Consider the following 72,089-nt stretch of genomic DNA (forward strand, 5'->3'; position numbering starts at 1 on the left):
GCTCTCTCAGACTGTTAAACCTCTTCCCACTTGTAAAGGCCCTATTACCATTTTTTTAAATTTGATTCTCCTTCTTAAATCCTTTTCCCCTTACTTCTCTCCTCTTTTCCCCTTATTCTCCCCCCTTCCATTTGAAATAGATCTCTCTATGTCTCATTATCTGTCCTTTATTTTGCTTTTTAGCTGTGTTTCGTTTTCCTCATGTAAGAGGATCTATGTGAAATTTAAACTTGTCTCTCTGATTGGAGTCTCTAACTAACAGAAGCTTCATCTTTATATCAGCTTTAGAATTTATAAATAAGACCTGGACATAGTAACTGAAGCCTCGAGTTGTCCCACATTATTATCCATGGGACCATGCACAGCTTTCTACTGGTGAATCCACAGCTATTATTTATAATATCATGACTCACTATGAAGTACAACTATCTTCAACTTATCTCAGAAGAAAAACATACTTCCCTCAAATATATTTGAATCTGAATCTTTTGTTGCACTTTTTCTTGGCTCAGAAGGAACTCTATTACCCTTTAACTCTATTACCCTTGAAGTAATGACTCCAACAATTTTCCCTCCTGCCATCTCATCTTTAGTAGTTAGCAAACTCAAGACATGCTCTAGATCCTATTTTGACTTGCTACATGTACTACTTTACAGAAGCACCTCTATAATTTTCACATTTTTCAGTAGCAAATAGGAAAGTTGTAAAAATATCATAAAAAGGCATGTACATTGTGTGTATGTGTTAAGTCTTGAGTCTCTAAAAATCAAAGATATGTATGTACTCCATGTGTACATATATATTTATGTTTACATGTATTAACATATAATAATAGGTCATCATTTGTGGGAAAATTTATATTTAACACTCTCTTCATGCCATTGAGGACACAAAAATTTTTAAGATAGACTGAACTTAAGGATATAACTACTTTATGTTCCAATAAGGATCTCAATAAATATTTTTCATATTTAGAGAATGCATTAGCTCTCCTTGTTAACTAGATAGCAGAATTACATTTGTAAAATGTTCATATAGATCAAATAAATATATTAATAAAATTGACATGTTCTCAAAAAGAGGTTGTCATGAAAGAGTTTAATAATTTATTAAGATACAAAAAACTACTAAATTCCAAATAAAGCAAAAGGAAATTAAGACCAACTTCCAAATCAAGAGTAAAATAATAATTTATATTAATATGATTAATTTTAATTAAAATATTACATTTTTAGTTATGCTTTCATTATGCTTTGTAAAGTTCCATTGCATACAAATCAATTATTTATTCATGTATATATGTTTTTCTTATTAGCCAGATGATTTGAATAATTAAAATGATTCATTCTTTTATGGTAATAATTGTAATTCACAAATCACAAGCTGTCTCGGGGATCCATATTATAGAAACTCATTTTAGTTGTTACTTGACAGATAAGGAATTCAAGGTTACCAGGTTAAACGAATTCTTCAAGGTTACAAGGTCACAAGTGTCAGTTAACACTTTACTGTGCAGTAAACTGCTTGCTCCTCTTGTTCTTACACAAAATTACCAGAGAGAAGACTTTTACACTCTCAAAATAAAGATAATTAATCTTACTCTTTATTTTCTTCTTAGCAATTTGTCTCAATTTACACAAACTTTCAGTTATTCTAAATCTTCTTTCAGGGTAATCTGTCCATTTACGCATAATAGTTCAAGTCAATATTAGTAATATTTCTCAGTAATTCTGCCTAACACTTAGCTTTTCATATAAAATGTTACGTTTATAAGTAACAGCTCTATTAGTGTCCAGAAACTCTGCAGCAATAGCATTTCTTCCTTACCAATGTGCTTTTTATCTATTTTTTCCTACTTGTAGGACCCAGAACTTTTTATATCACAATTTAAAACCAGTGCTAAATATGACAGGAATAGCTGGATAACTACAAATCAATCTAAAGTTAATTTGTAGAAACAAACAAACAAACAAACAAAACAAATAGAATTTTACATAAAATAATTTTTTATAAATATTTGCATTGGTTTGCTGTATAACCAGGGTGCACATTTCTAGAAAACATGTAATCATATCTCAATCAGATGAAAAATCAGTGTCATTAATTTAGAAGACTTTTCTAAACAATTAAAATGTAAATTTAGTTACTTAATGGTTCCAAAGATACATATCAAATATCCTTTGTATTTTATCATGTAAGTTTTCTTCCTGTTAAAATGGATTCTGCAGATAAGGGTTGTAGCAACTCAATTTGAAAAAGTACCTTTCTGAAAATGAATGCATTTTGGCACATACTATCAAAACCAAAAATAGCGCAACTAGCTGCCAAAATCATTCTGTGAATCCATCAGTAGGATACTCTGCAGCAGCATTAATCTCCCCTCAGGAGCAGAGCTAACATTTGTAGATGCCTAGACTAGGAGTTACACACATAAGGTTTCTCGTTGGCCTTGCCTGGGCAATCTCTAATGTTGAAATGCTAGAGGAGCTATTTTGGATTTCATAAAATTAAATAGTTCTATATACAAATGACAAAGTATTATTTATTCTTACATTTTTAAAAAGAGACACAATCTTTGAAATAAAAAAGTTCAATTTGCACTCTACATTCCCCAAATATGTCTCAAACATCATAACCAGTTGCATGTGACAGCAGTAACCCAATTCTTCTGTATCTCCCTGCAAAGTTGTATGCTTTTTCTTCAAAAGTTTAAATTGTCTTTTTCTTGAGTTTTCAGATATCAAATTCTTTTTTTCAGCTAAGTTATAAAATGATGTACAGTGGTAGCTTGGCTCATGGACTTAATTCTTTCCACAGTTCTAGGGAAGACAGCTGGGGTCCTGCCTGTCACCCTGTTCAGAGTTCAGTAAGGGAAGCAAACTTTTGCCTAACATTTTGCCAAATGCTTCTGTTGGTGAACTGAATTGTTCCCTAGCAGAACCATTCATGAACCAAGGTATTATTGTACGGTGAACATAATGAATGCTAAGCTATATGTGTGTGTATTGAAAGATGATACTTCTGAATGTGTGGATTAAGAAGCAATATACATGTTTCCTGCTGGTCATAATAATTAAGAAATATAAATGATAACAGCAGGAAATGCTAAAGCAAATCTCCCTAAATTTAGGATACACTGAAGATTCATGTCATAGGGAACACACATAACTCAAGCATAAATATTTGATGAATGAAGCATCGATTAGAAATAAATTAATTTCCAAGCACTACAGTGGAACATTTTTCAGTATAAAAATGTATATCTTTCTTTAATTAGTGAAATATTTTTTAATTAATTTTTCAATAAATTAGAAACTTTTTTCAAATTTAAAAAATTACCTAATTTTATTTATAACTAGATTCTGCATCCAGATATCTCAGTGTGTTAGGAATTAGTGAAAATTTAAAGTCAGAGTTAATATAAGTAAATGTTACAGTTGTAAGTTTTTATTTGTAATCATTTTTCAAGTCTCCCAGGAAGAGTGACTTTTTAGAAGGTTTGCATGTATGTTCACACCTGTTTATTAAATCTAACTATAGATGGCAAAGGAAAGGGGCTCTTTATTATGAGTGAATATTTTTCTTGATACTGTTCTTTCAACAATTCAGAAAGTTTGAGTACTCCGCAGATCAAACATCTCTAACTATGAAATAAGCACTTATTAAGTGCAAATACAGAGAGGGCTGGAACTGTACATTCTTAAGTTATCTCAGTACTTTTGTAGGACTGGAACTGTACATTCTTAAGTTATCTCAGTTCCTTGTAAATAAGTCTGTTTACTTTTACTTCAGAGATGACAAACTAGATCTTATGAAAGATAAGTAACCTACTCACGGTTACACAGCAAATCCAATTTGGAGCCAGAATTTGAATTCCAGTTCCCTGATTCTAAGCTTTGCACCCTAGGCTCTGATGCAGGCCTCAGTCTCCACTGGTCAGTGTCCAAGCAGCAGTCAAGTGCAATGGCTCAGTGTTTCTAACCATGGAGACTGTTGACTTGGGTTTTTGTTTTCTTCATCTGCTTTAGGTTTTAAAAGCAAAGTAGTAATTTTGATAATGAACACGAATAAGATGAAGAATAATCTTTTTCAATACCTTCTCTGGTTCTCTACTTAAAACGTATTAACAAAAAAATTATTTCTTCACTCAAATTCTCTTTAAGGGCAATTCTCAGGAAAGTAATATATAAATGTTCTATTAACCTATTTTTTTTATGAATCAAATTTCCATGACTTATGGAGCACTCTCCCAGATCTTTAACTCCTTTACTCTTTCATGGACTTGAAGTTGATGTGAGAGCAAGCGGTTGCTCCCAGCCTGAGGGCCTGGTGAGAAAAATCTTTTGTGCTTGATTTTTTTTTTCTGTTTCTCAGAAGTGCAGAGAGAAAGCTGTGATAGTAATTTCTATAATCTGAACATAAAGTTAAGCTATTTTATTTACTCAAGGTTCTGGAGCTGTATGACCCCATGTTTTAATTAATTTTATATAATAGCCAGCTCTATTTTACAGAGAGATGGTTTCTCAAATACTTCTAATGATAGGTTTAATATATATCATGAAAACAGGAAAAGAGGCTTAGGAAGCGATGGAGAAGAAGGGAGGCTTATTTGTTGGTCTGAAATGAAAGGAACACGTGAAAGAATCATACATAAAGCTATGCATTTTTGTTACCATGTCAGAGCTTTTATTCAGGTTCTTGGTGCATTGAATATTGCTTTGAGTAGGACTCACAGAAGGAGAAAAAGTTCATATGAAAGTGCAATAGTACTCCACAGCATGGGAGAAGGCCATGCAAAGAGCTCACAGCCTCAACGAGGCTTGTCCCTGAGGATGCTAAGTGTTTTAAAGGGTGACAGCACTTAGATTTTGTCTGACTTTGACCCTACATAGGATGGTAGAGTGCTCAGCCTTTTACCGTTGGCATTCCACCCACTATGAGGGAAGATCAAAATGCATAGTCAGTAACATAGTAGCTAAGACAGGAATTTGCCAAGTGTCTCTGAAAACCCCTGGTTGCACACCCAGATACATAATATGTAGAATCTGGGTATTCTTGTTACATATTCCATTTGTATTTAGAATTAGATATTTTTGTCCTAGGCTAATGTTTAACTTTGTAGGTGGAATTAGCCCAAAAAGTAAGTTCCAAGAAAGGCCCTCCCTTCTCTCTAGTTTGTTGCTTGTCTCAACTTTGCTTTGAAAGACATAGTCCCTACAAATTTTAGGTCTTATTTTCTTGAAATACATACTGTCTCTAAGTCAAGGAGAAACCACAACTGTGTTTGAAAAGGAAATGATGTTTCAGCAGTGAGTGTTTGGAGTAGTGCTTGAAACCAGTTAACCAGGAACTAAGATCAGAGACTTAGGGCGTGGTGATATTCACTAAAAGAAGCTGGACCTTTATCTCAGTTGGTTGGTGGAACAGTTGAAGTAGGAAATAGATATTGGATAGGTTTAAGAAATTTTGTGCCTGAGAAGAATGTTGACTATGGACTTGTGGTTTATGTCATAGGTAAAGTTACATTGAGCGATTCTTCCCAAAGACTGTTTTTAGGGTGGTCTAGGGCCTGGATAAAGATGCGAGCTCAAGTGACAAGGGACACATTTGAAGTCATTGAACCAGGAACATAGATGTCATGAGTATGTAGTTTTAATGTGTCTTATATAAGAAACTTGGAGAAAGATATAAATTCTGAGATGTGAGGTTTCCACTGGATAAGAGGATGTGAAGATTCCTTATGGAGAATCCAGTCAGAAGGGTCTGCAGGATGAACCTGGGTAGTCAAGCAGGAGAAAAGGTAGGTATAACTTGATGAGGAGATTGCTTATTGGACATTAAAAGACTGTGAGATCTTTCAAGTGAGCAGCAGAAGAAAAAGCTGAGAGTGATTGGAGTGCCATAGTAACCATAGGTATCATTGTAGAGCAAATCAAGTCAAGTAGCAGAGATTTTATAAGCCATGCTATGATTTTTAATGGAGCAAAGAAATAATGTGTAGCACCAGAGAGTGAGCCAGAGTAGAGCAGGAAATAGGTAGATGAGAATGGAGAGAAAAACCCTACACCTAAAATAAATATCCACTTATACTCTAATACTCATTGGTGATAGCTTGAGGAAACTTTTAGCTTCTGCCCAAGCAAAATTCAATCAGTCTCCCTGTAACAGTACATTCCACACAAAGCTTTTGAATTGGTCAAGATCTAAGTGAATAATAGTATAAACTATAATCAGTTAAAGCACTTTGAATTATGTCAAGATTTTTAAAAAAATTATGATTATACTACTTGATAGAAGACAATTTATCTGTGGTTGGATCTTTTTGTCTTCTGAAAAGGAGTTTGAGTCTTTGATGGATTCACAGAAATATTTGTTCTTTTTCACCACTTTCTCTGTTTTCTTTGTTTGTTTGTCATTTTGGCTGTCTCTGGTAGATATGACTTGATCCTAGAGAGAAGTTTATTCATCCATCCACACTTGCCAAATGTGGACAAGGTGGAATGACTAAAATAGCTGGTTTTCAATAGCCCCCTTTCTTGCAAATATTAACCACTTGGTCCCTGAGAAAGTTGTTAACTGGATTTCCAGGACCAGGAGCTTGTAGTGATTTATTGCCATAGTGTTGGATAGATTGCTGAACTCAGCCCAGCTAGCTAAGATACTGCAAAATTCCACTATCCCGAGAGTCAATCACTCAACTGCAAAGCACAAAAACCCTCCCATATAGCATTTCACAGGGACTCATATTTAGCCTAGTCTTCGGGGTGTGTTGAATTCTTATGAGGGATATGGGTGGTAACCAGAGCCAAGTCTCAGAAGTCTCTTGATGAAGTTTCATCAAAGTACATTTCAGAGTCTGGTTGGCCCTTATACCATCTCAGAAGATTGAGGTCTTCAGAAGACTGAGGTCTTCATACAAAGGGTAGACAGTATTATATGCTTAAGGCTTTGTTATTCCTTGAGTGATTTGAGTCTCAAATGAGGGACCATTTCTACCCTGAATGGATGGTGGTAGTCCAAACTGAGGAATGATTTCCTTGGCTACCTTGACTACCTCTGTAGTTTTTTTCTGAAGTGGTAGTGAAAGACTCAAACCAAACAATGAGTCAGTGGCAGTCAATACTTTTTTTAACTCCTCCTTTTATTGGGATGTGAGTAAACTGTAATTTCTTTTTCTCAGTGTGATATGTCCTTCTTTGTATGGGCTCTACCAAAAGAAGTGGCCTGCATTATTTTAGGTAAAGCTAGAGCAAGGTTGGGTCACTTGTTCAATGATCTCTGCTAGCCATGTTCCTGTGAAAATACAGGTGATCTTTCCTTTGTATCATCTTTCCTCACGAATGTAGCACTAGAAAGGTAAATTTCAAGCCTGTGTAAATATTTAGCTTCTTGTCTTTTCCAATTATCAATGGCTGAGTAAACGCAATGAGCTCTGCTTTTTAAGTGGAGGATTCACAAGGTAGAGGATTGGCCTCAGTGACCTGATGTAAACTAAAAATCATATGATCCACTCTTTTATATCCCTCTTGGGCAAAGCTGAAAAACATCAAGAAACCATTCCTCCTCAGCTCTTCTAGGGAAAGATCGCTGATATTCTGTCTATTTACATACATTTGAAATCACCTGTTCATAAGAGAGACTAATTTCTGACCCCACAGGCATCTGTCAGGCAGGATCCACCCAAGTGAATATCTGGGACCTCTAGGAGCCTGGTCTGGCACTTGATAACATATTTTCCTATGAACCACAAATAAAGTGTTTAATGTATGGCCTTCTTTGGATGGGGAGTTGGGTCTTCTAATTTATTGTTCCAAGGTCAGTTTGTAGCTCTTTTGTTACTGTAACTGTGATGGTTATTTCCTTCAGGGAGGATGATCATCCAACAAATACTTATTTTCTTGTAATAAATTCTACTGGGCAGTACTCATGTCTAAGGTTTTGGGTCAATACTCTAAGGGACACACCTTTACTCTCTGCTTTGAAGAAATAGAAATATGTTCTGATGTCTGGTGTTTCCCATGGAAGAGCTTGGGCATGTTTTATTTCCTGAAAAGTACTGTTGATCAATTCTGCCCATTTTAAGGCTTTAGAATAGAGTACTTGACAGTCCCATATAAAATTGCCATTATTGCAAAATTAGTTATCCAGGTTCAGCAGAATTAAGCCATTTTCAGGAAATAGTGAAGCTGTTATTTGGTGCCAATGGGGCTGAGATTACAGATAATCTGAGTCTGATCCCTTGATAGCTATTGTTCCCTGGGAATAAGAATGTATCCTAAATATTGAAATCTCTGTACATTTGAACTCTTTTGAGAATTTATATGTTGTTTTGGCTAGAAAATGTACAATATGGACAGAGTTATGGGTTGTGTTTAGATGTCTCCTCATGGAGTCATATGCTAGGCCTTTTTAGAGGTAGTTTAATGTACAGTGTGTGATTGATTCATGGTGCAATGTGTGGTGAAATGCATGGTGCAATGTGTGATTGACTCATGGTACCAAGTTTCGCTACAGAATATATTGTCATCTGCATACTGCTGAACAACCAACTGTGTAAGTTCCATGTTCCTAAAATTTTTCCTAGTGCCAAATCCAAAAGGCAAGGTTTATTGCTGAAGTGCTATGGGAGTTCTATACAAATACTGTTGTTTTTCTTCTGTAATTAGACTTTTATACCCAAAGATAAACAGGAATTGACAATATTGGAGCAAAGGAATAGAAAGTAAAATATCTTTGAGATCCAAGACTGAAAACCAATTTGTGTCTCATGAAATTTGGGAGAGGATTATATATGAATTTAAAACTGAACGGTGAGTAGAAAATATTATTTTATTAGTAAGGGAGAAGCTTTCTATCAAGCGATATTCTGAAAGTTTTATAACTCTCCTTTGGTAGGGTATTGTTTTCAATTTGGAAATTAGATGAGATCTTTCAGTTTCATAACCTCTTGTTTTGCTGATATTGATCTTCAAAAGAGTACCATTCTACCATGTACCAGGGTTTACTGCTGACCAATTAAAACAATGAGGTTTGATGCAGCTTTGAGAGTTAAAATTTACTTTGACCTTTGGTAGAATTGAAGAACAAACTCTAATTTTAATGCGAAAGATCTTGCTGATACAGAAGTAGGCAATAGGCAACAATTAAAAATTCATGGCTGAACAGTTGATCTTTGAAATCGACTGTCAGTATAAGAGTAAAGAAGCTCTAAGTAGGGCTTCCTTCCACCTTAATTATGCCTATAGATGTAGGAAAGAATTTACTGGAAAGGTGGGTTGAAAGATAGTAAGTTGCCCCTGTGCCAATTCAGAATAGAATTTGCTTACTCATGACATCCAGAATCACCTAGGGCTCCTTTGAAGAGTTGGAGTAATCTGTGAAAGGGATACTGCAGATGGTCCTGGATCTGTTCACCCCTCTTATTATAGAGGACAGTGAGGGCTTTGGCTGGCCTTACTCTTCTGTGGGAGTTAGGACATTCAGTTTCCAGTACCATGGATCATTCACCTCAGCTGCATGACCCACAGAATGTCCTCAGTGATGACATAGTACCATCATGCTCCCAGTGTCTAATTACCTGCATTTAAAACAAAATCTATTTCCTTAGTTGAACTTGGATTTTCCCGCAAAAGCAAGGATATGATTAAAGCACTGCCAATTACAGGGGTCATAATTTTGGCAAGCTTTTGTTTTAGTTTCTCCTTCAGTTCCCAATTGATGAACTAAGAAAAGACCATGTACAGCATTGGGGTCAAAAGGATCTGAAGCCGTATTTGCATGTTTTGTTATTTGCACTGGATATCTGGCCTGGGCTGGCTAATAAGATCCTGTCCATTCCTGCTTACCCCTCCTGAGAAGATGGATCTAATTTTATATATTTATAGAAAGCTTCCTCAAATTACACATAGAAGACAGGTGATTTTTTTCCTCCTTCCTCTAAGTAATCTCTCTTAACTTTTTATAGCTGATGAGTTTTCTAATTAACCTTTTTATTCCTAGGAAAAGAGCTGCCTCTATTTTGGTCCCGTGACAGGCAACATATCAGTGGTATTAACTCACTTTTTTTCTATGGATGGGATGGTACCATCTCTTGAATGATTTCCAAATTATCTGCAACAAATTAGCCATCACCCTATGGCCTAGCCTCTTTTAGTGATCTTTGTTTTCACCTAGTATATAAGTGGTTCACAACATTTTGTATATCTCAACAATAGAGATCAAAACCTAAGGAAAGAGTTTGACAGCTATCAGAAAAACTGTCCAAATATTTTTATTTTTTACATTTCTGAATGTCTATAATGAATAAGGGAATGTGGACATGGACTTTACCATATCCTCCTGCAACTCCTCTCAATGGCAGACTAGGTTATGAGCTAGAAGCAGAGGAAGCTCAAATTTATGTATGCCCTACTGGACTTACTATGATCTGGGGGCCTATAAAGGGAGGACTGAGGCATTTGTGTCTCTATAGGGAGTTCACTACTGATGGAATTTCTAAGTTACTTGGAAAGGGGGGGCTGGCATTTTGGTATGACTATTTTAAAGAAGAGGTTATATTCTCCTGGGTTGGCCTCTCTCGCTAAACAGCTTGAATTAGCCTGAGACACAAGGCGGCAGCCAGAAGAGTGGGTCACATATAATATCAAATCCTGACTCATGAGTCTTTTTAAAATCATTATCTCTTGGGCCTTTGCAAAGACACAGTTTTTGACAGAGAGACGTAAAAGCCACAACATAAGGGATTTAAGATAATTTTCTTTTGCAGAAAAGATCCAACTGGAAAGTACCCTTTCAATTTCTTATACCAGATAAACAATGTGATATTTAAACATGTATGTCTGATTTACTTTACTTAAGAGTGCAGTCTAAACATACATCCCGTCACCTAGAAATGTCTCAAGTGCATCTTTCTTTATGACCTTCACAGTATTTAAAAAAATCTACATCTTTATCCATCCATTGTTGGTGGGCATTTGGTCTATTTCTAGAATTTAGCTATTATAAACTCTATTACTAAAAACATGGGTATGCATATGCTGCTATGGTATAATGCTTTCAATTGAGGAAGATATCAATAAGGGGAATATCCAGTTCGAAAGAAATCTCTAGGCTTAGTGTTTTGAGAAATCTCAAGACTGATTTCCACAGTTGTTGCACCAGTCTACACTTTCACCAAGAGGGGTGAAATGTTCCTTTCTCTCTCATCACCATTTGTTATTGGTTGATTTTGTGATACTAGATTTTCTTTCTGGAATGAGATGGAATCTCAGCACTGTTTTAACTTTCATTTCTTGAATAACCAGCTATGTCAAACATTTTTTCACATATTTACTTGCCATTTCTTCTTCTTTATCTGAGAAGTGTATATTCATTTCAGTAGCCTATTTTTTGGGTTGGATTTTTAAATTTGGGTGGTTTGAGCTTTTTGAGTTCTTCATATAGTCTAGATATTAGTCATTTGTCGCAGATAAGATGGAAAGTATTTTTCCATTCTGTGGGTTATCTTTTCACTCTGTTGGTAGTTTCTTTTAATGTGCAAGTACTTCTTAATAAGATTAGATTCTAGTTGATGATTCTTCATCTTATTTTCTGTGTACTTGAGGAGACTGAAGCAGGATAATTAGAAATTTGATTCCAGCCTAGAAAATATAGTGTTAGGGAGACTCTGTTTCAAAATAAAACAAATAAATAAAGAACTGGTTGGGGATTTAGTTCATTGAAAAAGCCCTTTTTCTTTTTACTTATGAAAAAGAAAAAAAGAAAAAGAAAAATAGATTAAAAGAGAGGAAAACACAAAATTAAAAGAAAAACAAAAACTTGTCACTCAGAATGCCTCTTCAAAATGGCAAATAAAACAGTATTTTTATTAAATAATGATTGACTAAACTGTGTTGCTATTCACAGATATTCATAAAATAGTTGAAAAAATATATATATGCATATATCTATGGTTCTTCCCATTGTTCAAAGTAGCTCTGGAAGATTTTCAGGGACATAACATTCCCAGAGGTGTTAAAATAAAATTTTCCAGGAATCTTATTGCTGATGCTATTATATATATATATATATATATATATATATATATATATAAATGTTGCAGTGTGTCCTCTTTCACCATATTCATCCATCCTGAGCTGGCACTGGGCAACTTCAGCTTCTGCCCCATTCAGGACCCTGAGGCAGTCATTACATCAGAGCTAAAGACTGTCATGTAAGAGTACGTCAGAACTGCTTTGGAAAGCAGTTCTTTGGGTGAACTTATCAAGAACACACCTTGGTAGGTGTGTTCTGTGAGGAGCACTACTTTGTGGACAATTACTTTTATTGTAACAAATTCTTGAAATTTAAAGTTCATTATTTAGTATTTCAATATTTATATATTTCTCAAATAAACAACTAATCTTGTATTAACAGGAATTAATAGAATTATTTTTAACACATAATTCGTGTTTGATTCACTTGGTATTTGTGATGGTATATTCAAGTTGTGTTTATTCACATAGAATTAAACTTATTATTTGTTCATTGTGGAGGTAGTTTTAGTTCCTTGTTTATGGAGCTCCCAGAAGTTAAACTCTTGGTTTCCAGTGGTCACTGGAAGGTAAATTCGATTTCTCCTGAAAGGTATAGTTCAAGAAGATGGATGTTCAGTACTTCAAAAAGACATTCCTGGCTTATAGAGCTGAAAAGAGATTTATTTAGGTTTCAAAAAAGATTTACACTCACTTTCAATGAAGAAAACCCTTATCTTATTAATTTTCACCCAAATGATACAAGAAAAGGATAATTAGTCTTAATTTTCAAGGGGAGAAATAAGTTTTTTATTTTTTAATTTGCATTTGTTCTTACAAACTGAACTTTGGGGAAGACAGTAGGAAAATATGACACAGAAAAGGAGGACACCCTTGAATAGACAAGTGTGCTGAACTGTCGATGTCGCTCCTGGCCGGCAGGAAGGACACACGACAAAGTCTGGCAGTGGACAACCTTTTCTTTTATTTTCCTTCTCCGTACAGCCTGCCCTGGGATCGCTCCCAGCCGAAGCCTCCTTTGGTCCGCTCCCCGCAGCTCCTTCTGGGCTTCTACTTCCGGGCTTCTTCTTCCCCCCCAGGGGTGGCACCAGTATATATACGGATACAGTGTCCAATCATGTTAAAGTGAGCAAGGCAAGCTGATTGGCTAACATCATCAGTTGCCAGGCAGACTATATTGTTGAGCGGGTTGCTTACGCGGTAAGCAGGAAACTAACGTGCTCGATGGGAGGGGTAATCTACCTCAGGCTTTACTCTTTACTACAGGCCTCACGTCCGCCAAGTGAGGCGACCGGGCTCGGGGCTGCGGCTCCCAACATCTCCCCCTTTTTTTTTTTTTTTATAAATGTGCGCATCGTAGCCCTTCCTGGACTGGGTGCAGAGGCTTATGCCCTATGCGTAGGCCCACCGTAGGTCCTTGGCTTAGACCCTGGTCGGCCGTCCCATGGTCTGCCAAGGCCCTGAGGCCCTCGTCCTTTTTCTAGGGCCAGGCACAAACTGGACAGAACCTGGATGCACACAAGCTTGCACTCATTTCCTCTCCGTAAAGAAATCCCCTCGGAGAGAAATTTAGACCTGGGCAGCATCTAACAGTCCAGCGGCTTACATGCAGGATGGGGTAGGGCCTGGCTTAGGTTGAGTCATGCTGGGGAGGCATGCTCTTACCCGTCATTGACTCATCTACCCTGCTATATCATAATTTTTTAGAGGAGGAGTGTGGGAAGCTCACCGTCCCTAGACTCGGTCGTAGGCTAGGCGAGCGAGCCATGCATATGCCTGAGGATCTTCTTGTCCATTTTGGGCTACCGCTATTTTTATTCATCTTGTTGGTTGGTCTGTGATGGATCTCCGGTAGGGCAGGTCTGATCTTCAGTCGAGGGCTTTGTCGCCCGTGTCAGTCTCTCTGGTACCCACAGTGGTTCTCGTCCCGATTCCTGTGGGAAAACACAAACCGCGCCTCGGTTCCAGCTGACCACTGGATCCGGGCCCATCCATTGTCCTGTCAGGACATCTTTCCACTTCACCCACCCTTTATGGTTGGGGGAAGGGTTGCAGTGCTCTACGGCTGGGGAGCAATTATCATTATTTAAATTTAAAAAATTGTGTGTGAATAGTGCCATGGATAATCGTGCCTTTGGGGCCAGGCCTTGGCCTACTCCCCCTTTCTGTTTTTGTAAAATTTCTTTGAGGCTTCTATGAGCCCTCTCAATGATTCCTTGACCTTGGGGATTGTATGGGATACCATGTTTTAATTGAACCTCCATCATTTTGCAGAACTCATTGAAGGCTTTGCCTATATAGGCTGGTCCATTATCAGTTTTTAATATTTTTGGTTTGCCCCATGCGGCCCAAGCCGCCAGGCAATGATTGATCACATTAGACACTTTTTTATCTGTTTTTGTTGTTGTGAATATGACGTGAGAACAGGTGTCTGTGGAAACATGAACATATTTAAGAGTCCCAAACTCCTGTATATGTGTGATGTCCATCTGCCAAACATCACCAGGGATCAAACCTCGAGGGTTTACTCCCATCGGTATGGAAGGTTTGTATGTGGCACAGGAGTCACATAGTCGCACGATATCTCGTGCATCTGCTCTGGAAACATGGAAATGGTTTGCTAGTGTCCTGGCATTGACATGAAACTTATCATGGAAGGCACGGGCTCGCTCGATTGGTGTTAGTAAGGTAAAAATCCATAACGGGCGAGTGGCAGTATCAGCAGCCGCATTCCCCTGTGTCATGGGCCCTGGCAGGGATGTATGTGCTCTTATGTGGGTGGTGAAGACCTTATGGTGTCTGTTCTGAAGCAATGTCTGGATAGACAGGAACAGCCCAGCCACTGTGGAAGTGGATCTAATTAAACCGGCAGTCTCAAGCACTTGCATAGCATTGACCACATACCTAGAATCGGAGACAATATTAATGGCTTCTGAGAACCGTTCAAGAATCATTTTAACGATCTGCAGTTCCACCACCTGAGGCTGATCAGGTTCAAATTGTATGGTAACCGGGGGCTTGCCTAGGATCACATAGGCGCCTATCCCCGTCTTGGAGCCATCTGTGTATATTGTAGTTGCTGGGACTAATGGCTCAGAGGCAGTAACCTTTGGAAAAATTATAGGGTGCTGAGTGACAAATGACAAGATAGGGTCTTTAGGGTATTGATTGTTTATATCCCCATGGAAAACACATCTCAGAATGGCCCATGTATCTATGCAGGCAGCCAGGGTCTTGATCTGGCTGGCGGTATAGGGTACTCGGATGGCTTGTGGTCCTGAGCCAAAATGTTGGACAGCTCTATCATGCGCTTCAAGGGCCAATGAAGCGACTGCCTCCGGGTAATGCTCTATGACTTTTGCAGGTGAGACCTTAGGGTGTATCCACAGTAATGGTCCTTTCTGCCAAATCACCGCTGTGGGCTGTAGACTAGTCTGTAGCAAACAGACATCAAAGGGTCGCCCTGGTTCAATTCTGTGTAAGGTAGCCCCACCTAAGGCTTTTTCCACTCTCTGTAAGGCAGCTCTTGCCTCAGGAGTGAGCCTCCTGTGGGAGGCTATATCTGGGTCTCCCTTTAGAAGGTCGAACAGGGGTTTGAGATCTGAATTTGGTATATGTAAATATGGCCTAATCCAATTAATGTCTCCCAATAGCTTTTGCATGTCATTTAGGGTCCTAACGCCATCCATCCTAATGGTGACCTTCTGTGGAGAGACTAGCATAGGGGAGATTCTCGCGCCTAAGTAGGTCACCATTTCTCCTCCCTGAATCTTGTCGGGGGCAACATGCAGATTAGCTTGTCTCAGGGCCTCGACCAACTGGCCGAGCATATTATTTAGCATGTCTGGGTCCCTGCCGCTGAGCAAAAGGTCGTCCATGTAATGCACACATCTTATCTTGGGAAAGGATTTCCGTAGGGGGGCCAGTAGGGAATCAAGGTAAATCTGACACATAGTGGGACTGTTGGCCATACCTTGGGGCAGCGTTATCCACTCGTATCTGAGATCAGGGCTTTCTTGGTTAATGGTGGGTAAAGTAAAGGCGAACCTATGAGTGTCCTCTGGATGCAGGGGGATTGAGAAGAAACAGTCTCTAAGATCTATAACATAAACTGGCCAGGACTGAGGGATGGCTGAGAGAGCTGGCAGCCCCCTCTGGACCGCCCCCAGGGACTGCATCTGCGCGTTGACCGCCCTTAGATCATGGAGCAGCCTCCACTTGCCAGACTTTTTCTTAATTATAAAAATGGGGGTGTTCCATGGGGAGGTTGACGGCTTAATGTGTCCTAATCTAAGTTGTGTACTGACTATTTCTGACAAGGCTAATAGCTTCTCCTTAGGCAGGGGCCACTGAGGTACCCAAACCGGATCATTTGACCTCCAGGTGATTTTGATCGAAGTGGGTAGGAGAGCTTCTTCAGCGGCCCCTAAGAAAAACCCAGCCCTTGCCTACCTTTTTTGTTCTCTACTGGTATTGGGGATGTCCGACCCTGTAGGGCATTGCCCAAGCCTTTGCCGGGGGTATATCCCTGGTTCCTGAGTATATCCTTAGCCTGGGGGGAGCAGTTTGACGTAAGCGTGACATCCATCTGAGTGAGGATGTCCCTTCCCCATAGAGACACTGGCAACTGCAACACAAATGGTTGGAAATGGCCCTGATGACCCTCCTCATCGCACCAGAGCAGGGTTGAAGCACTAACCTGAGGAGCTGACACCATCCCCAGGCCCTGCAGCGTGTTATCTGCAGTGTTGGTGGGCCAGTTGGAGGGCCAATCCTTTCTAGAGATAATGGAACGGTCAGCTCCTGTGTCTAGGAGCCCTGTTATACTCTTGCCGTTGACCTTAAGTGAGAGCATGGGCCTTTTATCAAGTATTATATGGAGTCCCTTGAAGACTTCCCCTGAGGAACCGAAACCTTGACTTTCTCTAATTTTCTGCTTTGAGGGGAATCTCTTGTGGAGACTGGGGAGCAGCAAGAGCTGCGCTATCTTGTCTCCTTTATTGATTACCATAGTACCCACAAGAGATTGAACCATAATTTTAATGTGTCCTGTGTAGTCTGAGTCTATGACCCCTGGGACTACTATGAGACCCCGAAGGGCCGTGGAGGATCTCCCGATCACCAGACCCACGGAATTTTCGGGTAACAGTCCCTTAAAGGTGGTTTCAACCACTTGAACACCCATATCAGGCACTAATATAAGTCTGGAGGCGACACTGAGGTCCACACCTGCTGACCCAGGGGTGGCCCTTGTTGAAGGCTGCCATCCTGAGCTGTCCTGTCTCTGGGGCGGGGGCCCGCCTGTGAAGGGGGCCCCCTCTGGCTTTTTTTTGGCCCTCTAACATCTCGTCCACAAATACGGTTGCCCTGAGCATCAAAGACCGACCTACACTCCTCAGCTTTGTGTGATCCTTTCTTGCATCGCCCACAAACATATGGTTCTTCATTCCTAGGGCGAGGCCTAGCATCTGCATTGTTTGGGCAATGACGTTTAATGTGTCCTGGCTCCCCACAGGCAAAACACCCTTTAGCCTTACATTCCCCTTCTAACCCGCGAGGTCCCCTCTGCTGTACAGCCGCAGCCAGGAGAGCAGCCACTCCCGAGTTGGAGAGCGGCCCCCCTATCTCTCTGCATATCCTAATCCAGGCGTTGAGGTCCTTGTTCTTATGAGGAGCTATCGCTGCCTTGCACTCCTTTGTACATTGCTCAAAAATCAGCTGCCTTACCAGCGGTCGAGCCACTCCTGGATCAGAAAATATCTTATCGGCAGCATCTTGCATTCGGGCCACAAAGTCAACAAATGGCTCTGTGGTACCCTGAATTATTTTTGAAAGACACAAGGAGGCTGTTCCGGCACCACTTACCTGCTTCCAGGCGCGGAGCCCTATGGCGTTGATTTGTTCATAGACAGCGCCGGGGAACTGAGTCTGATCATCAGCGTGCCGACCTTCTCCCATAAGCATTTCCTTGTTCCACCCCCGGTTTCCCCGATTGGCGTTTCTCTCAGCCTGCTCTGCAGAGAACTCTGCGTACCAGGCTCGCCAATCCAGGTAACTACCCGAGGGCAGACACGCCTTTGCCAGCTGAATCCAGTCCGCGGGGGTGAGGGGCCCAGAAGACAGGTTCTCCAGCATGGCAATGGTGTAAGGCGCAGTCGGCCCAAAGGTTGTAACTGCATTTTTAAGTTCTCTAATCTGCTTTATCTCAAAAGGCTCCCATGCATTACGTCCCTGGCCCATAGCTACTTGTACAGGAAATATCCCGTAGGGGCCACTATCTATCCCAGGTGGTGGATGTACCTCATGAGACAAACGTCCCCCCTGCCAAAGCCGCCTGTAAAAATACCGACCCGCCGGCGGCGGAGCATAAGACGGCGGCCATGATTGGGCGGAAAATGGGGGCCCGTGCATCACTTCCTGTTCTGGCGAAGGGGAAGGGAGCTCCCGGGCGGCCGCCTCGTGGCGAGGGATCGCTTCCGGGAACAGCCCCCAAGGTGGGGCGGAAGGCTTCGCCTCCCTCTCGCGCCGGGGAGCGCTCAGGAGCTCTCTACTCCTCTGCAGACCAAGTTGAGCGGAGCGCAATTCACGGCGCAACGCTGGGAAAGAACCCTGCGACTCCTTATCGAGCGACTTAGGCTCCTGACAGCTGGTCTCTTTGGCCTCCTTGCCATTCAACTTTCCCTCGTCCTCGGAGTCAGACGACTCCGAGGCTAGAGCCCCGTCCTTCTCCTTAGCATCTTTGTTCCCCTTGACGGGCCCCTCTCGGGAGCTCCCCGACTGGGCCTGCTCAAATACCCTGCGTACTTTTGTAAGCTCTTGAGAGCTTTCTCCACAACCACCCTCGCTCTTAGTGTTGCTACCTAGCATGTTTCCCATCTTTTAATATGCTACTCACCGCGTGAGGCCCAAGGAATCCGCCACTTACGCGTGAGCCTGAGGGGAGTCTAAAAGCCCTGTAGGTGCGCGCCACCCAGAGCCCAGGCTTATCCCCAACTCACCTGTCTCGCAGCTCTGTACTGGAGCGTTGTCCGCTGTCACGTCTCGGGGGTGATCAGTCCCCGTGCGGGCCTCCAAATGTCGATGTCGCTCCTGGCCGGCAGGAAGGACACACGACAAAGTCTGGCAGTGGACAACCTTTTCTTTTATTTTCCTTCTCCGTACAGCCTGCCCTGGGATCGCTCCCAGCCGAAGCCTCCTTTGGTCCGCTCCCCGCAGCTCCTTCTGGGCTTCTACTTCCGGGCTTCTTCTTCCCCCCCAGGGGTGGCACCAGTATATATACGGATACAGTGTCCAATCATGTTAAAGTGAGCAAGGCAAGCTGATTGGCTAACATCATCAGTTGCCAGGCAGACTATATTGTTGAGCGGGTTGCTTACGCGGTAAGCAGGAAACTAACGTGCTTGATGGGAGGGGTAATCTACCTCAGGCTTTACTCTTTACTACAGGCCTCACGTCCGCCAAGTGAGGCGACCGGGCTCGGGGCTGCGGCTCCCAACACTGAACAGGTTTTCTTCTTAATATGGCAGGATGAATTGTTGAACAGAGGTTCAACAGTGTGCAGAAGGAAACATCTAGGGGCTGGGGATTTAGCTCAGCGGCATAAGGGCCTGCCTTGCAAGCAGGCGGTTGTGAGTTTCATCCCTGGTACCGATAAAAATGAAAAAGACAAAATAAATAAATAAATAAAATTTAAAAAATGAAGGAAACGTCTAAACAGTGTTGAAGAGTGTACAGAAGGAAGCATCTAAAATGGAGAATTTTAGAATCATTTATACATAAAAATGTGGACTAAATACATAAAGCCAAGTGTATAAATTCTGCAAGGGAAAACTCTTCATTATATTTTTCCCCCCAGGACTAACTTCATAAGTTTCATTTGCAGAATTCACTTTGAAACTGTAGTCCAACACAGTAATGCAGATAAGACATTCTGATGTTAAATTTTCCATTTTCAAAAATATGGCATTATTAGATGTTTATTTTGTATTTTTGCTTAAGTCTTTATCTTTTAATATTTATTTTTATGAATTTGAGATGCATTTTTGATTAAACTGCCTTCATGATCTAGTATAACAATCTTTTATTTGAAACTTATGAAAGGCAATTAAAATATAGCCAAAAGTTACATAATTGACATAAGAGAGAGAGTTGGGAAGAAGAAGAGAAAGAAGGAAGGAAGGAGGAAGTAAGAAAGAAAGGAAGGAAGGAAGGTAGGAAAAAGGAAGGAAAATAAGTATATAATAATAGGAAAAAAACCCTAAAGAAATGACATAAAGCCAGAATATTAAAAATGAGCAAACTATTCAGACCATGGCAATATACACCACTAGATAATGCATCTAGGGTACTTGAGTTTAATTGTGTGTGTGTGTGTGTGTGTGTGTGTGTGTGTGTGTGTGTGTAAACACTTGTTTCTTGAGCATTAGTGAGCCAGAAGTCAGTTCAAAGTCATGAGCCTCATATTTGTGGCAGATTTAAAATTCTCAATAAATTGATGATACAAAGGTCAGTGACCAGGTCACAAATAAAATTTGAATTTCAACTCACAAATTTTTTACTGTGAGTCCAGGAAGTCAAATCATACTTTCTGCGACAACCACCACCCAGAAGTCAGGAATTGGCCATTATCTGATAGCTTTTCTAATTATTGATTCAGTCCTTCTAATACAGGACCAACCAGAGAAAGGCAAACACATTCCTGAGACTAATCATATAGGAAGTTCCACATCTGTTTACCAAGATTCAGTTCCTGTGCCAACAAAATTCAGTTAAGGCATACCCAAAGCCATTCATTTTCTCACTGTAACACTTTCCCACTCTTTCACTTGTCTGAGTCTCTTCCAAGACCAAATTATGGTGATTGACTTCCTTGATAAGAAACAGTAGCCTTTCCATGTTGTCTTCTATGTGACCCTTGTTTGTGTCCACACACTAAAGGTCTTAGTAGAAGCAAATGTGAATTCACCCTAGGTGCATTGGAATTTTAAGCCATTTTAAGTGTGTAGGACTGCATAAAACAACTCACCAAGAAGATGAACCATTATTATTGTTTAGTGCCAGCAAGGAAACAGAATTTTCAAAATTCAGAAAAAAAAAACTATAAAAATATAGATAAAAGATTCTTTTAAAGAAATGTTCTTCAGTGATACTGTTTGATTGGACTATTTAATTGGACCATTTCTATATGTAAATTTTTTTTCAATGGAGAAAATTATGTTTTTGTTTTAATTTTCATTTATGAGCTCTTTTGACACATCTGTGATTTGTTCATTTACACTTAAAAGTATAAATTAGTCATTTTACATTTTTTAATCTTGGTTATTGTCTGAAAAGAATTATGTTCTGTACATGAGTGCAGAATTCTGTACAGAAATTCTGTACAGGGAGTGGGAATTCTGTACAGAATTGTGTGAAGCAAAGTGGGAGGAGCTTTTAATAGCTGGTGTGGTGGAATGATGACTGGTGGCCAACGTGTAATACCAACTAAAATGAATCAGACTGGCACTGAGTGAGGATGGGCCACCTAAGGATTATTGGCAAGATAAAAAGGAGACCTGGAAAGGAAGACACAATATTATTGTTTCTCTTGGTTGTTTTTGGTTCTCTTTGGTGTTGTTCTTTCTCCGGTTGCCATTGACTCTCATGGAGGATCTTGTAAAGCTTATTTCGTGACATGAACTTAGCAGTTCTCATTGTCACTGGGGCTTGGGACATTGTTGTCACTGAGGATTGCTGTGGTTCACTTTGGAGGAGATCTGGTCCTTGCTTTGAGAATCACTTCCTGGATAATGAGGGGAAGATAGTGTGTTGTTCAGTGTCCAGGAGAGACTCATGCTGGTTTACTGATATGAAATCAGCTATTCTCATTATTGGAGGAGGTTGCAACCTCATTGTTAATGACAATTGCTATGGTACTTTATGGGGGAGCCCTGGTTCTTATTTAGAGTGTCACTTCCTACTTCCAGTGTGGAAACCTCAACCTACTGGCACAGATCCTTCATCCTGTTGTCATAGAGTTTCTGGCTTTCAGTGTTGAATTTTAGGCCTTTCGAGCACAGATCCATGAAACAGACTTGCATGAAGTATTGTTGTGGACTGTAAGCCTCCAGCTGGACCCCTGCAGGCATTATCATGGGCTTTTGGTCTTCAGACAAGCTAATGCAAGATATTGTCATTTGATATGGTTATCAGCTGGAATTTTTGGGAATCTTTGATATGTGGACAGATTTCCTACACTTTTTGTTTTTAACTCTTTGAGTGACTATTATAAAGTAACGAAATGAATTTTATGCCCTATATTGTCTTGTTCTCCTTGGAAATCCCTGACTGTAACACATGGTTTCTCTGAATGTCATGAAATTCTCCAAATACCAGATTGGGTTTTCCCTTATACTTCAGTACAGAAATGAACCTTTTGCATTTTGTTGGTTTTCATCAGTAGGTGAGTGGGCTTTTTTTTTTTTTCAGCTTAAAGAAGTGATTTACCAAATTTTTGGAACAATAGTTTATAACTGTGGTCTGAGTGTATAGAGGAAGGATGGAAACATTGAAGTTGTGCTGCATGGGTTAGTAGTTTTCTGTTCTCTCATGTCAAGCCCTGTTGCTTACTTCCAAACAGTATAGGTATTACTAATCTAGGCACAGATACCAATCAATGTGTTTTCCATAAGGCACATTGCCCTATCACGTAGAAATGCATCGTGGTATTGGAATCTCAATTGTGGTGTTGTCTACAGTCTTCTTTCTACCTTCATCAAATTTGATTAATTTTTTAATAAGTTGTTGAGTAATGTCACTTTTTTCAATTGGTTAGTGATTTCTCTACATTACTAGAAATTTCTGTTTTACTTACAGATTTAATTCTTATGCTTAAATATGCGTTATCTTTATCATGAGTTAACCATCCTATGTAATACCTAACTTTAATGCAATGGGGGCGGGGAGAAGGACAAAGCCAGGAAGGGTGAGTTTTCTTGTTTCAGTTTTTGTTTTTTTGTTAACACATGTATGAGGTACACCACGTGTGCATTTTGTGTGGGGAGCTGATACACATATATAACATATTTTTTTTTTTACTTGCTTCTTCTTATCTCCCTCACCTCTTTGTCTCTTTCCCCTTTATCAAAGACTAGTTCCCTATTTCTATCCTTCTGTCTTGCTAAAGATCTATTTTACCCATGTTTTAGTTTGCTCTCCATTTTTTATTTCATTCGTCATATAATAGAAGCCAGGTGATATTTAAGCTTGTGTGTCTGCCTTATTTACCTAGCATTATAACCTCAAGATGTATGCAATTTCCTACAAATGACTCAACTTCATTTGCTGGATGACTGAATAGTTCTCTGTCGCCTATCAATAACACATACTCTTTATTCTTTTGTCTATTGATAGACGTTTAGGCTGCTTCCAATAGTTGGCTATTATGAATTATGCTGTTATAAACAGTTTCTCCAACAACTGTTATTATCTGATATTTTGATGATAATCTTTCTTTCTTGAGTAAGATGAAAGTTTGGCACGGCTACAATTTGCATTTCTAGGAAAGTCAGAGATTTTTTTTTTCATGTTTTATTGGCCATTTGTATTTCATCTAAGAAGTTTCTATTATTTCAATTGCCCATTTTTAATGGATTCTTTTATTTAGAAGGTATCTAATACTCCATGTTTTTAAATATATTCTATTAAAAAGGATGTTTTTCTGCATCTTTTTCTAATTTTCATGAGCAATTTTTATTTTAGAATGTGTCAAGCAAAATTTGCGCTAAAAAAATTAAAACAAGATTTACTTAGAGTTTTGCAATAAGTGAGAGAAGCAAGAAATGATTTTGAGCTCAACAGTGTTGAAAAAAATGTGGGAGAATTTTGAGAATAAGGTTAGATGAATATAGATCATTTGTTTTTGCTAACTGGATTTACTCAAAAGAAACATAACTATCCCTCTATCTCAGTGATAGAAGAGGTTGTAGTCAACTTGCATTAGGTAACTAGGAAAATTATGATCTTACCTTCCCAAGAAAATGAGGAAAATATGTGGAACATTATCCTTGATGTTCATGTTTCAAGCAGATGGCTTCCAGGTCCTGGATTAATAGAGGCCTGTGTTATAAAACTGACAGGAGACATTACAAAAACACATTTACACCTCAAAGGGGCAATGATAGAATTGATTTGTAAAGATTTGTAAAGTAAATGCTGTTACAAAAGGAATACAAGAATCAAGAGTTAGGAAAGAGCCTCTCTAAAATTTAGTGAAGCTCAGGGAAAGATTAAAGCGCTTTTGGTCAAATGCAATAGATTTCCAGATAGGTTTCATTAACTTCCCCTTCAGACTAGGTCAGTGTTTAGTGATTAAGAAAGCCATTAGGTAGAAAATGTTTAAAACTAAGACACCTTTCCTAAATCATTGAATTTGTGATACCCTAGACAGTCATTTCACTAATATATCTTAAGGCATAACGTTCACAAAACTAAAGAGTATGTCCTTTAAAATGTGACCAATCTTTTTTGGTTTCAATTGCTTCCATAGAAAACAAATGTCCTTGAAATAAACAAGACTACATAGAGAATTCTCTGGCTGCCCTGATTCATTGCTATAGTCAAAAGTTAGTAAATTATAATCAGATAGTTATTTAGTATTAATTAGAATCTCAAAGATTAAAAATTACTAAACACATAGACATTTGAGATACACCAACACTTTAAATTTCATATACTTAGCGGAATGACAATGTGTTACTTTGTGTAATATATATTTCATAAAATTAAATTAGCACAAGAGATTAATTTTTAGGAAACAAAATAGAATACATAATTGACAGAAGTATTTAAAGATTTTGATTGAGCCAGTCCCGGACGCTAATTGCACTTGCAGGTTGAATCCTAGGGCACAGAAGAATCTTGGAACATAGCTTCCAGGTGATAAGACCATGCGTCATGTCTGAAACTATCCTAAGATGCACATGAAGTACCTGTGAGCCTAAATGGGCCATGTGCAGTGATCTACAAGCAGGTAGCAGGGGTTGGAATCCCATCCTGGGCCACGATCCTGCCCTCAGGTTGAATTCTAGTGCACCAGGAAGCCTTGAAACTTCATTCCCATGCAGTAAGACTATGCCCTGCATCTGAAATCACCAGAGGACACAGAGGAGTCCCCTCAGGCCCAGCTGGCCCATGCCCAGTGAGCTCCAAGTGGCTAGAAGTTGCCAGCAGTGTGCCCCAGGAGCCAAAAGTGGGCCAGATGATTGCTAGTGCATGGGGAAAGCTTTGATTCATCGCTCAAAACCAGGACACATAGGAAAATGACAAAAGGAAAGAGCAAAATGTAATCTCAAACTTTCAGCCCAAACCAGACAAGCATAGGAGACATGGACACAGAAGAAAGTGTAAGCCATACACCTAAAATTCCTGAAATGGTATGAACTGAAGTGAAGAAACAATTCTGGGAAGCTATAAAAGAACTCAAATCTGCAATAGTCTCTCAGGTAAAAGAAGAAATGATAAATGTAATGAAAGAAATGCTAAACACATCTAAAGAAGATATAGTTGAAAAATAGAGGAGCAATTCAAATGATGGAAACTCTGAATGAAGAATATAAGAAACAAACAGAATGAATGAAGGATTCAAAACGATATACAGGGAATCAAAATTTCCACAGAAAATTGGAAAAACCATCTCGATGAAAGTGAAAATAGAATTTCATACCTCAAAGACATGATTGCAGCTAGTTAACAGGTAAGATTTTTACAAATAACAAGGGACAAGGAAATAACACACAACAGCAAGATGATGCAAAGAAAAAAAGCATATGATTGATAGCTATAAATGAAAAGGAAGGTAACAACACAAACGATATTGAGGCTGTTTACAAAAGTAATAGCTGAACATTTCCCGAACACGAGAATGGAAACTGACATAAAGATCAGTGAAGTAGAGAGAACACCAAATAATCATAACCAAAAAGAAAACTACACCCAGACATATAATAATCAACATCCCAGAAACCCAACATAAGAAAAGAATATTAAAAGCTGCTAGAAAGAAGAAACAGATCACCCATAAAGGAAAGCCTATCAAAATCACAGCAGACTTCTCAACACAAACAGTGAAGTCAAGGAGAGCATGAAGTACTTCAGGTCCCAAAGTAAAACAACTTCCAACCCAGACTGATGTACCCTGAAAAATTGTCCTTCAAAATAGATGGAGAAATAAGATATTTCCATGATAAAGAACAGCTAAAGAATTTCGTGACCACCAAACCAATGCTGCAAAAAATATTGAAAGATGTTCTAGACAAACATAGGGAAAAACCACTAAGCAAGGCAAACAATTAAACAGAGTAAAAAGATAAAGAATCAATAGCAGAAAATAACATGTCAAGAGCAAACCAATGTATATCAGTTATAACCATTAATGTAAATGGCCTCAGTTCAACAATTAAAATAAACAGACTGGCAGAATGGATCAAGAAACACAACCATACACTGTATACAGGAAACCCATCTAACACAAAAAGAAACTCATAGACTGAAAATCAAAGAATGGAAAATTATACCCTTCCCCCCAAAAGGCAGGGGTAGCAATTTTGCTTGCAGACAATATGAACTTCAAATCACAAATGATCCAGACAGTTAAAGAAGGCCATTACATACTAGTTAGAGGAACACTTCAAGAGGTAGAGATAACAGCCTTAAATATTTATGGACCAAATTTGGGAGCACCCAGCTAAACAAAACAAATATTAATATAAATGAAAAATCAAATAAGCAATAACACACTTATAACAGGAGATCTTAACACACCATTGACACCAAGGAATAGATCAACCAGACAGAAAATCAGCAAAGAAATAACAGAGCTGAGTCACACCTGTGAACAAATGGACTTGGTAAATATACAGAGTGTTCCATCCAAAAACATTAGAATGTACATTCTTCTCAGTAGCACATGGAACGTTTTCTAAAAATAGGCCATATGATAGACCACACAACACGCTTCAGTAAATGCTAAAGAATTTAAATTATCCCATGCTTATTATCAGATAATAGCACCATTAAACTAGAAATTAATGACAAAAGAAACTGCAAAAATTCCACAAACACATGGAAAGTGACTGATACAAATGGTCACAGAGCAAATTAAAGAAGAAGTCAAAACAATATTTGCAGGCAAACTAAAACATAAATGCATCTTACCAGAACCTGTGGGACACAATGAAAGCAGTCCTCAGAGGAAAACATTGCTATGAACTCCCACATCAGGAAAACAGAATGAACACAAATAAGCAACCTGATACTACACCTCAAACATCTAGAAAAAGAATATCAAGTCAAGTCCAAAGCCAAAATAAAGGAGGAAATTATAAATGGTAGAGCAGAAATCAATGCAATAAAGACTAAGAAAACAATACAAAGAATCAATGAATCAAAAAGTTGGTTTTTTTGAAAGAATAAATAAAATTGACAGGCCTATAGCCAACCTTATTAACAAAAGGAAAGAAAAATCTCAAATTCATGCAGTGAGGAATGAAAAGGGTGAAATCATTTCAGACCCTGTGGAAATACAGAAGATCATCAATACCCATTTTGAAAACCTCTACCGTCATAGGCTTGATAACACAGAAGCAATGGACAGATTCCTAGAAACATATGAATTACCAAACTTGGGTCAAGAAGATGTAAAACTGCTGAATAACCCAATTTCAATTAACAAAATTGAAAATGTATTAAATCCCTACCAACAAAGAAAAGCCCAGGTCCAGATGGATTCACTGTAGACTTGTACAAGAAACCCAAAGATGATTTAATGCCGACACTCCTAAAATTCCTCAATAAAACTGAAAGGGAAACCCTAACTCATTCCTGGAAGCAAACATTATTCTAGTACCAAAACCTGAAACTACAGTCCAATCTCCCTAGTGAGCATAGATGCAAAAATTCTCAATAAAATTTTGGAAAACAGAATGCAGCATATCATCAACAGATTATGAATCATGACCAAGTAGGATTCATCCCAGGAATGCAGGGATATTTCAGCATACACTGATCAATACATGTAATCCACCTATTAATAAAGCAAAAAATAAGAACCACATGTTCATCTCTATAAATGCACAAAAAGGTTTTGATAAGGTCCAACACTTATTCATGATAAAAACCTTACAGAAAATTGGAATAAATGGTCTTTACTTCAATATGATAAAAGCCGTCGATGACAAACCAACAGCCAACATTGTATTAAATGGCCAAAAACTGAAAGAATTTATCTGAAAATCAGGAAAAAGGCAAGGACTATCACTGCTACTATTAAATATAGTGCTATAAATATATAAATACTATATATATAAATATATATAAAATATATAAATGCTATATAAATACTAGACAGAAGAATTACACAAGAGAGAAATGAAAGGAGTATGGATAGGAAAAGAAGAAGTTAAATTATTATTTGCAGATGATAAGATAGTCTACCTAGAAGAGCCCCCAAACTCCATTGAAAGACTCCTAAGCATAATAAATAAATTCAGTAATGTAACTGGATACAAATTCAGCATTCAAAAAATCAAGAGCATTTCTATACACTAACAACAAAATCACTGAGAGAGAAATAAGAAAGCCACACCCTTTACAAGGGCATTCAAGAAAATGAAATACTTAAGACTTAATCTAACAAAAGAAGCAAATGATCTATTTGGGGAAAATTATTATACCCTGAAAAAGAAGTCAAAAAGGACCTCAGAAAATGGAAAGATATTACTTGTTCATTGATAGAAAGAATAAACATTATGAAAATGGCCATTCTCCAAAATTTGTTATATAGATTTAATGCAATATCAATCAAAAGGCCACTAGCATACCTCAAACAGATCTAGAGAAATGACTCCTAAAATTCATCTGGAACCAGAAGAGACATAGAATAGCAAAGGCAAGTCTAAGCAACAAAGTTAAGGCAGGAGTCATTGCAATCCATGATTTAAGTTATACTACAAAGCCACTGTGAAAAAAATAAGCATGGTACTGGAATAAAAATAGTTCTGAAGATCAATGGAATAGATTAGAATATACCACTACAACTACAAACACACTCAGCCACCTTATCTTTGAAAAAGGGGCCAAACACGTCCACTGGAAGAAAGAAAGTTTCTTCAACAAATGGTGCTAGAAAAACTGGCTCTCCATATGCTGAAAACTAAAAAGAGACCCATGCCTATCACCATGTACTAAAGTCTAAAAGGATCAAAGATCTCAATATTAAAACAGAAACACTAAATTTGTTGGAAGACAAAGTAGGTAGAAATCTTGAAGACATAGGTGTAGATAGAGAATTCATGAACAAGAATCAAACTGCATGCGAAATTCTTCACAAAATCAACAACTGGGATCTTGTCTTAATAAAGAGTTTTTTCATGTAGAAAGAAATCTCCTTCATAATGAAAAGAAAACCCTTTTTTCATGTAGAAAGAAATCTCCTTAGTGAAATCTCAAAGAAATCTCATCTTAGTGAACAGTCCTTCAGACAAAGAACTTCTGCCCAGAACGTATAAAGAATTAAAAATAATCTGATCCCCAAAATTCAAAGACTCAGTCCAAAAATGTGAAACTGACCTGAATATACAGTTCTCAGATGAAGAAATGCAAATAGCAAATAAATACCTGAAAAAAGATTTAGCATCATTGGTTATTAGGGAAAAGCAAATTAAAACATCACTAAGATTCCCTCTCACTCTAGGATAAAGAAAACTACCAACAACAAACGCTGGAGAGGCTCTGGTGAAAAAGGAACTCTTCTGCACTGTTAGTTGGGAGTGTAGACTGGTGCTACCATTGTGGAAGTCAGTGTGGAGATTACTCAAAATCTGGGATTGGACATCCCATTTGACCCAGCTATTCCACTTCTGGGCACATTCCCAGAAGAACTGAAAGCATCATACCACAGTGATATATGTGCACCTATGTTTATAGCAGCACAATTTGTAATCGTCAGATCTTGGAAGCAACCTGTGTCCATCAACTGAGGAATGGATAAAAAAGATGTAGTATTTTTATACAATTGAGTATTACTCAGCTATAAAGAATGATCACATTGAGATATTTATAAATAAATGGGCGCAGCTTGAGACCATACTCATAAGTAAAATAAATCAAACTCACATGTATAAATACCATATAGTCTCCCTGGTATAAAAAAAGGTAAAAGTACATAAGATACAAAAATCCAATAAATACAGTGAATGGATAAAAATCTGCTTAAAGGGGAAAGAATAATATCTCAGGAAAAATGAGGAAAAGGAAAGAGGAAGGGAAAAGAAAAAAAATATAAAATTATGTAAACACACAGTATAGCTAAGATGATGGTGCTACAAATTCTGTAAGCTCTTAAAACAAAAGAGTTAACATTCACAGGGTTGCAACAATTGTGCATATTATTGTATGGTTGTCTGAGGAACTCTTGAAGGTAATTATGTAAACTAACACCCTAGTTATGCTAGGGTGTTACCACCTTGTTTTGAAGGCTTATATTGTCTGTGTTCTGGGATCTTTGCTATTGTTTATATGTCTTCTTCATTTTGAGTTTTTCAAGAATTTGTTTTGCTTTTTCTTGTTTTGTTTTTTGTTTTTCCCTCTAGTACAGAAAGAGAAAGCATACTCATGCATGCATAGAACTTCTAAACAGTTTACGGGAATCAATTATATAATGTAGGATGAAATGAACATCTACTTTGAAGAAAAAGAGACACTAAGGTACCCAGTGCTGATTCTGTAGCATCATGATGTGCAATCCAGCAGTATTGTTATTCTTTGTTCAGAGTTTTGTTTTGTTTAATTTCAACATAAGTGAAGGTATAGACAAGCTATTTTGAAGAGAAAGAGAGACATCATGGCAGCCATTTTTTTTTTTTTTTTTTTTTTTTTTACTTCCCGAATGACTGGTCTTGAAGATTTAAAATGCTTTATCATCCTATTCTGATCAGTTTTATACTATTGACTTAAATAAATTCATTATGTGAAGATATGGACAACTATTTGGAAGAAAACAAGAGACAGTATGATAGTGAAAAATCTCTAGTTGTCTTGCTTTGAAATCTGTGTCCCTTCCATTTTTTTCTTATGATCTGTTTTGTTCTGTTTAATTTTACTCTCTTTAAAATAAAATTCAAAAAAGATTTTAGATAGAAATATCTTGGCTGCCTTTTTACTATGTTAATAAAATGATAATTATAATTAGAACTTGGGAAGTTTAGGTAGCTTCTAATTCAAGACAATTTTACCTAAGGCTGCTGTGAGTAAATAAAGCAATAACTCATATGCAATTGCGTGACATGTAGGGACTGACAAATGTCTACTCTTGAATGTGTTACTGACTTTAATTATTTTAAGTGGCAATTTTTGGTGAAGTTATATAACTTGTATGGGCATGCATATCAAAAAGTTCACACTATCATTAAGGAGAATGAGCTTTTTAAGACTGTCAGGGATTGATAGAAATGTCTAAGTAATAGAAGTTTGAAACAACCAATTTCATATCTCCAACATACTTACTTCCCTCACATAAACCCACTTTCAACTTGACAGAGATCTGACACTTCTGGAGAAAAAGATATTCTGTAGCATAACTCTATTAAACTGTGGCTTTAATATGGGGATGGAACCCAGGACTACTGAGTTAAGCCATTATACGTTTTATTTGCCTTTTCATTACCTTGAGGCAAGGTGTCAAATCCCAGGTGAGTCTAGAACTTGATAATTTTTCTGCATCAGCCTCCCAAATCCAAGGACTAACATATGCCATTGCTACCATCTACATTTTGTATAATATTTATTACTCATCTAGCCTTATAAGTGTATGTATATTATACCTGGTTAATATATGTCCTAAAATACATACACAAACATACATATGTAAATCTGTAATAAGAAAGTGAAAAGGTCAGTTTTTGTTTACAGTTAAAGTGCAACTGAATAGAAATTATATATTCTGTTAAAGTTTTACAGGGATGTAAGAATTGTGATTGTTAATACAAGACTCATAGTTGTTAATATAAAGAGAATACTCTAAGTGTGACATTGTTATTATAGATGAGTTTAGCAAACATAAACTCCTGAAAGTATGTTTATTAATATTCTCTCATAATTTTACAAATGTTGTCCTTATTAAACTTACGCAAACAAAGCTAGAGATTAAAATAAAAACTTATCACCTATTATCAGAATTGACTTCAGATTGTCTTGCTAGTAACATATAAGCTGATTTATGCATTATTAAAATGTAACATTCCAATAGAATCTAATCAAAATTACCTTGCTGGTGGACTATTCTGAAATTCATGTATGGTTATTGCATTTTCCTAATGTAATACTCCTAATACATTAAATTGAAAAATAGTTTGTCTATATGCACTAATTACCTGACTTTAAGAAGCATCTGTGAGGCAATTGTTTCTATAACTTCAAAGTAGGTATATATTTAGTGATGTCTATCACCAAATAAAATATTGCTGGAGGAACAAAGAAATTCTATTCAAGGTTCCATAAATAATTTTCTTTGAGTTTTAAGTCATCTAAAATGCAAATCTTGAATTATTTCTTATTTGATAGTCATTTAAATAAACAAGTAAATAGAAAAGAAGACATGGTTATGTTTGACACAGTAATGGCAACCACAAGATACTCCTGACCAATATCCAAACCTGTTATATCACAAGACAAAAGAATTTTTGCGGATGACCGTGAATCATCCAGATTGAAGCAAAATTATTTTGAATAATTTAACACATCTGCTTTCTGATAAGCATAAAAGAGAACCAAGAGAACAAAAGAATGTGAGGGAATGTTATTTACTGTGTCTGTGATAAATAGATATGAGGGAGGATTCTTTACTACCTCTGTGATAAAGGAGTCTACGTGCAAGAAAGCCTTGGAAAAATTGTGGTCTAATCAGTCTGTGAGCTAGGTGGAAAACTACCCACATCCACAAAAACTGAATTCTTAGCGTACAACTTAGTGATATTGGCAGTGTAGGCTTTTTCGTAATGACTTTAGAAATAACTACAACTTTGCTAACAACTTTATTTTAACCTGTTATATCATATATTAAATTTCTAATCTCCAGCAATGGAAGACAAGAAATATATGTTGTTTTAGACAATGGTAGACATCTATTACAATGGGTAAGTTTCACAAGGAAAAGGGGTCATAGCTTTTGTATGTACTTTCATTTATGCAATCAAAAAGTTTTACCAAAAATCATACAAAAGTCAAGTACTGTAATGTTGTATTGGAATCACACAAACTGAAAACATGTGAACTTCTGAAAGTTGCAGAATAAGCCAGGTCAGGCATTATATCATCAATTTAAAGTAATGGTATTTAACTCCAAAAGTTCTATTACAATTTACAAATGAATAATATAAATAAGGGATAGTCAAAGAAAGAAGTGGAACAAAACCTATACCAAAAAAGTGAGATAATAGGCGAATTTATCTGTAAGAATATTAACTTTACATACAACACTTGGGTGGATGAAAACATGTATTGATTTTGTTTCAGTGAAAAAATTTGTGACACAAACAATGCTCAATATGAATTGCAACTGTATTTGTAAACAGCATGAAATCTGTATTTCTTTATTTTAAATATTTTTCAAATGAATCCAGGTAGATCTTTGTGAATATATTCAAAGGACAAATTCCTCATGACTGACTTTTTCAGTTTATCCTGAAAAGTGTACTTTTGGATTGTTACTATCTTTGTATAATTAAAACCTCTCAGCAATAGCTGAAATAGTAAGTGTTAAAAGTTTACTCAAAGAATTGTTTCCTGTATCTTGATTTATAGCAATGGAGTAGGTTAAGTTCAATGAAGTTAATAGATATTTTCATGAGTAGGCATTTTACCACTAAGGATAACTTGTTTAGGAAACTATCAAAAGGCAAAACAAATGGTAACTATTCAAAAGTATAGTCTGAGTAGGTCCCATTTTCCTGGGGCAGAAAGTTGGGATCAACGTCTGTTCTGTAGTTGGGTTATTAAGAAATTAACAAGAGATTTATTACAGTCCAAAGCTTATCTCTTGTCTATTTGTGTAACCCAGGATCAGAAAGATGTGATTACCCTAGTCACAAGTGTAGTCATACATACTGGTGCATTGATTCTGGTCCACTGACTATGAATTCTTAAAACTCCCAACCCACTCATGGTGCATTCATGGTAAAACAGCCTAAGGCACAACTGTTTTTGAAATCATAGCTTTCCAAAAGAGAACTGCTAACATAACAAGTCTGATTATATCTCATTTCTGCCTTCCAAAGTTCAATTGAAAATGTTATTTTCAACTTTAAAACATCCAGAATACCATATCCGTACTAGAACGAAGTGTGAGTAGATCCCCACATGACATTGTCCAATACACCACCAAGATGTCTGAAAAAAACTAATGCTAACTCCTTTCAAAAAGAACACTTGTTGAAATATAGAACTTCAAAGATGTGATTCAAAATGTGATTCAAAGATGTTTAGTGTATGTACATCATTCAAACTGTAGAATTAATTATCTATTCTCCTTATCTCCTGCTACACTGAAATACTTTAATCTTCTCAAATCCTAGATTTTCCCTTGCTCCTTAGCTTGTATATTAAGTTCTTTAAACAAAATTATCATTCTTTCCTTACTTCCGCTGTCTAATCCTCTCCCTTTCTTTCTGGAAGTCTTATTTCTAAAATTATTTGCATTTTCTCCTTCCTATATGTTCTCAACGCTCTCAGTGTATGGCTCAATCATTAAATGAATTTATATTAAGCTGTTTTATATCCCTATATGTCCCAAGATTTTTAAGATCATCTTTTTCAATATTTAGTAAGCACAGTAGTACATAATAAATGCTATTTAAGTCATGTTCAAATGTTTCTGAGGCTACATGCTATCATTTAGATATATGTTATAATGATCAAACTTTAATTTCATTAAAAGAGCTGCACTTTTAATTATTTGACATACCAAATAAAAAAATTATCTTCAGCTTTAAATTTAAGGACCTCAACATACTTGGAATTGTGTAAATTCAGTTATCATTTTCTGAATGTAAGATATTTGCAAGACAAAAAATTATATTCTGAAGGCCTTAAAACAATTTCATCGAATCTTATACATTATATAATACATATTCTTACATAAAATTAATAACAAAAAAAGTGACAATCGCCCTTCACCTGAAAGACTATCTTTATCTCTACATGCTCACATGAACCAGTGATTTTGATGTAAAAATAACAGGCAGGAGAATTTTTAAGTGAGATTAGGTGACAAAATGTGGAGTTGAAAAATGTGTTTCATTATAATTAAAGGCACCTTATTTTCCTAGCTAGAAATTTTACCACAACTCTTAAGTCACTTTTGAGAAAGCAATGTCAAAATTCTTCCCACCTTTTGTAGGAAATCTGCAGTAATATCAAATTTTCTAGACATTGTTAATAAGTACAGAGTTTCTGAAAATGATCACATGGAGATAGTAGGTGTTATAAAATATTAATTATTAACTGTATTTAAAATTGTTTATCTTCCTTTTCTTTTTTCTTTTTTGGTACTAGGTCTCAAACTCGCAACCTTGCACTTTCCAGGCAGATGCGTATGCTGTTGAGCTAAATCTCAAGCCTATCTTTGTTTTCTTTTGGTTACTGTAAAAAATACTTGAAGAAGAAAATTTTGAAAAGTAGGTTATATGTAAGGAAAAAAAGAAATACAATTATGAAGTAATTATTGTGACTTTGTACTTTATAATCTCAAGAACAAGTGGTAAAAGAGGAATAAAGTATTCATTTTTGTGCTGTTAATTACTTACTAATTAACTTGTGAAAACAATTGTATAAGTACTGAAAGGGAAAAGCTGAGAGAGGATAGACCTTGGACTGAGGAAAAGGAAAAACAAAAGGAAAAAAATCGGAGAAAAGAAAAAGAGCATAAAGTACATACCTATTAAATTAGGGAAAATTAGGATAAAAATTATATATTAGTAATTTCATTCTAATTTTAGGAAATGCAAGAAAAACATCTTTATTTATTATTATTTCTAATTAAGGTAAACAACAGAGATAAATAAAATGCATTAACAGTGGTTTCATCTGCACATGAAGTTTATGTTTATGTCACGAATCTAAGAACTTGTTTACAGAATGGAATAGTTTTATTTTAGTTGGTATATCCTTATATTTTTCTTTATTTTTAGGAAGTGGTAATTTCACACTGACTGCTTCATCAAACCTAAGGCACTTCCACTGTAGTATTAAATTAATGGTTTACTTAAAATCTTAAACTTCAGAATATGAAGTTAGAAAGTAAATTAATACCAATTTACCTTTGTCTGGATTAGTGTCATACACTTAGCATTGGCTAAAAAGGTGAACAAGGCCATTATGTATACATTTGATACATAAAATTAGTTATTGCCCTTTTTGCATCTGCCAATGCAGATATCCAGGGCATTTAAATATAATACTCAAGGGGAAAAGATATATTCTCCAAGTCCCTTAAGGAATATGTAGTTTAGAAAAAGAATAATGTTGACAATTTACGCAGATCTGTAACAGGAAATTAATCTGCACCATGGAGCATGTAGCATCACTGATAAGGTGGAATGTGGTTTGATCAAAATGAATAATATCAGGTCTCCTTTAGCACCACTGTAAGGAAGTTCTTCCTTACAGCATAGCTTCCCACTTCCAGCAACCAGCAGAACTACACCAGCTCTGTCATAGGCACCATATCTTAAGAAGAAAGAGCAAACAGTTACAACTTTTGAGTAGGAAAAAATATAATAATAAGTTATGATTGTAATTAATGAGAGTAAGGAACAGATGAAAGTCTGATGTTTCCAAATTCATGTAAATACTATGAAGAACACATAGTACAAAGAACACTTTGACCTTTTCTTTATGGTTTTATTTGTGTAGTTACAAATATTACTGTTATAATAATATCACAGCTGATTTTATTTATTCATTAAAGAAACATGCTAGGTATGTGTAAAATATCCAGGGAAATGTAATGAAAAGAGAAACAAAGTGACCAGCATATTTAGGAAAATGAGAACCTAAAAAGTGAAATAAGTGAGATTATGACATTATGAGAACAGACATTAAACACACACCCACCTAAAGAAACACAAAGAAGTTTGCAAACTATATGCTATGAAGGAAAGTAAAGTGTAGTAATACAAGATAGTACCCTAAAATATGTTTAAAATCATAGCTTAAAAACAAAGGGAGGGGCTGGGGATTTAGCTCAGCGGCATAAGCGCCTGCCTTGCAAGCAGGCAGTCGTGAGTTTGGTACATGGAATAAAGTACAAGTAATGCTTCTAGGAATGAGGGATCAACAAATAATAATAAAATTACAAACCTAGAATAAAGACAATGCGCACGTCAACAGTGAAGTCAATGGTGATTTTGGTGAGATTGATTTAGTTAAATGCAGAATGAAAGATTTCCCATCCAGCGATTTTTCTTTTCTTAGTTCAATGTGACAAAGTCCTAAAAGGTGAGATGCCAGCATTCAGGTGCATTGACAGGTATGTGGAAAAAGAGGATACCATTCACTTTTTTTTCAAGAATGAGAAACTGAGCCCATTGCAGGAACTGAAAGATAAGCATACAGTGGGATAAGCTTGGCTTATGATAATGCACATTAATTAATTTTGAATGTGTAATTCATCTACATAATCAGAAACCCCAAAGAATCAATGGTATTTAATCCACTTAAGAGTTAAAATTCAGATAGGAAAATACTATGAAGAACAGTAAGTGAGGTAATGGTGTCTTGGTTACTTTTCTCTCATAGCTAAGAAAAAGTATCTGACACCCAAAATGAAGAACGGAAAGTTATATTTAGCTCCCTGTTCGTGGAGGTTTCTTTCAGTCCGTAATCAACTGGCTCCAAGGCAGGGTGGCATGGCACTAGGACAACACTTCAAGGCAGCAGCCAGAGCATAAGGGGTAAAAGCAAGCCTCTTTTCCTCCCTTATATTATACACAGGCCACCCTCACCCCCACCCCAGGGCCAAGGTAACACTCACAAAATCTCTGGGCCCTCCTCTTGCCAGGATGAGAATATTTACAAAGTAAGGATACTGGTTTCCTGCTGAGTTTCTTAATTAAACTCCTAAGCTTCTCAAGTTGACACAATCTATCAATCATAGCAAATGGATAAAGGAATTAAAAACACTTGAGGAAGGAAGAGTCATTTTATTGATTGACTGCAAACCCTAAAATTTCAAAAAAGAAAAGTAGAGAGAGGAGAGGGATAATGCATGATTGAAAGATTATAGATAAGTTGAAATAATGTGGCAGAAATGGTATGAAAAATGCATTATTTACACTTGATAAAGCAAACTAGAAGGAAACACTTCTTTCAAGATTGTGGTTTTGTACCTTGTTCTTTGAAATTGGGAAGATCTTTGATTATTCATGTTGTCCCAAGGGTAGTTAACAAAAGATAATGAGTTAAAAAATTTTTGGAAAAATTTTACAAGCAGCAAGGAAGTGAAGTAAGTTTCAATATCATCTTTACTAAAAATTATATGGATTTTGAGGATGCTCAGAATCATAACAGTAACTGTGATAAAGCAATATTACCAGTAAAAAAATGAATGAGAGATAACAAGAAATTGTTTTATAAAGAAAACAAAGAATGCAGGTTTTTATTAGTGAATTTTAAAAAAGCAGGAATATTTTTGTTTGGAAGATAGAATTTAGTCATCTGGAGATCATAATACAATGTAAATGACAACATGCTGTTTCCAATAGCACCGTGGTATATATGACAGAAAATAAAATAAGCAACCGCAGAATGAGAGTGCTACAAAGGAATATTCACGGCACAGTCAAGTTTCCTGAGGGCAAAGAAATAAAGCTACTGTGGTGAGAGGACTTTCAAAGTGTTAATAATTTTATCATGGGTTTGAATTTTCAGAAAACTGAATTGGAATTGTTGAGAATCTAGGCATTTGATATTGAATCAGACCAGAGGAGACAGAGAAAGTCTTGGAACTAAAAGTTCAGGTCATGAGTGGATTCTCAAGACATTCAGAAGACAGGAATATGTAGCTGCGTGGTGTTCATCTTTATCTATATTGAAGCCTGGTGGTCATCTTTACTTCCATGATTACTGCTGATTTATTAAGTGAAACAGGAACTTCCAAGACTTTTATACATCTGAAGTTTGCCCAGATACCAATTTTCTTTGGGAAATACAAAATTGTATCCTGAAAGAGGAACAGGTTTGGTCTTGCATCACATAGTCATTCTGTCTTGTGGTACTTCTGCACAACTTCTCTACAGAGAATTCATAACTCCTTTAGGACAGTAGTCAGACTTATTGATCTCTATATTTGCATTTATGTTGATTTTCTAGAAACACAGGAAATAATAGTTTTTGGTACTGAATTAGATAAAGGCAGAGAGTGGAGCACATTAGGTGAAGCATACCTCTTGGTGGGTCAAGAACATGTTGCCTTGTGTACTTTATACAATCCTGTGCCCTTTACTCTACAGCACGGTTCCCATGTTCTGCTTCCTGACTGCCAAGAACTAAGCAGGTTTGTTCTTCCATTCTTCACCATTCTTAGATCCAGATGAACATGGACTGACTCCTTAAAACTATAAGCCGAATCAAACCTATCCTTCTTTTGGGTATGGGTGTTGGGTATTCTGTCCTAGTAATGGGAAAACTGACCAATATATCCACTATTTCTAAAACTTTTCTATATTTAAAGAACAACTTCAACTAATGAGCAAAATATGATTTGTGAATGTATAAATGAACCAAAATTAAATTCGCTATTCTATTTGACAAGTATGTACCACAGTAATAAAGAGACTGTGATTTTTAAAGAAAGGTTGTTCTGTGCATAAGTAAGAGAGGATGTATTTCTACAAAGGTTTGTAACTCAGATTTGCCTATAGAATGTGTTCCATTCTCTGTGATTCAGACTTCATTGACATTTATCTTTATATATCTATTATAAATTTATATTTAGTTAAAATTTCATGTGTTTTCTCTGAGACACATTCTATTAAATAATTTAAATTTGGAACTATATAACCTACCATGTGAAAAATTTTGAAATAATACAAATCCTTATTTAATAATAAAATATTTTGTGGTTCTATTTATTTTTAATACATACATGCACACATTTACATAAACCCTACAGGATAGAATTGTCCTTGAATACTTTCCACTGACATTTGAGTTTAAGAATAAATAGTTTTTCAATAGACTTGATCTAAGATGTATGGAAATCAGATAACAATTTGAAGCTATGAATCCACTCAAAATTAATTTCCACTAAATGTCATATTGTAACTCTCTGATGTTTTGCTACAGAAAGTATTATATTGGTTCCCAGAAGGAAAATATCTTCATGAAAAGCCATATTTTGTAACTTAAGGGTAGTGTGTGCTGGCTTTAAACCTCAAAGATCTCCACACTGCTGCATATACTTCTTTGTAATTTAAATGCAACCAAGAGCAAATAAGAATAAAAAAGCAGGTTTTTGTGAAAAAATTATCTTATGTACTTTTGACGTGAAACCTATACATAAGTAATTGTGGCATTTTACCTGTGGTTGATAAAAATATTCTGGGGTTATAAACCTTCACATTTCTGTCAACAGATATATATATATATATATATATATATATATATATATATATATATGAAATATAGATACATATTTGTGTGTGTGTGTGTGTGTGTGTGTGTGTGTGTGTGTGTGTGTATTTACTAAGTTATTTCTGGCTGCTGGCATTGTGTCTTGTGTGTTTCATCTTATTCCATTTAAAAATGATTCCACAGTAAACTTATGGTATCTTGGAATTATAATTAGCACAGTATTAACAGAAAATGCACAGATCTTTCAAAGTAGGTGCATTGATTTTGTATATTTGAATCTGATTCAGAGCTTCGACCACTTCTTGAAATATAGACTTTGCAATAATTTATAGGCTGTCAATTTATAGGTTTTTTTGCATAGCCTTAAGAAATGCTGTTATTTCATAAATATGTCCTCTAAAATGCTGAGACAGAAAGTCTAGGTAAAGCACTCTTTTAAAGAATCTGGGAAATATATTAAACAATGCAGAAAATATGGTGAAAATATTTTGATTTATCATTTTAGTAAGACATTGGAAACATAAATATTAAGTAAAGTACAGTGTCGCACTGGGAATTTCAAGGTGTTAATCATTGAAAGTGGAACATAAAGACAATATATATATATAGATGATCACATTCTGTGCAGCCTCAGTGTAAAGAAAATGCAAAGATACATTGATATAACAGGCTTATATTCCAAGGAGCAAAACAGCAACTGAAAGGGACATCTCAGAAAACACATCAGTCACCTGGCATTTTCTCTCAAATTAGGCACAGGCTAATTTGAATGTTAATTAAATCAGGAAAAGGATAGTCACATGTTTGAAATGCCAATCTATGAATGTTAAGTTAAATTTTATACCTTAGCAAAGCAGATAACATATGACAGGGACTGAAGGAGAGCCTAATTGTGGAAACTGAAAGTATCCAGAAATAAAGTTTAAAAATTTTTCTAAGCTACTTGTTTTAAATTTTCACAGGTATTAGGACAATCTAGAAGACATATCACATATCTAACCCAAGAGTCTCCCAGTCATGTATAGGGACTGACATAAAGATTTATAGTGTCAACAAACTTCTAAATGATGCCAGTATTTCAATTTGAAAGACGTTGTTGTAAGGAATTCAATTAAAGCCCTCAAAAATGTAAGCGCATTAACTTTACAACACTTATGATGATAGCTAGATAAAACAGCAATAATGAAATAGATAATATATTATGACAAATATTAAGAAAAATATATATTGCGATATATATTAAGAAGCTTTTAAAAGTGAAAAATCTATTTTCTCTAAAACTGATAAGATCATACCCAAGAATAACTCTTCTCTGGGTTAATAGAAAGTGAACTGAATTACCCTACAAAATTGTAATACTTTAAATTTTCAGGTTAATTCTCATTCTTTCAGATAAATCATTCTCGGTTATTTAAATTTTGTCTCCCTTGACTTATCCTTTCTCAGTAATATCTCTGTTCAGAGAAAGTACAGATATAAATGATTTGTGAGGCCAAAGAAGTCTTCTCCTTCAGTGGATCTATATGGTACGCACAGTCACCCAGCTTTGTCTCCAACTTAAATGTTTGTTTGTTTGTTTGTTTTGTTTTTAATGACAGGTAATACACAACTTATCCTATCCCGGAACATACTGTTTTCATAGGCTTCTGAAGTCTGAATGAAATTATGCATATCAATTTCTTTTGATCACTGTCAATTTTTGCTGGTCTGTATGGCATCCTTTGGATGACTTGACTGATTGAGTCTTCTTATTGTTTTGAGACTTCTTTTGGCTTTTTCTATTTGTCTGTTTTGACCATGGATTTAGTTTACTCAACTCTTACACACTATCAATTTAGATATTTTCTATGTCACTCTCCAGGTCACATGGAAATTTCAAATTCCTTCCTAACAAAGAAAAAAACAGTAGCTTGAGCTAACTCTATGTAATAATCTACCACGGTTGTTCCCAGGTAGAAGCAGCCAAGAATAGAGATATTGGGGTCGGTATCCTAGAGACTGCTTCCCCACTATTCCTAATTTTTACTTTTCCTGACAAAAATTCTAATCCAAAATTGTAGCTCAAGGGATTGTTATTTCATATCCATTATGTTCTCCTTTCTTTTCCTAGAAAATTTCCATTATGATGTTTTGCAATGTTAAGACATTATATAGATGGTATCATGTCAAACACTCTCTTTTTAGGTATTACTGAATGATTCATGTCCTTTTTGAATGTCAAGAATTATAACTCTTTTTAAGAAAGCAAGAATAGTGTTTATCTCTTTCACATGCTTTCTCTTGTCACAGAGCAGGACTGCTTACACTGACTAGAAATAAATTATGTGCACATAGTTGAAAAACCTATAGACTCTTTGATATATTTAATCTATAATCTCATAATGGAAGCAAGTAATGCAGTAATAACTCAAAATTATGAATGCATCACTTCCGTTTGTCATAGCATTACATTACAAAATGTAAAACCTATAGTTAAAACTATTGAAAGTATGTTTTCTATACTTTTTATATCAAAGAGCAAAAAAGTACAAGTGAGGTATATTACAATATCTGACAAACCATTCTTTCTCTACTAGTAGTATTTACTTTGTTCCAGGGACTTTTCTTATAATGTAGTATAATATATCCTGCTTCTAGCAGAATCCAATGACTCTTAAACTGTGAATTTATGTTATATCTCATTTGTATGAAGATTTATGAGCATGCATGGCAGTAATCTCATATGTTAATGCAAAATTGTAAACATAAAAATTTTTGTGTTCTTTTCTTAAACAGGAATGCTAGATTAAATGTAGCTTCATTTTCTATGTTAATCCTTCCATAAAGTTATGGATTTTAAATTTCTTTTTCCTTAAATCTGTGATGGTTTATTAATTTTTCAGGCAATACAATGTAGCACAATTGTTTTTTTTTTCTTTTATTTCTAGTAATAGATTGCAAAACTCTTAGAAGATTTTTTTTTTCATGAGCCTTTTTAAGTGTTCTACCTAGATCCAGGCATACTAGAGAATGTCCAAACTCCCGAGACTACTAAACTGTGTGGAAGATCAGTATATCTACATTGAGAAGTCACTGGGAAGACAATTGCTGCTATCTGCCAGCAACAACATTGAGTGCAAATGACATCTTAATCATTCTAAGCCCAGAGTACACCATGCAAAGCAGTGAGCGGGAAGGTATATGACCAGTCTGAGTTGGTCCAGCCATCTACAGCCATCAGGAACCCTGGGGATGAGTTCTCTCACCTCATGGAACATAAATGTATCATTGCCTCTGTGCTCTATTCGTACTCTCAGTCATTCTGTGAGAGATTAAAACAAACTTCCTGGGACTTGTGTTCAAAAACTGTGCATTTGGGAGACGTTATTCTCTCCTGAACATTAAGATAAGCTTCTCCAGTTTCAGGAAAATTAGTCAATGACTGTTTATATGTTTTATAGACAGGAAAAAGATTCACTTTCAACATACCATGGATCTAATTGAGTAGTATCTAATACATATATTTTTGTGAGTAATGACAAGAGTCCTTTGTGAAAATCCCTATGACTGTTAAAATGTTCTTGTGTTTTAACTATTTTTTCACTCTACAAGAAAGCCAAGAATTACATAGACACTGGATAAAAAGAAAGTAGTCTCCCTTTTCCCTGAAAAAAAAATGACTCCTAATAAAAAATTCTAATAAACAGTATCAGTTCTCATAATATTTGTGTGCTTATTTGCACCCCATTTCAATACATATGAGATTTATTTTGTGATTAAAAACAGAAACTGTTCGAAGTGTGATTCAGTTGCTGTCACTGACTTTAAATTCCATCAATATTAGGTTCTATACCTGGTGTATATTCCATGGTAACAAATTGTGTTACTTATATTGGGATTGATACTTTTAGTATTTGTTAAGATGATATTTTGCCTCATTACACCTTTCTCATCATTTTCTTGATTATTTTACCATATTAATTTTTCCAGATAAATATTTCAGTTTAAATCAACCACCCACCGTCTGCTGCTGTTATTTTAATTGGATTTCAACTGAATTTATAGTTTAATTTAGGAGAATTTTATATCTTTACTATGAAAGATTTCTTATTTAGAAGTATATTTTGGTTTTTCATTTAATTTTTTATATCTCTCAGTAAATTGTTTTATTTGTTCTTTCTCTCTTTTTCTGTCTTGTTTTGTCCTTCAGTTCTACATGAATATTGGAAAAGGCAGGGGCAAACACAAATAGTTAATATACACTAGAAAGTTTTTATTTAATTCTTTGTTTACTACTATGAATACAAGTGTACTATATCATTTATTTAAAATATTTTTATAAAATAAATATTTTTATAAAATAATTGCTTTTTACATTGCTTAACAATAATATTTTATTTATTGTAAGAGTTTTTGGATAATTCCCATGTATTTTTCTGTCATGTGATCAAAAAAATCTTAAATTTCCTTTTTCTTGCCTATTTCATATAAATATTTTAGTCTATCCAACTTGGTTAACACTACTGAATTGGGTAAATAATATTGGCTACAATAGGCAGGACCACGATGTCTGGTTAATGATTTTAAAAGTAAAGCTTTCTGTGTTTTTCTTTAAGTATAACTATACGCATAGCAAACAACAGAATCTAGCGTTTTTCTGGGTGTGAGTGCTACGCACTCAATGAGTAGGTAGCATGGATATAATATAAGGGACAGAAAGAGGGCTGCTGTTGTCACTTGCTACTTCACTAATTTCACTAATTTGCTGTTTTGCTGCCTTAATTGAAATTAAAAAAAAAAAACAGTCAAATTAATGGACAAGCAGGTCATAATTTTTATGCATCTATACCCCCTAAACAACTTCTAAAATATGAATGTTGAAGTAACTGACATACCTTTTAATGTCATTAGACCAACTCTTTGGTTTTGTGTCTTTAGTCAAACTTTGTATCCTATAGCAAAATGTCTTTCATTTGTACATTCTCACATTTTAAGATGAAATTTAATTGATCAAAGAACATTAGTAATTTAATATGATTATGTTTGTTAATAGCCTATGAAATTTCTGTTGTTTGAAATTGTGATCCCTTGTGATGTTGCCCTAGCAAAGTTTTTCTTTAGGAAATTTTTACTTTATATATATATATATATATATATATATATATATATATATATTCCCATCGCTCACAGGGAAATTTTAAATATCCACTTGGTTATACTTTTTGCCCCCTCCCTCTTTTCCTTCAACCCTTCTTGATCTCTTCATTTATAAAAGCTTTGTTCCTGGGGCTGGGGATTTAGCTCAGCGGCATAGGCACCTGCTTTGCAAGCAGGCAGTCGTGAGTTCGATCCCTGGTACCAATAAAAAAAATGAAAAAGACCGAAAAAAAAAAAAAAAAGCTTTGTTCCTATTTTTTCCTGTTATTCCTTTTCTTTCCATTTCTCTTCATTCCTTGCTCTCACCTCCCTCCCATTTTCTTTTCCCATTTGAGTGCCTTTTTTCTATGTCACAATACCTTTTGTGTGTTTTAGTACTTATTTACATTTTTATATCACATCAGAAAAATTATGTGATATTTCAACATGTTTGTCTGATTTATTTCAACTAAAAGTATGGTCCTGAGGTCCATTCAGTTACTTAGAATTATCTCAGGTGTTTCTTTTTATTTCAAAATAATATTTTATTTCATTAAAAAAACCCCTATGTCTTCTTTATCTATTCATTTGGTCTATTTCCAAGGTTTAGCTGTTATAAACGGTGCTGCTATAAACATGGGTGTGCATATATTGCAGTGGTATAATGCTTTTAATTTTAGGGGAAATATAGCAAGGAAAGCAGTAGCTGGGTCCAATCAAGCCTCTACTTTTACATTTTTTTCAGAAATTTCCACACTGCTATCCACCGTGGTTGCACCAGTCTACACTCACACTAACAGGGAGGAAGAGTTCCTTTTCCCCATAACCACTCCAGTGTTTGTTGAAAACAGCCATTGTTTTTGGAGTGGGATGAAATCTCACGGTTGTTTTAACTTGTCTTGAATGACCAATGGACATTTTTCTTACATTTATTTTTCTTTTGTACTTCTTCATCGTCTAAGTATGTATTCATTCCAATGCCCAGTTTTGGATTGTGCCTTTAGATGTGAGGTGTCTGATATTTTGAGTTCTTTATATATTCTAGATATTAATCCTTTGGCTGAGGAACAGTGGCAACTTTTTTCCAATTCTATGGATTTTCTCTTCACTCTTGGTGGTGTCTTTTGCTGTGCAGAAGCTTTTTAATGAGATGAGGTACCAGATGTTGATTCTTTTAATATTTCCTGTTTGATTTAGATTTTGTTCACAAAATGTTTTTTTTATATCTGTATCTTCAAGAGTTCTAGCTATATTATCTTCCTTTATATTTAGTATTTCTGTTTTAATATTTACATATTTCATCCACTTTGATTTTAGTTTAGTGCATGCGGAGAGACATAGGTCTAGTTTTAGTCTTTGGCCTGTGTACAGCTATTTTTCCAGCACCACTTATTAAATGTGCTTTCCTTATCCCAGTAAATATGTTGACCACTTTGCCAAAGATAAGATAGCTGAGAGTGTTTGAAGTTGTTTCTGCCTCTTCTAATCTGTTTTGTTAATACTCAAGTATGTTTCTTTTAGCACATGCTGTTTTATCATGGTAACTTTGTAGTATAATTTCAAGTAAAGAACTGGGATGACCCCTGCTGTCTTTGTTGCCTAGAATTGTGTATGTTATTACAGGTTTCCTCTTATTCCAATAAATTTTAGCATTGATTTCTATAATTCCATGAGATATGCTAATATTATTTTGACTGTGATTGTGTGAAATTTATATTACAACTTTGGGAAAATGGCCATTTCATTGTTTTGGTTCTCTTAAGAAGAACAAGGGGCATTGTTCCATTTTCTGATGTCCTCCTCCATCTCCTTTTTTAGAGAAATATACTTTTCTGGGTAGAATTCTTTGACTTCTTTTGTTAGATTTATTTCTAAGTATTCATTTCTTCGAATGCTATAATGAGAGGTACTGTTTCCCTAATTTTTCTATCAATGAGGTTATCATTTGTGTACAGGAATGATACTAAATTTTGATTGTTGGCTATGCATACAGTTATGGTATGAATTTGGTTATTAAATCTACAAATCTTTTTGGGATTTTCTACCATGTCATCTTCAAATAATGATAATTTAAATTCTCCCTTTCCTGTCACTGTTCCTTTTATTTCTTTCTCTTCTCTAATTGCTGTGGCTGATTTTTCCAGAAATATATTCAAAAATTTAGTGGTTGTGGATATTCTTGTCTTGTTCCTGATTTTAGAGGGAAAGCATTTAGTTTTTGAGGGTTGTTGGGTTTTTTGTTTGTTTGTTTGTTTGTTTTGTCTTTTTCCTTTTTATCGGTACCAGGTATCGAACTCATGACTGCCTGCTTGTAAGGCAGGCGCTTATGCCACTGAGCTAAATCCCCAGCCCCACTTGTTGGCTTGTTTTAGATGGCTTTTCTCAGATTGAGTTAAAGATAATCCATTCCAGTTCAATGTAGGTTTTCTTTCATGAATGTGGGGTGAGCTATCCTTTTTAATCTACTGAAATAATAATGTGGTATTTGTATGACTCTGTTGATGTGGTGTATTACCTTTATGGTTTTCTGTATGTTTAATCATCCCTGCATCTCTGGATAAATTCTACTTGATCATGGTATGCAATCATCTTGACAATATGCTCTGTCTTAGTGAGTTTTATCCTTGCTGAAACAAAATACTCAAAACCCAAGGTTAATAGAGAAGTTTCAGTTCATAATAGGCTGGTGCTAAGGCAGGATGACATAGCAGAGGGGCAACTATTCATGGTAGAGGAAGATACCAAAGCAACAAGAGAGGAGGGGAGACTAAGCCTCTTTTTACCTTTACACTGTGTGCAGGTTACTGTTCTTGTGTGGTTGAAGCACTCATATACTTAATCCCATCGTTAGACTATAAACCAATCATGAATTGTAGATTTAGCTGCCTCCAATAAGCCTAAACCCATGACCACACGAGGCTTCAGGAGGACATCTAGACACAAAACCTGACATTCTAACCCTCAACCCGCTAATACTCATTTACATTACTTTACAGAAAAAGCATTTAATAAATCTGCAAGAGTCACAAAGTCCTAACAATTTCAGCATTGCTTAAAAGCCCAAGTCCCAAATCTGCTCTGAGATGTAAAGAAAACTCTTACATGTGAGCCCCTATGCAAATTAAATGAAAGTTAAACACTTCCAACATTCAATAGAACAAGATAAAAATTTCCATTTCAAATGTTACAAGCAGAGTGCTGCAAACTAATGGGAACAAAGCAATTGCTAATTACAGCAGGGCAAACATTAGCTCTTAGAGTTCTGAGTGCAATCTCACAGGCAATTTGTGGCCAGGTATGAACTCTAAAGCGCATAGGAGGGTTCTGTCTCTATGGTACTTCTGGTGGTTGTACCTTGTATGACTCTTCTCTTGGGCCTACTTGTTTTCTTCTTGGAATTTTCCTCAGACAATTTGCATTATGGTTTTTCCAAACTTATGGAATCTCCACTGCACTTCTGGGTTGGCACTCAAAACTTCGCATATTGCTCACCCTTGAGCACACTGTTTGGGCTCTCAGGTCTTCTGAGATCTGAGTTGAAGGCCTTCTGAACTCAAAATTCTTCCATTTGACATTCATCTAAAACCAGTGCCATGTAGATGATGCCAAGATCTGTTGCCAAGTGGAAAAGTAGTCAGATACTTGGCTGTAGAGTTGAGTACCTATATTGCTGCATACTGTGAATCTAATTCTGAGAAATACATTCTCTGTGCTACTGCCATTCTCAAGTGTGATGCTCTGTAACTTTCTTCTCAAAGCAAATTCTTTCTCTTTTGCAGTTTTGGGTCTGTAAAGGCTAGAGTCCTGTGCTTCTTGTGATATGTTCAGGTCATCTTTTTCTATTCTCTTGTTACTTCTAAACAATCAAAATCTCTTCAGCTCTGTCTTTACAGTCCACAACTTTATTGAAGCTTCATTTCTATTCAAACTCACAAAATTTTAGATCATCCTGCTTAGCTCTTTTCCCTTGATTCTCAACATAATTCTGGCTAAAAGGATATAACAGTTACCATGCCACCACCTCAACATTCCACTGCCTTGAAATTTCTTCTACCAGATTAATTATTCTGAAGCCCTTAATTTAATTCTCAGGTAAAGTCTCTGGATGAAATAAATGCAGACAAACTTTTTGCCAAGCTATAACACCTATTGTTTCGAGTCCAGCAGTAAATATAGTCCTCCTTGCCATCCGAATCTCTTGAGCCCAGTCTTTATCATCCTCCTGGTCCTCTGAGTTCCAACCCTAATCTCCAATGCAGAAGAGCTTAAGACATTTTAGCTCTACTTTGTTAGCTTGTATTTCTGAAACTTTAAAAATTCTTCCCACAATCCATTCAAAAAAGCTCTTACGCCACACAGTCATTTCTAGTCACAGTAATGACCTCATTTCTCTGTTACCAAATTCTGTCTTAGTTATTTGTCTCATTGTTGAGTCAAAATTCCCCAAATACTAGTTTCAAGGAGGAAAATTCTGTTTAGCAGTTCTTCTGTAGAGGTTTCCGTCCAAAATCAGCCAGTACTAAGTTAGGGTTATATGGCAAAGGGGCAACCATTCTTGGACTTGGAAGATACCAAAAGCAATAAGAAAGGAAGAGAGATCAAGACTTTCTTTCCTTTATATTGTATGCAGGCTACCCACCCTGGGTGGATGTAGCATTTGAACTGTTAATTCCAGCATTAGACTGTAAGTCACCACAACTCTAGATTCAGTTGCTTCCAAAAATCCTACCCCCATGAATGCATGAGGTTTTGGGGGGACACCTAAACACAAACCATAGAATGCTGAATTCTGTTTAACAGTATTTTATTGGGATTTTTTTAACTATGTTCATGAAGCAGACTGGCCTGTAGCCCTTTGTGTCATTCATGGCCTTTTCTGGCTTTGGTATCAGGATAATACTTGTTTCCAGGAATGTGTTTGGGGTTATTGCTTTCCTTTGAATTTCATTAAGGACTTTGATGAGCAATGGCATTATTCTCTCTAAATTTCTTTAGAATTAAGCTGAGAATTTATAAAGACCTTAACTTTTAATGCATTTTTATTTCATTGACTGATAGTGGGTTATTTAAAAATCTGGTGTCTTCTTTTACAAATTTGATAATTCTTATGTGTCTAGGCAACTCTTCATGTCCTCTGTGTTTTTGGTCTTACTAGAGTAAAGGCTCTCAAGTAGGTATTTATATTCTTCTAGATTTCTCCAGGATCTGTTGTGATTTCACCCTTTTCCTTCCTACTTGAATAAATCACTGTCTTTTATGTGTGTGTGTGTGTGTGTGTGTGTGTGTGTGTGTGTGTGTGTGTGTGGTAAGATTGGACTAAGGGTTTATCAACTACGTTTGCTATTTCAAGTAAACTATATAATTCTTTGTATTCATTGTATTGATGTTTTGTCTCCATTGGATTAACTTTAGCTCTAATCTTTATAATTTACTCTGTCATACAAATTTTGGGTTTGATTTGTTTGTTTCCTAGAATATTGAGATTCAGTATTAGGTTGTATATGTGACTTTGTTCTGTTTTTCTAATGTGAGAGCTCACCACTATAAATTTCCTTCTTTACACTGCTTTCACTGCATTCCATAAATTCTGGTGTGGTTTATCAGCATTATCATTTAATTATAGTTGCTATTTAAATTCTTCTTTAATTTCATCTCTGATTCTTGGTCATTCAGGAGATTGCTACTTAGTTTCCATGTTAATGGAGTTTATTTGTAGTTTCTTTTGCCATTGATTTACGGTTTCATTGTACTGTTTTCTGATAATAGGAATGAAACAATTTCAATTCCTTTGTATTTACTTAAGCATGTTAAATGATCCAGTATAGATCTATTTTGCAGAATGCCCATGTACAGCTGAGAAGAATGTGTATTCTGACGTTGTGTGGTGGAGTACTCTGTAGAGACATACTAACTCCATTTGTTCAAAAGTTTGGTTCAATTCTGATAGTCCTTTTTTGATTTTTTGTCTAGTTGATCTATTTGTAGCAGTGTGGTATGGAAGTCCCTCATTACAATTGGATTATTTCCTATTTGATTTTTTTGTAACTGTTAATATTTGTTGGTTCTGTTAGTATTTGGTGAATATATATTTATAATTTTTTATCACTTCTTCTTGGATTTTTCCCTTACCAAGGATGTAGTGACATTCTTCATCCCTTTGGATTGGTTGGTATTGGATTGAAATCCAAATTTTCTGAAAATAGAGTAACTACCTCTGCTTTTCTCCAGGTTGCTGTTTCATGAAGTATTTTTTGTCTTCCTTAGATTTTCGTTCTATGAATTTCTTTTGAGTTAATGTTGTTTTTGGTATGCAGCATATTGACAGATATCATTCTTTGTTCCATTCTTCTAGTGCAATTTTTTAATTAGACAATTGAGACCTTTAACATTGATGGTTATAACTGGTCTATATTATTCTTCTTTGTCATATTATTTTCTGGTTTTGGTATCTTTCTTTCCCTCTGTGTTTTATTATTACCTTGTCTGGTGGTTTGATTCTATTTGGTTCAAGGAGTTGGAGTCTTGAATATGTCTCTCCAAAATGGCCTTCCGAATATTTTGAAGTACTGGTTTCATGGTCATGAATTACCGCAATTATTCTTTGTCATGGGAAGTACGTTATTTCTCCTACAATTTTGAAAGACGGTTTTTCAGGGTACATCAAACTGTGTTGGATACTGTTTTCCATTAGGGCTTGAAATAACTTATTCTCAGCTGCCCTTGACTTAAGGGTTTGTGTTGAAAAGTCTGTTGTAATTCTGTTGAGTTTTCCTTCTTACATGATTTCTTTTCCCTAACAGCTTATAATATCCTGCTCTTCATCTGAATTTTTGAAATCTTCACTAGTACATGGCTTAGGGTAGACTTTTTTTAAAATCATGTCTAATTGGAGTTTTGTATGCTTCACTAAGCTGTATGTCAATTTGTTTTACCATTATTAAGATGCTTTCTGTGATTAATTCTTGTTTGTGGTATCTCCTGCATTTTTTGTTGACTCTGTTATTTTTTTAATTTTTATTTTAAAGAGAATAAAATCAAACAACACAAAACCGCTTAAAGCTAATCCAACAGACATTAAAAGTGGTGCAAAACCTCAAAACAATAAAATAGGAAATTAACAATGGCAACCTTAATGTCTCTTGTTTTCTTCAAGATAAATTTCCATATCATCAGATATAATAAAATAAAACATAACTAAGCCAAATAAAACCAATCAAAAAAGAAAAGAAAAAAATATTTGAAAAAGAATAAAACCAAACAAAATAAAACAGAATAAAGCCAACCAACACAGTGAAAGTGATATAACATAGGGCAGTATAATAGGAAATCAGCAATGGCTACCATAATACCTCTCGTTATCTTCAAAATTGCTGCCCATACCATCAGACATTTAAAAAATCAAACAAAACAAAGCAAAATGAAACCAATTAAAACAGAACACTGAATGTAACAAAACAATAAAACTGAACAGAACAAAACAAAACAGTGAGAACAAAATTGGATTTCAAAAATAAGACAGCAGAAAATTCCCCACATTAGCTATATTGCATATGGTTATCCTCTTAATAGATGCTCGGACTACTGGCTTTAGGCCTGCAGAAGTCAGTTTAAAAATAGAAGCATTAAATTGTTTTAGTGCCTCAGATGCTATTAACTCAGCCTGTCCTCTGAAACAGCTGATCACTTAAGGAAGTGGGTGTCTTGTCTCCCAGCCCATGTACCAGTTGACTCATGAGAAATGTGAATTGGCTTCTTGCTCCTGTTACACCTCTCAGCCCCAGCTGTCTCCATTATTACCCCTTAAAAGTTTTCCCAAGTTGCAAAGTGTTTCACTTCATTGCATCTTGGGTTTGTCTTGGATGAACTTGAAGTCTGTGACTGCATCTCGATTCAATATCTCCACATTTTCTATTTTTTTAATAGTTTAATCTCTGTGCTGATGTTTATAAATTGATTATACTATATATATATATATATATATATATATATATATGTTTGTTTTTAGTATTGAGAACTTTAAAAAATGACTACTTTCATAGATGTCTTCCAGGGGTAAGTGGCTTTTGGATTTTGATTCTGTTCAAAATTATACATCTTCAATTTCTTGGGGATGAGAGGTTGCTGCCTGTTTTGCCCAGCCCCTGATTTTTTGGCATTGGAAGTATTTCCTCTAATCCTTCGGCAATCTCAGTCTTGGATTATCAGGAAGAACAACTGACTAAAACAATAATTTCACCTGGACTGAAGTAGTACAATCAGTAATAACAATATCATTAAACACACCACAGAACATGTTAAACTGTGGTAATTATTAATTTTCCACTTTTAACGGTGTGAACAGGACTTGTATTTTCATAGCCAATTCTACAACAAACCAGAAAATTGTGTACAGTAAATGTCTCCTTCAATATGGTTTTTAACCTCAGAGGAGAAAAACTTAAAGGGGTTAGGGGAAAAATATAGAAATAGAAGAGGAGAAAGGGATGAGAAACAAGCCTAGAGGACAATGAAAATTATACAAGCTTTAGAAACTGTTGAAAATGACAGATGGTAAAGAAATGAGGAAGAGACAAGATGACAACAAAAACACTAGAAACTCTGTTATCACTCATAAAAGAAGAATAATCAAGAAAAAAGTAGAAAGGAAACAAAAATTAGAAAATAAATCTAGACTGTGTCTCTGCTGTCACTGGTTGAAAGAAAAAGCAGAGAAAGTCTGAATCTGTGTTGATTGATCCCAGCAAGCCAACTAGATAATTATGGATTGATAGACAAAGCTGTGTTTTTAGTTCTACTGAAGTTAAGGCTGCTTCTTGTTTCTGGCTGTGAGGGCTGGGATATTCCTTTTCAGCCTAAAGCATCCCAAGTAACTCCTCCAGCTTGAACCCAGATCCCTGCCAGGTTTCAATCTATCCCTGACCTGTCAGTGTAAATTTGACTGCCCCTATCCATCACTTGGAGCCACAAGATAGCACCATTCCTGAAACTGACCTCCATTGGATCTCCATCTATTGTCCTGTTCTCTTTCCAAAAGTACTGCTGCCAATCATATTTTATTGGGAAGCATCTGAACCTTGATAATTCGCCAGTCACTTCAGTCCACAGCATCACCTGCTTCATTTTACATGTGCATCTATCCATGGAGGCCCCTGGGGTCACCCATAGAGCTGTGCCTCTGCAGACTTGAACCATCTCTCCAGGAAACATATCTTTTACAAATGATACATACCATGCTTATTTACCTCATCTTTCCTCTTGAAAAATGACTATCCTTGCTAATTTATATTATTAATATTTTGCTTTTTTAGAAAAATAGCTTAGGTGTAGCTCATGAATTGTTCATACCATCTCCCTTTCAAGTACAGAATTATACATGTATTCACTGTGTTTATTTCAATATATATATATATATATATATATATATATATATAGCCTTAAATATTACATGGTAGTATATGTCAGTTTTTTTGTTTTATTCTCTGTGTTAAGACATTTTTCCTACTCTAAAGTAATAAAAACATTTTCATTTTCATCTAGTGTTCTAAAAGCTTTATAATTTTTCTTCATGTTTAACTGTGTAATTATGCAGTATCCATACAGTATAAAATAATAAATGATATAACCCACAATAAGACATTAATGTAATAATATACTTGTCAGTATTGTATATTTTAAAAATGTAAAGATTCATGAAAATTATATGGAATGAAAATTGGTAATAAAATGAATAAAAACATATACCTACATGAACATAGGTGAACACAGGTCATGTGTGTTTATATAGGCATATACATAAAGACTTATCTCAAGTTGAGGAAATAAAACGTTATTTGCATCAGTAGCCTTGTTGATTATCTACTGGCCATATTCTGTCAGTATTAATGTCATAGGTAACTATTTACATATTAAATACTTTTGTGAAAACAATAGCCTCTGGATAACTTGCCTTTCATCCGGTATTCCTAAGCCCTAGTCATATTATCCCAAGCTGCACTCTGTTCACTTTCACTATTTGACACATTTGTCTATTCCACATTAATGAATATTTGGATTAATTCAGAATTTTGCTTTTATGAATAACACTTTAACATTCACATGTATTGCTTTGTATGTAATTTCAGTGTTTTCTAATAATATAATCAGTTATTAAATTACTGATTCTGAAGACATGAACTTTAAAACATTTATAGTACTGAATGAATTTCCAAAGTATACAAATATTATTTCACCAACAATAGATGAATTTCTCTTATAAAACTTGGTATCATTAGACTTTTAAATATCATCAACATAATGGATGTAAAACTATCTTACAAAGTGTTTCAAAGTCCATTTTCCTCCTCTTTTTCCTCATGTGTAGGCTTGGATCAGACAAGTTTTGAAATCTGCACTGAAAGTGATCTCCACTGAGGTTTTTTGCAATACCATTTTTTAGAATTGATTTATTCTTCATTTTTAAATCTTGCCTTAAGCATCCACCTTGATGGTAGGTAGTTTCAGGGCAAGAATCATTTTATATATTTCAATTGTACCCTTCAAATCACTTGGCACAATATCACACTCAAAAGAAATTTTGATTGATCTGCCAGTTCATGCAAGAATGTGAAAAAATGAGTTCTGGAAAAGACTTGTACAAGAAAGTTTCATTAGTAGATGAAAAATTCTAGATTCCTTTTCAGAGAGTATTCTTACTATATTTTTTCTAGCTGAATTCAGTCAATCATACAGTTTAAGGAACATAGCGTAACTCTTAATGTCTACTGAGGCCTCTCTTAATTGTTAATTCTGGAAAACAATTCCTAAACAAACAAAACAGCCATGTTATGTTTTTCAGGGAATATTTTCCCATGAACTTTCTCAGCACTGAACCTCGTCCTGCTCTGCAGGCAGTGCATGATGGATGTGTTTCTATTCCGGATATGGCAGAAGTCAAAGTCGTGTTTTATTTTACTTTTATATCCAAGGTGTCATTTCTACAAGTCTTAAACATGCTTTTGAAAGTTCCATGCCAGTTTTATACAATATTTAATGAACTGTGAACAAATCTCTGCAGTAAATTGTTTTTATATAGAAGAGAGTCACTGGATATATGCACTTTACAGTTCAGTTATATTACTGGCAATGGAACTTGTATTATGCAGACCTTTAACATGTTATTCGAATTAAAAAATTGTAATGAAGTTCACTTTTTTCTCTGTACTTGTAAAAATAGCAAGATCAAGTCTAGGGTGGTTTAGTTGAATTAACAGCACACTGGAGATCAATATCATTGTAGGTTACTATATTGGTAATGCTGATTTCTTCTAACCAGCAGGTGATAATTCTTCCCTACTCCTTTGAGAATCTGGCTGCTCATGTGAATGATGTACTCTTGTTTATTACAAGATGTTTCTCCACTTGAATCAGGATTTTCTATGTGACTTACCTTTGCCAATTACACGTGTCTAAAAGTGACATATTGCATGTCTGAGAGTCACTGTAAGAGTCAGATGTGGTTAACAACACTAAAGATAGAAATTGCTGTCAGGTCGAGTTCTTACGTGAGAAAGATGTGAGTCAGAATAACAGCTCAAAAAGAAAATAAGAGCTCAATGGATAATTAGAATGAATGAGAAAAAGCCTTTGAAGATATTTGAAAATGGTCCACATATTGACCTTGGAAAATATAAGCTGTCAGAAAGAAGCAGCGTACAGTGTCCAGTACGCTGGTTTCTGTACCACTTTCTGGCATGACTGTGCCTGCCTTTAACCTAGAGCTCTGGGACGCTGAGGCAGGAGGATCACATGGTCAAGACCAGGCTGGACAATTTAGTGGGAAGAATCCATCTCAAATTAAAATGTAAGGGTTTTTTAAAAAATGTAGATCATTCTGAAAGACTCAGTTTAAGTCCTAAAGAGTTAGTCCTTAGTTAAGTCCTTACTATAAAAACAGGAATGACTGAATGATCAGTCAAGCAATCAGTACAATGCAGGTAGAAGAGCAGAATGTGAATAAGTAAAGTTGAAAATGAGTGGGAGAGGATAGTAACACTGTGGGAGAGAACAGTGGGCAGGGCTGCAAGAAGGGAGGAGCAAGTGTGCACTGATGCTGTCCTGAGGTCAAGAATGTTGCACACAAACATGTCTGTCACTGAGTGTACTCAGCAAAACCAGAGCAAGGGCACTTAGGGCCACGCACTTTTCTAGTTGATAGAGAATGAGTAGAAACAAATAACCTGTTCGCAAGACATTGTCAATTAGAGAAGAAAGGTAAGGCTCTTGCTTTAAAATATTAAGTCTCTGCAAACTAAAAAAGGGCTAAGTAAAAAGAAATTTAATTAACCATATTAATAACACAGGGATTTCCCCATGCTCAGATGATCTTTTATGAAAAAATGAGGGCTGTGTATTACATGCTATCTAAGAATCTTAGCAGTTTTATAATAAATGTTTAAAAATGTTGTCAATATTTGCTTCCATTTCATTATATTTGTAGTAGAATTAACTTCTACAATTTTACTTATAAAACATAAAAATATAATATAATATAATATAATCAAAAAGGACTAGTGGTTCTTTAGATTGAAGGAACTTTTTGATTTGAATATTGTCATAGGAGTAATATAAAATTTGTGGCATGAATGAGGAAGGTTCTATATGGATGTTATATCAGTTTGATTCAGTCCTTCACAGTGGTTTCATACTTAAACAAAGCTGTGTGATGATTTTCAATTCTTGCCATATCTCCATTAAAGAGTCTCTACATAGACCAATTGAAGAATAAATATATACTATATATTAAAGAGAAAAATAGAGATGTGGTAGGAAATACAGCAAAAGGTTAAGGAGATAAAGGGATAATAAAAGATCAAAATTAATATAACTACTACACATTGTATGGATACACTCATTTTAAAAATATATGACTCTCCTTCACATTAATGTCTCCATTCACATTAATTGTTAAGCAGTCTTGTTATACAGACACACGTGTAAACTTCCAACAAATACGAGCTCAGGCTGTTAGCCATGGAGAGAAAAGACTCTTTGTATTTTTAGAATAAATTTATTGCAAAATCACTCTGTTTGTGTAACATTTATGGTGCCTTCTTGTCTAAAATCGCCCACAAAACTGCACTGTACCTCACTTCTGTTTTACTAGTTGCTTCTTCCATAAGGCTATTTTCTTTTTTTTTTTTTTTTAATTTAAGAGGAAAAAGAGAAAAACACAAAACAAACCAAAGCAGCGTAAGGGTACACGCAATACAGAACTACAAAAAACAAAACAAAACAAAACAAAACAAAACAAAAAAACATAACAGTAAGAAATCACCTGCTAGTAGATTACACACTATCTTCTTGAAAATAGTTCCTCAAATCACAGTATCAAAGAACACAAGGTGGACATTCAAACAGGGAGACTGCAAACAGCTGTGTTCAATGTTCCAAAAACATTGATAAAGTCAGCTATTTAACACCCCCAAACACACTTGCTGTTATATCCGTTAGAGCTCTTTTTCTTTTTTTTTTTCCCTCTCTTTTTTACAACAAAATTTACACATCTTGGATTTTATTACTCCTTAGTGCTTATTACTTTCTTTGGGGGGGGGGGGAAGAATACAGTCAAATATGGCAAAACAAAGCTGTCAGTCAATACCAAGGATAGACATAGCACATGGTGTAGAGCAGAATACAAGTTTATCAACAATGGTTATCAACGTTGTCCCTTGTTTCCTTGAAAAGAATTGTCTATCTTATTAGATATTATAAAGTTGGACAAAACAGTAGAGAACAAGACCAATAAAACTTAGGCATTGTAAACATTACAGGACTTCCAAAGAAGACAATAGTCAAACCAGAATGGGTATCTTAGTGAATCTTATTGTCTTCAAAGTAGTTGCCTATGTCTTCAAACTTGATACTATCATATAGAATGGAACAGAGTCTAATCAGTCAAAACAAGATCGTGGGAGTACTACAGGACTTCAAAACAAGTTAATAGGAAATCAAAAAGAGTTACTATTTATATATCCTAATTTTTTTGAATTTTTTCTTTAAGACAAACATAAGAAATGACTAAATAATTTTTTTTTTAAACAATAAGGGGGAGATTGAGATAAAACAGGACATAACAATATAACAATAGAGGTCACAGCATGACTGTTTCAACAACCTAGTACTTCACCACCTTATAACCTGACTTAATAGTAGTTACCATAGTGTCTTTTTCCTTGAAATATTTGGATAAAACTTCATATACTCTAGCTTCAAATATTTTCATATCAAGAAGCCCAGAATAAAGCCTTTCTAATTAATGAGTGAAAACTTTATAAGGCTTCAAGGCCACCTAATGGGGAATCATGATTACCACATATTTTTATATATTTGAATCATTATTTACATTAGGGAAACTATTCGGTATTCACACATGCGAGATTGATTTATTTCACTAATGAGTATGGTCTCAAGCTGCGCCCATTTATTGATAAATATCTCAATGTGATCCTTCTTTGTAGCTGAATAATACTCCATTGTATAGAAATACCACAACTTTTTTATCCATTCCTCAGTTGATGGGCACTTGGGTTGTTTCCAAGATCTGGCGATTACAAATTGTGCTGCTATAAACATAGGTGCACATATATCACTGTGGTATGATGCTTTCAGTTCTTCTGGGAATATGCCTAGAAGTGGAATAGCTGGAATAAATGGGATTTCCAGTCCCAACTTTTTGAGAAATCTCCAGACAGATCTCCACAAAGGCTGTACCAGTCCACACTCCCACCAGCAGTGCAGGAGAGTTCCTTTTTCCCCACAGCCTCTCCAGCATTTGTTGTCGGTTTTCTTGATCCTGGCCATTCTTTCAGGAGTGAGATGGTATCTCAGTGTGGTTTTAATTTGCATTTCTCTAATGACCAATGATGATGAGCATTTTTTCATGTATTTATTTGCCATTTGCATTTCTTCATCTGAGAATTGCATATTCATCTCAGATGCCCATTTTTGGATTGGATCTTTGAATTTCGGAGGTCTGAGTTTCTTTAATTCTTTATATGTTTTAGACAAGAGGCCCTTGTCTGAGAGAGAGTTCACTAAAATCTTTTCCCAGTTTGTGGGTTTTCTTTTCACTATGCTGGAGATTTCTTTTGACATGCAGAAACTTTTTAATAAGAAGTGGTCCCAGTTATTGATTCTGGGAAGTATTTCCCGTGCGGTTTGAGTCCTGTTCATGAATTCTTTACCTACTCCTATGTCTCCAAGGTTTCTACCTATTTTGTCTTCCAATAGATTTAGTGTTTCTGTTTTAATATTCAGATCTTTGAACCATTTAGATTTTAATTTAGTACATGGTGATAGACATGGGTCTAGCTTTAGTTTTCGGCAAATGGAGAGCCAGTTTTACCAGCACCATTTATTAAAGAGACTGTCGTTCTTCCAGTGAACCTGCTTGGCTCCTTTATCAAAAATAAGGTGGTTGAGTGTGTTCGTAGTTGTGGTTGTATCTTCTAATCTATTCCACTGATCTTCAGCTCTGTTTTGATTCCAATACCATGTTGATTTTACTACTGTTGCTTTGTAGTATAACTTCAAGTCAGGGATTGTGATGCCTCCTGCTTTGTCTTTGCTGCTTAGAATTGCCTTTGCGATTCTAGGTCTCTTCTGGTTCCAGATGAAATTTAGGAGTGATTTCTCTAGATCTATAAGGTATGTTGATGGTATTTCTATTGGGATTGCATTGAATCTGTATAACAGTTTTGGGAGAATGGCCATTTTCACAATGTTTGTTCTTCCTATCCATGAGCAAGGGATGTCTTTCCATTTTCTGAGATCATCTTCAATTTCCTTTTTCAGTGTATTATAATTTTCACTGTATAAGTCTTTCACTTCTTTCGTAAGAGTAATTCCTAAATATTTCATTTTTTTGCTTGCTAATGTGAATAGTCCAGTTTCTCTTATTTCCTTCTCTGTAATTTTGTTGTTCGTGTATAGGAATGCTATTGATTTCTGAGTATTGATTTTGTATCCAGCCACATTACTGAATTTATTTATTGTATCTAAGAGTATTTAAATGGAGTTTAGGGGGTCTTCTATGTAGAGTATCATGTCATCTGCAAACAATGATAATTTAACTTCTTTTCCTATCTTTACCCCTTTTATTTCTCTTTCTTGCCTAATTGCTCTGGCTAGTACTTCCAGTACTATATTAAATAGGAGTGGTGATAAAGGACATCCTTGTCTTGTACCCGATTTTAAAGTAAAGGCTTTCAATTTTTGGCCATTTAGTATGATGCTGGCTGTTGGTTTGTCATAAATGGCCTCTATTATATTGAGGTAAAGACCATTTATTCCAATTTTCTGTAAAGTTCTTATCATGAATAAGTGTTGGACCTTATCGAAGGCTTTTTCTGCATCTATAGAGATGCTCATGTGATTCTTATTTTTGGCTTTATTGATATGGTGGATTACATTTATTGATTTGCGTATGTTGAACCATCCTTGCATTCCTGGGATGAATCCCACTTGGTCATGGTGTATAATCTTCTTGATGATTTGCTGGATCCTATTTGCCAATATTTTATTGAGGATTTTTGCATCTGTGTTCATTAGGGAGATCGGTCTATAGTTCTCTTTTACAGTTGGGTCTTTCTCAGGTTTTGGTACTAGAGTAATATTTGCTTCCAGGAATGACTTAGGAAGGATTGCTTCCCTTTCAATTTCATTGAATAGTTTGAGGAGTGTCGGCATTAGGTCTTCTTTATATTTCTTGTAGAATTCCGCAGTGAACCCATCTGGGCCTGGGCTCTTCTTGGTGGGCAAGGACCCAATTACATTCTCAATTTCATTAGCAGAGATTGGGTTATTCAACAGTTTTATATCCTCTTGATCTAGCTTTGGTACTTCATATGCTTCTAAGAATCTGTCTATTTCTTCTGTGTTATCAAACTTTTGAGAGTAGAGGTTTTCGAAATAGGTGTTGATGATCCTCTGTATTTCTATTGGGTCTGTAGTGATTTCTCCTTTTTCATTTCTTATTGCATGAATTTGAGCTTTTTCTTTTCTTTTTTTAATAAGGTTGGCTAGGGGCTTATCGATTTTATTTATTCTTTCAAAGAACCAACTCTTTGATTCGTTGATTCTTTGGATTGTTTTCTTAGTCTCTATTGCATTGATTTCTGCTCTGATTTTTATAATTTCCTCTCTTCTTTTGGCTTTGGGCTTGACTTACTCTTCTTTTTCTAGCTGTTTGAGGTGTAGCATCAAGTTATTTATTTGTATTCGTTCTGTTTTCCTGATGTGGGAACTCAGTGCAATAAATTTTCCTCTCAGAACGGCTTTCATTGCATCCCACAGATTCCGGTAAGTTGTATCTGCATTTTCATTTTCTTTTAGGTATTGTTTAATTTCTTCTTTAATTTCTTCTGTGACCCACTGATTACTCAAGAGTGTGTTATTTAGTTTCCATGTGTTTGCGGAATTTTTGCAGTGTCCTTTGTCATTAATTTCTAATTTCAGAGCGCTATGATCCGATAATATGCAAGGGATGATTTCAACTCTTTTGCATTTGCTTATATATGTTCTGTGAGCTAATATATGGTCTATTTTAGAAAATGATCCATGTACTGCTGAGAAGAATGTGTATTCTGATGTTGTTGGGTGGAACATTCTGTATATGTCTATCAAACCCATTTGTTCACAGGTGTGATTCAGTTCTGTTATTTCTTTGCTCATTTTCTGTCTGGTTGATCTGTCCCTTGGTGTCAGTGGTGTATTAAGGTCTCCTGTTACAATTGTGTTACTGATAATTTGAGTTTTCATTTCTGTTAATAATTGTTTTATATAACTGTGTGCTCTGGAGTTTGGTGCGTATATATTTAAAATAGTTATCTCTTCCTCTTGGAGTTTTCCCCTTACGAGTATGTAGTGACCTTCTTTGTCCTTTATGGTCATTGTTGGTTTAAAGTTCACGTTGTCTGCAAACAGAATGGCTACTCCTGCCGTTTTTTGGATTCCTGCTGCATGAAGAATTGTTTTCCATCCTTTGACTTTCAGTCTGTGAGTATCTTTCTGGGTTAGATGGGTTTCCTGTAAACAGCATATGGTTGGATTTTGTTTCTTGATCCATTCTGCTAGTCTGTTTCTTTTGATTGGTGCATTGAGACCATTTACATTAATGGTTATTACTGTTAAATGCTGGTTAATTGTAGGAATGTTATCTCTCTGCTGTTGCATCTTTATCTTTCTGTTCTGTTTAATTATTTGCTTTGCTTAGTGCTTTTTTCCTTTGTGTATCTAAACTGTCTTTCAATATTTTTTGCAGGGTTGGTTTGGTGTTCATGAAGTTCTTCAGCTGTTCTTTGTCATGAAAGTATCGTATTGCACCATCTATTTTGAATGATAGTTTTGCAGGATATATCAGTCTTGGTTGGAAATCATTTTGCTTTAGGATCTGGAATACTTCACTCCATGCTCTTCTTGACTTTATTGTTTGTGCTGAGAAGTCTGCTGTGATTCTGATAGGTTTTCCTTTATAAGTGATCTGTCTTTTCTCTCTGACAGCTTTTAATAATCTATTCTTGTGTTGGATTTCTGGGATGGTGATTATTATATGTCTGGGTGTAGTTTTATTTTGCTTATGACTGTTTGGAGTTCTATATGCTTCACTGATCCTGATGTCAGTTTCTGATCTCATGCTTGGGAAATTTTCAGCTATTACTTCTCTAAATATCTTCCTGACATCCTTCATGTTGTCTCCCTCTCTTTCATTAATCCCTATCATTCTTATGTTATTCTTCTTTGCATCGTCTTGCAGTTGTTGAATTGTTGTTTCCTGGTTCCTTGTTATTTTCAAAAGATCTTTCCTTTCCTGTTCACTAGGTGCAATCCTGTCTTCAAGGTCTGAAATTCTATCTTCACTTTCATTAAGGCGGTTTTTACAACTTTCAGTGGAGTTTTTTATTTCCTGTATATCTCTGTGCATCTGCATTATGTATTCTGTTTGTTTCTTATATTGCTCGTCTAGGGATTCTATCTTTTTTTTAGTTCCTCCAATTTTTTATCTGTGTTTTCTTTAGATATATTTAGAATCTCTTTCATTTCTTTTATCATTTCTTCTTTTATCTGGGAGATTATTTCGAGTTTGAATTTCTTTAAAGCTTCCTGGAGTTGCTTGTCAATTTCAGTGGCTATTGTGTCCGATATATGAGGTGGATGAGATATATTTTCTTCTATATACATCGCTCCTAGGGTTTCTTGAGATGGGCTGGAGGTTTGAGGTTGTAATTTGGTCTTTCGTTTTGTCATTTTCCTATATTTCTGTGTTTCAAGTGTTATTTGAAAGCTTCCTCAGGATCTGTTGAAAATCCCCTTCTATGTTTGGAGCTACTGAGACTCTGGTGCCGCGCTACCCCAAGCCATTAGGCCTACAGAACCAGTGGCCCTCCTCTGCCTGCTCAGAACTCTGCAGTTCCAGACAAGCTGGGCCTCAGGGACACTGTGCGCCCACCTGCCCCTTGGAAGCTCCACAGTTCTTCAATTGCAGCCGGGTTAGGGTACTCACCACAGGCCGCAGTGCTTCAGGAACCTGTGGATCCTCCCTGGTTGCAGAGATATCCACAGTCCTCCAGACACATGGAGAGGCCAATGCAGGCACCCCAAATCTGCCCAGCTCCTCCTCTGCAGACCAATGGCCAGGCGCGGCAGCTAAACAGGCTGGGCTAGGCTGGTAGTGTGGGCCAGCCCACCTATCGGGAGCTCAGCAGGTCTCCAAGTGAAGCCGGAATGGGGAGGCTGATGTGGAAGCCTCAAACCCACCTCTCCCCTTCACTGCACCTGGAAGCCTAAGGGAACTCCAGCAGTCTGGGTGCAGATATCCAGAGTCCTCCAGACACGCAGAGAGGCCGGTGAGGGCACCCCAGATCTGCCCAGCTCCTCCTCTGCAGGCCTATGGCCAGGCGCGGCAGCTAAACAGGCTGGGCTAGGCTGGTAGTGTGGGCCAGCCCACCTATGGGGAGCTCAGCAGGTCTCCAAGTGAAGCCGGGAATGGGGAGGCTGATGTGGAAGCCTCAAACCCACCTCTCTCCTTCACTGCACCTGGAAGCCTGAGGGAACTCCAGCAGTCTGGGCGCAGATATCCAGAGTCCTCCAGACACGCAGAGAGGCCAGTGAGGGCACCCCAGATCTGCCCAGCTCCTCCTCTGCAGACCTATGGCCCATAAGGCTATTTTCATTTTCACCATTCGTTCAGTTCATGCATGAAACTTAGTTGTCTCAATGGCTACTAATTTTGTGATGTTTGCTTGTCGCTGGTTAAATACAAATATGACAATGACAGTGTCAGTAAAAGCTTAACCTTTTTCCACGAATCTAAGAGATTCTAGATTGAGTCGCAGGTTGTTCTATAACTAACTGTACAAAATTTTTCTAGTTATGCCTGACGTTCTCATGTGGATTAAAGTGGCTACAGGAACATTATGAAATTAATGAGAAAATATTTACACCAAAAATACCTCAGTCAGTAAAAGAGTAAACACTAGTGAAAAATAGCTTATAATGGGGGAAATTTTTGGTTTTCTTCAAATCAAGACTATTTATAGTTTGGGTTATTTAGATAATTATGAAAGCATCATTCCTCAAGATTTTTCTAAACCAGGCATTTCTAGTATCATATGAGGAATCTTTATTTTTTAAAAAATACTTTAAATTTCACTCATATAATATTTTACAATCATATAATATTTTATAATATTTTACAATTTTATAATATAATTTCACTCATATAATATTTTATAATTATAATATTTTACAAAGTTTTCATAGTATCATTTTTTAGAATTTTACTTAATGAATTTATTGAAGACAAGTGTCATCAATTAGTGGAAAATATATGAAATTTAGCATTCTACATCATAAAAATAACATTAACACTCAATGCACACCATCAATGTTAAGTTCAGTTTATAAAATCACGTAAACTTAGAAATGTTCTCTAAACAAATCATTTTTTGCCGTATTCCAATCATCCCATTATTGTTACACAATATAAGAATAACAACAATGCAAATTTAGCCTCTGATTCTCATAAATATCATAAATTACATCCAGAAGATGGGCTTTTTAGCATTACAAGTTCTATATTTAATCTATCTATACGTGTACAAATACCTATATTTGAAATACTCAAACCCTTTGACAGTATTGCCAATAAAATATGAAAGTATGTTCTTATTATCTCAAAATGCACAACACCTTCAAACCAGAGTTAAGGGATTAGTGGCACTGTTGAAAGACCAGTGCCCAAGGTTTTTTTTATCTTTTGCTAAATGCTCAGATGTCAGGGAAAAGACACAGACAGACTTCTATAAGCAGGAAACTTTATACTCATGGATGTACAGAGTATATCTTAGAGAAATATATTAAAAGGTAATACTTTGTTGGATTCTAAAATCATAAAATAGTTTCAAGGCAAATACTTTGTCTCACACTGAATCTGTTACTTATAGCTGATCCCTTTGCTTTTAAAGAAGATAAAAGAAAGTATGATACATTGTGTAACTGGGTATGAGACTAGAATTACATAGACAGATCTCATAGCCTCTGTGTTATATTAATGACTTCAAAAATTTTACTTGCGTGAAAACCTATTCACTATAGGTATGAATAAAATTAAAATTTTAAAATTTCACTTATAAAAACATAAAAATGTCAAGAATGTTCACACAAGCTGTCAATATTTTTGATGTTACCTTTATTCAGATAGATTTTTTATATGCTTTAAACAAGTTCTATGTTCTTGAGTACTGGAAAGTAGAACAAAGAAAGAGAGAGACAGAGAGACAGAGAGAGACAGAGAGGAGATATTTTAAAGGAAAAAGAATAGATCAGATGAAATATATGAATTATTTCCGGTTTTAAATTCAAAGTCACATAAATCAATGGAAAGTGTCTTTAAACAATTAAAGAAATACAAATAAAACACATTTGTGTGGCCTAAGTGTAAACATTCAATGTTTTTATTTCCATCTATAATTTTGTTATATAGTTATAATATTTTATGATACATAGAGAACATTGAAGATTACATATCATTGATTCATTTAAGGTCATCAAGAATTGCTAAATACGTAGGCATCTCACACTAACTTAACATCAGAAAATTCTTTCACATTCAGTAGAATTTGCTGCTTGGAATATTTGAACCAATTTCTATGTGAAGTTCATGATAGTCAACTTTTGCAAAAACTGTGAAACTTTATGTTGTTATTGATAAATCATAAAAAATTCTGATAGAGTATTTAAAAATTAATAATGAAAAATATGACATTTAAGATTTCAAAAAATCAATAATTCACTTAAATTTTATGTACTTATTATATTTTGCTTATTTTCATATTTGAAATACATTTGCTCAATAAATGTTAAGTATTTGATACATGCATGGTACAGTGCTCAATTCATATGAGAGTTCACATACGTAAATTGTCCTAACTTAAGAAATTTATCAGTAAGTTTGCAATTGGAAAAAAAAAGAACAAAATAAACATCACAAAAACTCACTGTAATATAAAAGTCAGCTCTATAGACTTTTGAAGAAAGTGGAAATAAACTTTAGTAGAGAAGTTTCTACTGGCCTTGATAAATGGGCAAAATCTTGTGATGTTAATAACAAACTGAGTGTGATAGTTTCAGATAATGTTTCAAAGGCATGAAGTCTACAGAATTGATGTGTGCAGAATACTCTGGCAGGTATGTGAATATAGTGTCAAACACAAAATCATTAGTTAATTGTTTCGATTGCTAGTTTTGTTTCACCCCATTTTAAAATTGTATGTATTAAATTGACAGAGAGTTTCATTACTCATTGATGAAAACAAGAGATTAAGTTATTTTTCCTTTTCATGACTCATCATGAATAAGCACTTTTTTTATTTCCCAAAGAGAAAATATGCTTCTCATAGATGGGTTCAATTTAGTGTGTGAAGTTATGTCATATCCTATCAAAAGTGCTATTATTGTTTTTGTTATTATTAGTACTTTGAAATTTAGGTAAGTATTTTCTGGAATTCAGAATAATGTTTCAATAAGATATAGAATTCATATTATAATGAAAATACAAAGTAACATAGTCAAACTAAAAATTTTCAACTTGAAAATTTGAAAGAAGGGGACAATTTTGAACACAGCACAATATTTACTATTACCTTTTGTGAATTCACATCTAAGCTCTCTAGAATTGAGGATAGCATTTGACGTTAGTATCAACGAATCAACCACTTCTGTTCACGTAATGAACCATGTTACCATAACAACAGGCCTTGTCATTATAGAACTTCGAAATCTTCTCTCATGAGGTTTGGTAAATTTACTATCTCCATCAGTTTGGAGTGAGATTCTATTACTTTTAGTGAAAAAACCTGCTATCCTATTCAAGCAAAAAAAAATATATATCTACTGACAGAATCATGTAAAATGATGTTAAAATTACCTAAGTACAGAACATAGGTCAAAAACACCTGAAACGAAATCATTTTAACATATTTCATAATTAAAAGTAGAGATGCCCTTTTGGCTGAAGCAACATGACTATGGTTGGTCACTTAGGTGTTTATTGCATAGTATTAAACAATTTAAAGTCAAGCAAAACTTTAAGCCATGGATGACAAAGATATTCATCTAAAAAAGAAACAGAAAACGAAAACAGTTGGAAACTGCATATCTCAGTGTTAATCAGAACTTACAGCTCTTGTAAAATAAAATGCTAATTTAACTAAAACTATCATGCAGTATTTGAAGAAAGAATATGTGATGATGAAACACATTCCATAAGTGTAAGCTCATATTAATTCCTAAAACTGATTGAGAAAAGGCAATATACCATCTAGAAATATTCACATAAAATCATTAATAAATATACTAGAAATTTCATTTTGGAGTACAGTGAGAACAGAATGTGAAATTTTTTCCTTAGAATGCCATACCTTCATTTGAGTTTTTGATGGCTTTCATTTATTTAATGGGAAATTTGAGATTCAAGACATAAGAGAGTACATATTTGCTCTCCTGAATAACATGGCTGTAAATTTTTGACTCACAGAAATTAAAATGTTCTATTTTACTAATATCTTAATTTCTATTTGAGTACACTTTGGGGAAAAAATTAAAGTGATTATTTTTATGTATTAGCATACTTAACAAAAATTGTTTGATACAGACTTTCTACTGATTACTAACCCCAGAAGTAAAGGGATATGTTCCCTGTAGTTGCTATTTTACAATATTAAGAATAACATAGATAAAATAGAGTTAGAATTATGCTTTATATGTGATAATAGAAGTAATGACACTGAAGGAAAAATACTTGTTCCAGGAAGTAGGAAGTGTATCTTGAACATTACAGATAGAATCCAGAACTTCTAGAGGCTTATAGGCAGCCTAGTGTAACAGAAGAAAAAGAATCGCTTGAAAGAGAACAGGGAAATATGAACAGATCATTTGAGGCAACCAAATGCAGCAAACAAATATTTTAAATCAGAGAGTCAGTGTGTGATTTCTGTGTGACTAATGGCTCTTCAGAATCTACCCCTACACCTTAACTTTAACTTCTATTATTATATCTTATAATTTCTCTCAATTTGCAAACTGAAGTGATCCTTAGTCTAATTTTGAGCACTGCCACTGTATCAATACAATTTTAGCTATTCCATTCCACCCAATTGAAGCTCCATAGAACTGTTTTTTCTCCTGAACACTACTTAACCTTCCTTCAAAGCACGTGCTGAGACCACTACTTTGAAATGCTTCTAATATGAATCTTTAGCAGGTAGTATTTTACATATTTGTTACTGAGATTTCATACACACACACGTTTCCTCTATTTCAGATTTATTACTGCAAAAGATGTTAATTTTAAACATGTGATGAATCTTTTTAAGCAAGAAAACAAAGTTCGGTCTCCACTGATTACATCAAAGTATCCCACAGTGTTGAATCTCAAAAAGCCAAGCTAATTATGAGAATAAGCATTAAATATTATTCAAACTAATAGATTATGCACAGACTGACTAAGAAGTGTTAACTGTCTTTAAATATAGATGCAAAGTTTTTGCAAAATGTGGAAGTCATTGATAAAAATTTTAGAAAATGTATCAGGTGCTGAATTACTGGGGCATAGATTTGATATGCCTTTGAGAATTTTTTAATTATACTAGTTGATATTTACAATTTAGTGTATCTAAATGTATTGTGAAATTAGACTTAGTTTGAAAGGAAGAGATTCAACCATATTCTAATATGTTGGTTTTATGTTTGAAACATAACATCAACCCAAAATTACATCAGCCATGTTAATTGAAATATGAGACAAAAAATTTTTTCTCATGAGTTTTTGATTTAAAAACCACTAAAACAGATTAAGATAATAAAAAGAACAAAGGAAAAGGTAAAAGAAAAATGTCACTTCAGTATCCTACTACTTTTTGTACTTAATCAATGTATATTTTTTTAAAATGTGCATAATTAAAACCAAAATTAGCATTAGAGAAAACCTGACCAAAAAGACACAACTAATTTAAGTTCTCATCCAGTTTTTGGGTTCTGAGACTTTCTTGAATCTAAATATTAAACTATTTTTTGGCAACAATATTTGCCAAAATAAACGCATGGCCTGTTCATACTTCTCAGCAGTTGATCACAACAGAAGTAAACCTCATCTTGTTGAATGAATTGCAGTATTCCTGAAACAAAAATGAAACGTCACACAGAGAAAGCTGATAGATGTGTTGGTGATGCCTTGATTTAATCTGAGGGCAAGCCTCTCCTGGAAACACTCCTAAGCAGCTCTCAAAATTGAAATGTCCTCCAGAGTCTGAGAAAACTGTTCAAGGCTAGTCTGTAAAAATTATAGTCCCAATATTAATTTCTTTTGGAATTAAATTCCTACTCAACTATACACTATTATTAGTAAGAACGTAATGGGTCAGAAAAACAGGATATTTTGCCATACCTCCTCCAAGAAGTTCTTACATTATATGAATAAGAACTTGAGTTTTATTGTTTTTCGTAATTGCAAGATGGGTAAGTTGAGGGTAAAATATATCAGAAAAATAGGAAATCCATATCATTTGATTCATCTGCAGATTAGAGATGCCTTACCTTTGTAAGAGAGAAAAGAGAAGAGGAAAATAGTTTTACAATTTTATAGTAAACACAAACATAGTTGTGTTTATTTTTGAGATATATCTTCCTAGTTTGGAATTGTATTTCCTTTATAACCCTTGCTTTAGAGATCTAAACAATTCAGTTTT

The sequence above is a fragment of the Cavia porcellus genome, unplaced genomic scaffold, assembly GCF_034190915.1.
Source record: "Cavia porcellus strain 051 isolate PalLab524CR breed Dunkin Hartley unplaced genomic scaffold, mCavPor4.1 scaffold_4, whole genome shotgun sequence".
Taxonomy (NCBI): Eukaryota; Metazoa; Chordata; class Mammalia; order Rodentia; family Caviidae; genus Cavia; species Cavia porcellus.